The 68,584-nt window shown below is 53.8% G+C and overlaps 3 protein-coding genes and 1 long non-coding RNA gene across 13 annotated transcripts in view; 3 read left to right on the forward strand and 1 right to left on the reverse strand.

Annotated features, from left to right (window-relative positions):
- The first annotated feature begins 8,353 nt into the window (after positions 1-8,353).
- On the forward strand, positions 8,354-32,235 carry LOC141374422 (uncharacterized). The gene is made up of 3 exons (XR_012381291.1): positions 8,354-8,421; positions 9,772-10,100; positions 31,830-32,235. It is a non-coding gene; the product is annotated as an uncharacterized lncRNA (long non-coding RNA).
- On the reverse strand, positions 12,265-35,098 carry MAP7D1 (MAP7 domain containing 1). 9 transcript variants are annotated; one of them, XM_025855852.2, is made up of 18 exons: positions 34,692-35,094; positions 21,353-21,703; positions 21,083-21,151; positions 20,330-20,493; positions 19,439-19,553; positions 17,892-18,002; positions 16,611-16,733; positions 16,348-16,514; positions 16,094-16,254; positions 14,990-15,315; positions 14,536-14,713; positions 14,313-14,451; positions 14,038-14,142; positions 13,736-13,789; positions 13,531-13,573; positions 13,339-13,429; positions 13,043-13,236; positions 12,265-12,859 (listed from the first exon to the last, which is right to left on the reverse strand). In XM_025855852.2, the coding sequence occupies exons 1-18, from the start codon at positions 34,735-34,737 to the stop codon at positions 12,849-12,851; spliced, it is 2,448 nt and encodes an 815-aa protein (XP_025711637.1). In that variant the 5' UTR covers positions 34,738-35,094; the 3' UTR covers positions 12,265-12,848. The 9 variants fall into 9 exon arrangements, with proteins under 9 accessions (XP_025711637.1, XP_025711635.1, XP_025711634.1 ...); XM_025855850.2 differs by having other exon boundaries at positions 14,536-14,686; positions 16,348-16,733; positions 34,692-35,098; XM_025855849.2 differs by having other exon boundaries at positions 16,348-16,733; positions 19,448-19,553; positions 34,692-35,097.
- Positions 35,099-36,671: 1,573 nt separating this feature from the next.
- Positions 36,672-50,663, forward strand: TRAPPC3 (trafficking protein particle complex subunit 3). Of its 2 annotated transcripts, none has more exons than XM_025855858.2 (5): positions 36,672-36,692; positions 47,769-47,866; positions 48,115-48,214; positions 49,270-49,452; positions 49,908-50,663. In XM_025855858.2, coding segments are annotated over exons 2-5 (405 nt in total). In that variant the 5' UTR covers positions 36,672-36,692; positions 47,769-47,864; the 3' UTR covers positions 50,028-50,663. The 2 variants fall into 2 exon arrangements, with proteins under 2 accessions (XP_025711643.1, XP_025711642.1); XM_025855857.2 differs by lacking the exon at positions 36,672-36,692 and adding an exon at positions 40,332-40,494.
- A 9,279-nt stretch (positions 50,664-59,942) lies between these two features.
- The window catches only part of COL8A2 (collagen type VIII alpha 2 chain), a 21,570-nt gene continuing 12,928 nt past the window's right edge, over positions 59,943-68,584 (forward strand). The window contains exons 1-2 of the mRNA XM_025855717.2: positions 59,943-60,066; positions 67,692-67,736. The gene's annotated coding sequence lies outside the window, so the exon portion shown is untranslated. The remainder of the gene's footprint in view (positions 60,067-67,691; positions 67,737-68,584) is intronic.

The following is a 68,584-nucleotide window of genomic DNA, read 5'->3' on the forward strand; positions in this document are numbered from 1 at the left end:
GTATAGTGGCATCCGGCAGGCAGAGGGGTCTAGCAGCAACTAAATATCCTACAATGCACAGGACAGCACCCCCCAACAGACACCCCATCAAAGAATTATCCTGCCCCAAACATCAATAGAGCTGAGGTTGGGAAGCCCTGGGATAGGGGCGCCAGTGGGGAGACATTCAGACCTGATCTTGCCGGGTCTAAGAAGAGATAAAGAGAAGGTCTGCTTGCCCGGGAGCTGCTGATGCCTCGCTCCACCACCACCCATTTCTCCACGTGGCGTTCAGGCTCTCACTCTGCACCTTGCCCTGCTTCTCTGGTCTGTCTCTGCTGTCCACCCTGTTTATCTCTGCTTATCTCGTGGCCCCTCTCCCTCATCTCAGTTGTGCCAACTGCTCTAGCCGGATCCTTGTGTTCTGAGACATGAGACAAGCCTCTGACGTTCCTACTCCCTCGGCCCGCACTAATCACTCCGGCTGCCTTGGCCTGGGAGCTAGGCCAGGAGGCTGGCAAAGAGGGAGGGTGGAAAGACAGGGAGCCAAATGTTCTCACTCTCCCCACCACCCATCCTGCCTTTGCCCCTAAGGGCCCACTATCTCTGAGATACCTGGAGGCCCAGCCTGCTCTCATCCCCAGGGCCTGGGACCTAAGTCAGCTGCCCAAGTGGCCTTATCCTGTCTCCTGACCTCTTTCCTCCCCACCCCACCCCCAGCTCCTTAAATTTCCCCTCTAGCTTAGTCCAGCAGCTGTTACAAAACAGCTGGGGCTGGGCAACTCCTCACCCCCGGCCCCACCCTGAGCAGTAAGAGATACCAGGCTCTCGACTGCTGCTGAGCCCGGTCCGCTTTGCTCAGCGACCAAGAACTCCTGCCTGGCCTCCTCCCTGCTCTTGGTTCCCAGGACCCAGAACCCAGCACTCAGAGCCAGGACATGATACCCTGTGCTTAGAACCCAGTGCTCAGGGCGCCTGGGCGGCTCAGTTGGTTGGGCAACGGCCTTCGGCTCAGGTCATGGTCCTGGAGTCCCGGGATCGAGTCCCACATCGGGCTCCCTGCTCAGCAGGGAGTCTGCTTCTCCCTCGGACCCTCCCCCCTCTCATGCTCTCTCTATCTCATTCTCTCTCTCAAATAAATAAATAAAATCTTAAAAAAAAAAAAAAAAAAGAACCCAGTGCTCAGTATCCAGGCTCAATTACCAGTGCCCATCACCCGGACCCAGGACCCAGGACCCAGCCCTTGGTGTCTGGCCAGAGCTGCCTGTCCTGGTTCCTCCACTCACTTCCCCTGGCAGACCTCAGGGACTTCATGGGCCCAGTATGCTGTATGTTGGGCCAGTGGAGCCAGAGGGTTAGTGCTGTGTGAGGCCAGGGACCCTGCAGAAAAGTCTGGTGGCAATTTTAAAACAAACTTGGATGTCTTTTAAGTAAAAATCATCCAAATGAGGATTTATTTTTTTTTAAAGATTTTATTTATTCATTTGAGACAGAGAGATACAGAGAGAGAGAGAGCATGAGCAGGGGAGAGGCAGAGGGTGAGGGAGAAGCAGGCTCCCCGCCAAGCCAGGAGCCAGGAGCCGGGAGCCAGGAGCCAGATGCCAGACGTGGGGCTCGATCCCAGGACCCCGGGATCATGACCTGAGCTGAAAGCAGATGCCTAACAATCAGAGCCACCCAGGCGCCCCCCAAATGAGGATTTAAAATAAAAATTGGGGAAAGGACCAGCAATATGGTCCGAGCGAGGAGAAAGGCCAGGGTATATTGTTGCCAGGCAAAATCCAGGATGCCCAGTGAAATTTAAATTTCAAGAAACCACAAAGACTTTTTAAATGTATGTTCTTTTTTTTTTAAAGATTTTATTTATTTATTTGAGAGAGAGAGAATGAGAGATAGAGAGCACGAGAGGGAAGAGGGTCAGAGGGAGAAGCAGACTCCCTGCCAAGCAGGAAGCCCGATGTGGGACTCGATCCCGGGACTCCAGGATCATGACCCGAGCCAAAGGCAGCCGTCTAACCAACTGAGCCACCCAGGCGCCCTTAAATGTATGTTCTTGCCATATTTAGAACATAGTTATACTGAAAAACTATTTATTGTTTGTTTGAAATTCTACTTTAACAGGGGTCCTGTATTTTGATTTATTCAATTCAGCAAGCCCACCAGGGGATAGGCCTCTCCCCCAGCCCTCATCCAGATTATCTTCCAGCAGCTTTAGGTGGGGAAAAAGGGAGCGTTTCCATCACTGCTCACTTTTCAAAAGAAGAAACTACAGGGGATTCTATTTTTTATTATTTTTAATTTTATATATCATCTCATTTTCTTTAAGGAGCCAGCATTTATTTACTATACAAAAGAAATCAAATATTATAGATACCATGTCTTGCATAGATTATTTCTTTTTTTTTTAAGATTTTATTTATTTATTTGAGAGAGAGAGCATGAGAGGGGGGAGGGTCAGAGGGAGAAGCAGACTCCCTGCTGAGCAGGGAGCCCGATGTGGGCCTCGATCCTGGGACTCCGGGATCATGACCTGAGCTGAAGGCAGTCGCTTAACCAACTGAGCCACCCAGGCGCCCTGCCTAGATTCTTTCTTTCTTTTTTTTTTTAAGTAGGCTCCAGGCCCAGCATGGAGCCCAAGGTGGGGCTTGAACTCACAACCTGGACCGAAATCAAGAGTCAGATGCCTAACCAACTGAGCCACCCAGGCGCCTCTTGCCTAGATTACTGCAACATACCGTTTTTGTTCACTCTTTAAAATGATATTTTGGGGCGCCTGGGTGGCTCAGTTGGTTAAGCGACTGCCTTCGGCTCAGGTCATGATCCTGGAGTCCCTGGATCGAGTCCCACGTCGGGCTCCCTGCTCGGCGGGGAGTCTGCTTCTCCCTCTGACCCTCCCCCTTCTCATGTGCTTTCTCTCTCATTCTCTCTCTCTCAAATAAATAAATAAAATCTTTTAAAATGATATTTTGACCAAATAGTACAGTCCCATGCTTCAAATTTTCCATAAGTACACAAAGAACATGCAATGAATTATCTTTTCTACCCCTGTTCCTTGGCCATCTGTTTCCCTCCCTCAGTTTCCTTCCAGAGACATCTTGCTGCCACAGCCTCATAACTGTCTTCCTGCCTCCAGTCTTGTCCACCTGCCTCCATCCTGTGGGCGGCTGGTCCTTCACCTCCAGTCATGCTACCCTCTGACTTAAAACCCTTCTGTGCTTTTCCATGCCTTAGGAGAAAGAACCAATTTCCCAGCCAATCAGGAGACAAGACGTTCAGTGCCTGGTTCCTGTCCAGCTTCCGGGACGTTTGGCAACCTTCCTGCCTGTCTCAGCCTGCACCAGAGAAACACGACCTGCCTATTAGTCTCCCTTTCTCACTCCCCCAACTGTTCTGGCTTGCATGCTCTTGCTCAGGTTTCTCTCTGTCGGACATTTATTGTACACAGACAGCATCTACTGTGTGCCAGGCACTGAGGGCTAGGAAGGACAGAACTGAAATATTCCTGTGACTCAAGTTCTGGCAGAAGAGCATTTAATAGACAAATAGTTATAATAAAGCCTCTCTTGTGCTAGGGTAGGTACAGAGCTCTCTGGTCAAAGGAGGCCTCCTGGAAAAAGCAGTTTTTAAGAGTTGAAAGCCATCAGCCAACCCCGATGGGGGGACCGCTGGGGGTGGGCAGGGGAGAGTGTCCCAGGCCAAAGAAATGGTTTAGGAAAAGGCTCTGAAACACCCCAGAAGACTCACAAATGTAGGATAATGGGAACACAGAGAAAAGAAGAAGAATGTGAGGGCCACATGGCAACCCCAGGACGTCATTCTACGCAGTGTGCATTTTATCCCAAGGGCAGTGAGGCCCCGGGAGGCATTTAAGCAGGGAAGTGTGTGGGTGGATTTGTGGTTGTTGGGCAGAGCCTAGATTGGAGGCGAAGCCTTACTAGCCTCTCCAGGATGGCCTGGGCTAGTGTGAGGGCAATGGGGACAGAGCAGAGATATTTCAGAGGTGAGACAGTGTGAGGAGTGACTTCTGAGGTAACTTCTGGCTTCAAGGACTATTAATCGGATCCTAACGATGTTCTCTAGGATGGGGAGTTTCTTACTTCACTTTTTTTTTTTTTTTTTTTTGGTAAGCTCCACGCCCAGCATGGATCCCAACACATCTTGAAATCATGACCCTGAAATCAGGACCTGAGCTGAGATCAACAGTCAGATGCTTAACCCACTGAGCCACCCAGGCACCCCAGAGTTCACTTTTGGACTTGTTGAATTGGTGGTACTTGCAAAACGCCCAAGCCAGGATGTCCAGCAGACAGATGCATAGGCTGTCAATCTCGGGAAAGAGGTCTGGACTGGAGGTTCGCATTTGTGAGCCATCAGCCTAAAGATGGCAATAAAAACTCTATCTTTTTTTTTTTTTAAGATTTTATTTATTTATTTGACAGAGAGAGAGATAGCGAGAGCAGAAACACAAGCAGGGGGAGTGGGAGAGGGAGAAGCAGGCTTCCCGCCGAGCAGGGAGCCCGATACGGGGCTCAATCCCAGGACCCTGGGACCATGACCTGAGCCGAAGGCAGACGCTTAACGAATGAGCCACCCAGGCGCCCAAAAACTCTATCTTTATTGGGACTTTACTGAGCACTTACCAACTGTCAGACACTTTTCTAAGCTCTCTACATACACTAACTTATCGGTTCCTTACAACACCCCTGTGAGCTACGTGTCTTCGCTCTCGCCATTTTACAGACCAGGGGAGAGGGGTTAGTTACCATAACCAAGGTTACACAACTACTAAGTAACAGAGCGAGGGTTCTAACCCCAGCAGTCCAGCCAGGATCATGCTCTTCACCACACTATACAGCCTCTCACCTAGACAGTAGCTTGAGCCCCAGAAGTGGGTGAGATCAAAATTTCCGTTTGGGAAGATGAACAATTCTAGAGATGAATGGTAGTGGTGGTTGCACAGTGATGTGAATGTATTGAATGCCACAGAACTCTACACTTACAAAAATGGTCAATTCTGTTATGTATACTTTACCACAATGAAAAAATTGAGGGGTGCCTGGGTGGCTCAGTCGGTTAAGCGTCTGCCTTCCACTCAGTTCATGATCGCCAGGTCCCGGAATCGAGCTCCATGTGGGGTTCTCTGCTCAGGGGGAGTCTGCTTCTCCCTCTCCATCTGCCCCCCAACAACCTCCTACTCTCTGTCTCAAATAAATAAATAAAATCTTTTTAAAAATTGAAAAAAAATAATAAAAAGGGTAACTTTAACTTTTACAATATTATTTAAATTTGGCAGAACATTTTATGTTTGAATAAATGCACTTTTTTAAAAAGATTTTATTTATTTGAAAGAGAGTGATCGAGAGCATGAGTGGGGGAGGGGCAGAGGGAAAGGAAGAAGCAGACTCCCCTTGAGCAGGGAGGCCCAAGTGGGGCTGGATCTCAGGACCTGGAGATCATGACCTGAGCGGAAGGCAGATGCTTAACCGACTGAGTCACCCAGATGCCCCTAAATTTGCACTTTCCAAACAAAAATATTATACCTTACATTTTCCACTGTTACAATTTTAAACACAAAACTCTATTTATTGTTGAGTTTTAATAATATATGTAACAATTTAGAGGCACCTGGCTGGCTCAGTGGGTGGAGCGTCCAACTCTTGATCTCGGGTGGTGAGTTCGAGCCCCACATTGGGTGTAGAGATTACTTAACAATAAAATCTTTAAATTATATGTATATATGGGGCGCCTGGGTGGCTCGGTCGTTAACCGTCTGCCTTCGGCTCCGGTCATGATCCCAGGGTCCTGGGATCGAGCCCAGCATCGGGCTCCCTGCTCGGCGGGAAGCCTGCTTCTCCCTCTCCCACTCCCCCTGCTTGTGTTCCCTCTCTCGCTGTATCTCTGTCAGATAAATAAATAAAATCTTTTAAAAAAATAAATAAATAAAATAAATTATATGTGTATATATATGTATATATACATATATATAAACACACACACACACACATATATATATATGGGTAACTGGCTGGCTCAATCAGTAGAGCATACAACTTTAAATCTCAAGATTGTGAGTTCAAGCCCCGTGTTGGGTGTGGAACCTACTTAAAAAAATTTTTTTAAATTTTTTAAATATATAAATTATTAGCACAAATGATCACATAGAATGACAGAATTGAAGTAACTTAAGTTCTGTTTCTTTGCCTTTACAATGACTATCATCATTCATTCTGAAACTACTGTTTAAACTCAGAAATGTGTGGGGCACCTGGGTGGCTCAGTCGTTAAGCGTCTGCCTTCGGCTCAGGTCATGATCCTGGGGTCCTGGGATCGAGTCCCGCATCGGGCTCCCTGCTCTGCTGGAAGCCCGCTTCTCCCTCTCCCACTCCCCCTGCTTGTGTTCCCTCTCTCACTGTGTTTCTCTCTGTCAAATAAATAAATAAAATCTTTAAAAAAAATAAAATAAAAAATAAACTCAGAAATGTGGAGTGTTACAGAGTTGGAGACCGCAATTAAGCCCAGAGCAAGCTTGAGTAATTTCAAAGTGAATGTGCATATCTGAGTCTGTGTGTGTCAAGAGCTGACTATTTAAGTGAAATTTCTCCTAATTAACTTCCATGTAGAACACAATGTTTATTCAAAAGTAAGTAATGGGGCACCAGGGTGGCTCAGTCAGTTGAGCGTCTGCCTTCACCTCGGGTCATGGTCCCAGGGTGCTGGGATCGAGTCCCGCATTGGGCTTCCTGCTCAGCAGGGAGTCTGCTTCTCCCTCTCCTCCCCGCTTGTGCTCTCTCTAGCTGTCTCTCCTCTCTCTCTCTCTCTCAAGTAAATAAATTAAAAACAAATCTTTAAAAAAAGTAATAAATTGTGCTAATTTGAAGCTAATATACATATTACTAAAACTCAACAGTATCTATAGCAACCATCTAAAGATTTTTTTTGAGCAATCTCCACACCCAACATGGGGCTCAAACTCACAATCCCAAAATCAAGAGTTACATGCTCCACCTACTGAGCCAGCCAGGCACCCCTGTAGCAACTATTTATTTATTTAGTTTTAAAAAGATTTTATTTATTTGAGAGAGAGAGAGAATGAGAGATAGAGAGCACGAGAGGGAAGAGGGTCAGAGGGAGAAGCAGACTCCCCGCTGAGCAGGGAGCCCGATGCAGGACTCGATTCCGGGACTCCAGGATCATGACCTGAGCCGAAGGCAGTCGCTTAACCGACTGAGCCACCCAGGCGCCCTGTAGCAACTATTTAGAACTCAGGCCAATAAAATATTTTGGGGGGAAGAAACTTTTTGGGGGGAGAAGCATTTTTAAACTGATATTGTTTAATGAAAAGCTGACCAATTTTTAGCCCTTTTTTTTTTTTTTTGAGAGAGAGAGATTCTTAAGCAGGTCCCATGTCCAGCCCAGAGCCCTGTGCCGGGCTTAATCTCACAACCCCGAGATCATAACCTGAGACGAAACCAACAGTCAGACACTTAATGGACTGAGCCACCCAGACACCCCTATTTTTATTATGGTTCTTAAATTCTCTACAGGTGATATATCTTTATTGCCCACACCTGGGTAGGGCAGACCCCCACCCCACCCCACCCCACCATCATCCCACATTTGGTAGGCCACTCCCAGCAGTACCGGGATCCATTTCCCTCCTGGTAACTGTGGACCAGAGCAGAACGCCAGGGGGTGCCCTTCGCAGGCATTTAATTTCTCAACCCTTAATTTAAAGGACCTTCCCAAAAAGCTTCCCCTGACATTCTTTCCCCCTTTGAGTCTGAATCAAGTACATCTCCTTTATATTCCCACAGGACCCTGTGTCTGGTTCTATCGCTGACCTCTTACCCAGTATTACATGTCCCCAATTCTAGGCCATGGAAGTAAGGACTGGAGCCTATGAATTGGTGAGTGCTCAGTGTTCTGGCCAGTGCTCAGTTCTGGCCACGTCTAACATGGCCGTCTCGAAGTTAAGCGCTTTCAGGAAGGGGCTGGTAGTATCCAGGAGGTGGTGTGGAGCTGCTCCAGGGCGTCAAGGGCCCTCAAGGTGGGGAGGAGGCCTTGCAGGTAACAAAACTCTTTTATTCTACGGGTCACTTCAAGGAACGTCTCACCCATATCACTAGCCCACTAGCAGGTGAGAAATTGCAGCTCACAGAGCTCGGGGGTATTGCTCACGGCTACAGAGGGACTCACTGGCCAGGCCTGGACACACACTTCCAGACCTCTCCGCCAGGACAACCCCGCCCCGTCCGCCCGCCACAAGCCCTGCGTCCAGTCGGGGCAGCTCCGACCTCACCTAGCTTTGCCCATGTGCTCGTTTGACCGGGAGGGGGCGCCAGATGCCCGTTCCTGGGGAGGCCGGGGCCCGGGTGGGGGTGGAGGGACTGCTTCTTTGAAGGAGGCCCACCCGGACGGAAGCCGTGGAGCTGGGAAACCCTGGTAAAGAAAGGGTGTGTGTTGGGGGCAGTTTTGTAAGAGAGCCGGAGTTCGGGAGCGTTGGCGGCTGGCTGGGACGCGGAGGAAAGGTCACTCGTTGCCTCCTTCGGGCCCTGCCTTGTCTGGCCCTGTTGGAGAAAGGGAGGGCTCTCCGGAGCGGAGGGCCGCTGCCATCCCCCTCCACTCCCAGGCTCGCTCAGGGCCTGGCGCAGACCGGACATTCCTAAGTCTCCGACGGGAAACCAGGAAAGAGACCGGGAGGCCAGCCTCCCTGCAGCCTGGGCCGGTTCTTCCAAAGCCCGCCCTGGCCCAGGACTTCCCGGAAGACCCCAGGCTCCTGAACACTGCCCCCCGCTGGAACTTCCCCCACACTCTTGCCTCCAGCCCTCCTGGCTCCTCCCACCCAGCCTGGGGGATCAGACCCACCCCCTTGAGTCCTGTACAAGAAATTGTTATCCACCGACTTCCAGGTCAAACCCGTGATCTGTCCCCCTAAACCGGGCTCTCTTCCCGAGTTCTCTCTCTCAACGAAGAGACCAGTATCCATCTGGTTATTTAACCTGGAAAGCTTAGAATCATCCTTGACACCTTTCTTTTTCATTCCCTGTGGCCAATCCATTTTTTCACCCCTCGTGTCCCGGTTCCCACCACTCACTGGCCAATTGCTCATCCTCTCTTATCAGAGTTGATGTTCTTGCCTCGACTCCCTACGGTGTCTCTTCCCCTCTCCGCTCAATCCCTTCTCCAGGTGATAGCCCTGATAATCTTTTCAAATCATTAATCTGATCATGTTGCCCACGTGCTGAAATCTTTCTCGAGCTTCCTAGTGCTTTTGCAATAAAGACTAAACTCTTAACATGGCCCACAGGGTCCTGCATGGCTGGTCCTTCCTACATCTCTGGCACTACCCGCCCTCTGTCTTTGTTCCAACTACATGGGCCGTGGTTGTCGTAGGGCCTTTGCACATGCTGTTTCTTCCTCTGCCTAGAATCCCCCCCCTCCCCCGCCTTGTTAACTGCTACTCCTTCAGACCGAGGCTCCAGCATTGCTTTCTCAGGGACACCCTCCCTGACCTCCCTGACCAGGTCAGATCCCTTATGACTGACTCCTAGAACCACATAATTCTCCTTCACATATTTGTCATAGCTGTAATTGTTGATTTGTTTGCAGTATTACTTAAATAATGTCTGTTTTTTCTACTAGACTATAAGTCCCGTGGGGGCAAGGACCGTGTCAGTTTTTACTCACTGGAAGTCTCCAGCACCCATGTACCTGGCACATACTAGGGACTCAATGTTTCTTGAATAAATAAGCAAATGAATGTTGCACACTTCTCTCCATCTCTATTTCCAGATGCTAAGCCTGTATCATCTCCTCTCTGGACCTTGGCAATCACTTCTTCACCGGTCTCCCAGTTTACAATCAAGCCTCTACCGGTTTCCCAGCCAAGAGCAAGAGTGGTCTAATAAAAATGCCAGTCTGACCATGTCACCCTTCCCACCCCATTTCACAGCCTTCAGCGGCCTCCCCATGGCCCTTGGAATAAAATCCAAACTCCTGACCCAGCCTTACAAGGACTTGCACAGTCTGGCTCACCTCATGCCAAGCCCCACCTCCTCAACGGACCTTTCTTAATTCAACAAATATTGAGTGCCTATTGTACCAGGCCTGAGGATTTTGTGGTGAGTAAAAACAGACTCCTTCAGATCTGCTGACAGCCCTCCAGATCCTCCTTTCCCTGCAGGGCCTTTGCACAGGCTTTCCCCCCTGTCTGGAAAGTGCTTCTCTCTCCTTTCTCCACATTCCTACTTTGCCCAGTCAGTACCTGCTCACCAGCCAGATCTCAAATGAAACACCATTTATTCAGGGATATGTTATCTGACCCCCTTCTTTGGTTCCTCTGTTAGATGCTTTTATTGCTTCCTATATTCAGTCTTCATGGCACTTACCGCATTTCCTATTTTTGTATTTGTGTGGTGATTTAGTTAATACCCACCTTCCCCACCGGGAGCTTCCATGTCTGTTTTTTTGCTTAGTATTGTATCGCTCTGGTGCTTAACTGGTGCTCCACACTATACTGAATGAATAAAGAAAGGAGTAAATGATTCCCTTGCGAGAGTTTTCGAAGGGCACTGCCGCCAGGGAAATGTCGGTGCCTCTGCCTCGGTGTGAATATGAGGAGCTGGGATGGGGGGTGTGTGAAAAGGAGCTCTCACCAAGGAGAGGGCCAAGAAGCTCTTAGTCCCTCCTTGGGGCTCCTGATCCCAACACCTGAGACTTGGCCCCGCCCACCTCCCACCCCACCCAAGCTCTCCGTAGCAACCCTGCTCCTGCCCCTACTCCTCAAGGGCTTTCCACATACTGACCCCTCCACCTGCACCTTTTCTCCCTGTTCTTTCTCCCATGGCTGGCTCCTCCTCAACCCTCAGGTCAAATTTACATGCTGCTCCTTTAGAACACACCTTCTCTGAGTAGGTTTCCCTGGTATTGCTTATCCTTTCATCCAATTCATTTCCTTCTTTGAAATGGACATGCACGTATGTATTTATTGTCTGTGTCCCTGGATGAGTGAGAAGCTTTTGGTTACATCAAACAGAAAATCCAGCTCCATTGGCTTAAACAGTAAGTTGTCTGGTGGTAGGACTGGATTTGGGTTTGGTTAACTCAGTGGTCTTCTCAAGGACTTAGGTTCTCCGCATCTCCCTGCTCTGCCACCCTTGATGTTGGCTTTGTCCTCAAGTTGGTCAGCAGGATGGATGCAGCAACTCCAGCCATCACAGTCAACTTCATATCATACAAGCAGAGTTTTCTCCCTTGTTATGTGTCTTAGTTAACTATTGCTGTGTTAACGAATCATCACAAAACTTAGCTGTCTAAAACAGTATTTATTATCTCAGTTTCTGAGGGCTAGAAACCCAGGAGTGGCTTCGCTAGTTGGTTCCGGCCGAGGAGCTCTCGTGAGGTTATTGTCAAGCTGTTGGCCGGGGCTGAAGTCATCTGAAGGCTTAGTTGAGGCTGGAGAAGCTGCTCCCAAGCTTATTCATGTGGTTGTTGGCAGGGGGCTTCAGTCTCTTGGCATGCAGGCCCCTCAGGCTGTTTGCAGTGTAGCAGGGGCCTCCTCCACAGAGGGTCCAAGAGCAGGAGAGTGACCAAAACAGAAGCGACAGTGTCTTTTATGACCTAACCTCTCATGTGACATGCCATTGCTTTGGCTGTGTTCTGTCGGTCACTCAGCCCAGCCCTGGTACAGCCTGGAAAGGGACTACACAGGGTGTGAACACGAGGAGGTGGGGTCACTGGGAGGACCTCATTTTTTTTTCTCCAAGAGTGAGGATGCCTCTCCTAGAAGCCCAAGAGGCTTTTCTTTATATCTGCTGATCACAGTTGGGTCGCATGCCTGTACCTAAACCAGTCACTCATGAGGGGTTGGGGACCATCATTTTTGCGTCATTACAATCATGATTCACCCCTGGGCCTAGGATCTACCTCTGCTGAAGCACAGAGGTGGGGGCGGGGGATCCAGGAGGAAGATGGCCACTTGAACAAAATCATTTGGGCAAATGGGAATGGATGTTGAGTAAGCAACTGTCTATGACACTCACCTGCTAGACTGCAAACCCTGTGAGAACAGATCTTTTCCTACTACTGCATCCCTACAACGTAGTCCGCTGCCTGGTACCATATTTGTTAAATGAATGAATTCATTACAAGATGGAGACCACATGCAGGAGGTCTAGAATTAGTACCGGATAGGGGCAGATATCACCAGGCCCTGGCTCCTTAAGTTCTTAGAAGGCAGGAGGCCACCTGCTCCCACCCACCACCAGCCCCAAGGATAGACAGGACTGGCAGAATTATTCTCACTTTATTTCTGGAGAAGTTTGATCAGATGCAATAACACTGATTCCAGGCGAGGGCAGGGGGCATGGGTACCCCTAAAGCAACCAGTATCCTGTGGCCCAAGGTGCCCCCCATCCCCAGACCTGGGTTCCCCCTCAGTGACAGTTAAATAGAGAGAGGAAGATCACCCCAGGGAGTCTTGGGAGGGTCTGCCTCCTGCACCCGCCCCCGACACGCAGAGGAGTCTGAGCACAAGCTATTTACAGTATTCACATCCACTGTACCCCACCAAACCAAGGCAAATACTACAGGTGGCCCCTCCCCGAGGGAGGAGGCCAGAGAGGCTGTGAGTGTATGTGTGTGTATTGGGGGGGGGGTGCGCGCGCGTGTGAGCACACGAATGCACTGAGGGACAGGATCTGGCTCCGGCCAAAGAGACATCAGTCTATAAGGTGCAGGTTAAAAATAACAGAGGACCCACCCCCAGGGGCCCAGGCCACTTCTGGCTTTGTTCTGTCTCTTTCTCTTGCGGACGTCCTGGTAGATGATGCAGAGGAGCCCTCAGCTGCACCTGGATCCAAGGCAACCTCCTAAAGGACTTCTGGGGAGAAAGCAGGGGGGAAAACAGTCAAGGCAAACCATGCCTCCAAGCCCAGATGTCTGGGGGTCTTCAGGGTGGAGTGTGACAGGGCCTCTGGCAGAGCTGGAAGAAAGGGCAGGGCTGGGGAGTCTGGAGAAGGCTGCTGGGAGGGAAGTCAGGGGGCCAGGAGTCAGGGATCCCTACCTGTGACCTGTGGGGGCTGTACCACAGCTTTCTTGAGGAAGGCTTCTGCCTCTGCGAAGGGCAGGAGTGCCTCTGGCGTTCGGCCCAGACTCTTGTCCCCAGAGGGCCCCTTAGGGGAGAAGCCATTCTCCTGGTGTGCAGGGAGAGGCTGTAGGCCATTCACCAGGGACCCTGGCGACTCCTTGCTTGGCAGGCTGTGAATGCAGGGCCAACACTTAGGCACTCCCACCCCAAGACCACCCAGGCACCCCACAGCTCCAGTGTGATCCTGACTGCCTGCTCAGGGTAACTGGTACCTCCACTGAGGCTCCTGGGGGGCCAGCTCCTCTTTCTGCACTGCCTCCTTCTGCAGCCCCGGGGGCCGAACCTCCCCGGCTGTCACAGGCTCTGTCACAGGGAAGGAAGGCCCATCAGTTAGGAGCTGGGGAGAGGAAGAAGTTTGAGGGTGGTGGCTAAGGGGATGGAGATGAGGGGAACAGGGCCTTTACCTGGGCTGAAATTGTTGGTTTGTGCCTCCTTCCTGTCCGGCTTCTGCTTGGAATTGGAAGAGCAGTCAGACTCAAGGGCTATCTGGCCCCCAGCCGGTTCTGGTGCTGACTTCTCCTCTCTCCCGGCCCAGACCCTGAGTGCCCCCCTCCCACGCGCCCCAGCTCTTGTTCCTCACCCCCAACAGTGCCTTTGGGGAATCCTGACCTTGGTTTCAGCAGCTTCTGACTTCCGAGTCCTCTTCATTATCTCCTCCAGACGCTGTTTGGAGGCCCCACATCAGTTAGGCCCAAGTCCTGCCCTACGTGGAAACCTCCCACCAGCCAGCCCCTGTCCGGAATGTCCTTCCCAGGCCAGGAACCAGCACTCACCCCAACTCCTTCCCGACCGACCCTTTACAAGCCCGAGGGAGGGCCCACCGCCCCAGCCTCCACTGGCCCCATAACTGAAGCGGGAACCCAGCGCAGAGCACGGCCCCGCCCACGGAAGCCCCGCGCTGCTCTGCAGACCTTCTTGCGCTCTTGCCGCTCCTGCTCCTCCCGCTGGAAGTGCTTTTCCCGCTCCAGACGCTGCCTCTCCGCTTCTTCCCGGGAGCGAGCTTCGGCCTCTTCTTTCTGCCAAGGACCCCCCGCGAGCTCTAAGCAGCCGGATACCCCCCCTCCCTCCGGGCCGGCCCCCAGCCCGCCCCCAGGAGGCGCCTGCACCCACTTTGCACTGCCGGCCGGCCGGCCAGCCAGCCAGCCCGCGGGGGGGGGGGGCTCCGGGGGCGGGGGCGGGTGGGCACCTGCTTCTGCAGCCGCTCCTGTTCCTCCTGCTCCGCCTGCGCCTTCTCTCGGGCCTCCTGCTCCTCCCGCCTCCGGGCCTCCGCCTCCCTCTCGGCCCGAGCCTCGGCCTCCCGCGCGAGCTGTTCCTCCCGCATGCGCCTGGAACACAGAGGAAATTCGGGCTCAGTCCTGCGCTTCTCCCGCAGCCTCCATAAGGGCCCCCCTCAGTCCCCAAGGGCGCACTTGTCCCTTTCTGCTTGTAGCCTCCGCTCCTGTTCCTCGCGCTCCCGCTGCTCCCGTGCTTGGCGCCGCTTCTCAGCCAGGAGCCGAGTGGCCTCTTCTCGGTCTGTGGTGCCAGCCATGGGTTTGCTAGGGGTCGTTGGTGGAGCAGGAGCTGGGGGTGAGGTCAGGACAGCAGTATCTGGAGTGGGATCCAGGACCAGGAGTCAGCACACACCAGCTCAGGCACCTCCATCACCACTGCCTGCCCCCAGCTTCCTGGACCTCAGGGCGACCCACCCACCCAACTTCTGCCATGGACGCAGAACGGTGTGTAGTCCTCCCCTTTGGCCTGTGTTCTGGGCCTGGACCTGCTGAGGGCCGGAGCCTCCAACACCCAGTCCCCAGGCACCTCTAGGCCCCTCTCTCTGACCACGTCTCCCACACAGGCAAAGTTGGCTTCCCTTGCCCAGCCCACCTGCAGGGATCTCAGCTGTGGGCTGCTCCTTCTGGGGCTGAGCTGGGGTGGGGGAGGGCACAGGCGAGGGTGCTGGTGAGGCTGGGGCTGCTGGCTCCTTCTCTTCACTGCTCTTGCTCTTGCTCTGGTTCTTGTCCACAGGTCCTGTAGCACTGAGGCTCTCCTTTGCCTCATCCTTCCTCCGAACCCGCCCCTTGGGTGATGCCGTGGTGCCCCGAGGGGATGGTGGTTTGGGGGGTAGAGCGTGGCCTGGCCCTGGGCTAGGGCAGGGAGAGGCAGGCCTGTGCCAGGATGTGGGGGAGGATGGCCGGGCCTTGGCCTTGGGACTGAGAGAAAAGGAAAAGTTAGGCTTTGAGCACAGCGTCCACACACACATGTACACACGTACACACCCTCTGAGCATGTCATTCCCTCAGGAAAGTATCCCCGCCTCCCCAGGGTAGCTCAGCTCTCCCCACCTGATAGGCTCTCACAGAACCAGATTATTTCCTTTTAGAGCATATGTCCCAGTTTGTAGTCACATATTCATTTGTGAGTGTTCAATTAATGTCTGTCTCACTGATAGTAAATGAGAGCAAGAACTGAGGCCTGGCTTGGCTCCCCAACGTGTCCTCAGCGGCCAGAAAGGACCTGGCAGGTCCAGTTCATTTATTCAGCAGGTATGTGGCCAGTGCTTACCAGATGCCAGGCACTGTTCTAGGTGCTAGGCTACTTCAGCCATCAAACACACACAAGGGGCACCTGGGTGGCTCAGTCGTTAAGCATCTGCCTTCAGCTCAGGTCATGATCCCAGGGTCCTGGGATCGAGCCCCCGCATCGGGCTCCCTGCTCAGTGGGAAGCCTGCTTCTCCCTCTCCCACTCCCCCTGCTTGTGTTCCCTCTCTCGCTGTGTCTGTCAAATAAATAAATAAAATCTTAAAACACACACACACACACACACACACACACACACACACACACACACACACACACACAATCTGTCCGCAAGGAGCTTTCATTTTCATTCTAGGGGTGGGGGCCCAACAAATATTTGTGAATGGATGGATGCACGAAAGAAGGGCCGGGTGACGCCGGGGACGTGCAGGCCCCACCGCGCGTGCGCACCTGAGCTCGGCGGTGCCGGCGGTGCCGGCGGTGCCGGCGGACAGGCGCGGGCGCGGGGACGCCGGCAATGACTGGCGCTTCTTGAGGCTGCGCTCCCGGGCCAGGGCACTCTTCTCCTTCTCGTTTTCCCGCTCCTTGTCCTTCTTCTCCTTCTTCTGCACCTGGCGGGGAGGAGGAAGGAGAGGGGCGGCAGGGTTTAACGGCGCCGCGCTCCCTGCGCCCCGGCTCCCCGCCGCGCCTGCGCGCGCACTCACCGGGGAGGCCTCGGGCCGGCGGCGGACCAGGGCCGGGCTGCCCCCAGCGCTGGGCTTGCGGCGCTCCCCGCGCTCCCCAGCGGGGACGCAGCGGTGCGCGTTTCGGGGAGCGCTGCTCGGCGGCGTCAGGGGGCTGGCGGAGGCCGAGCGCGGGCACACCGGCACGGCTGCAGAGGGATGAGTGCGGTCGGGGTGCGGCCCACGAGCGAGGCTGGCCCCTGTCCCGCCCCTCGTAGGGGCTCTCCCAGGGCCGCTGCCCCTACCCTGGTCCCGGCCGTTGCGGGGCAGCGTGACCGCACTGCGACTCCGTGCCAGGAAGGAGAGGGTGGGTGTCATCAGGCGGTCCACGATGCTGCTCTCCCATGCGCTCAGCTGCAGGCTGCGATCTAGAAGGAGAATGCCAGGAGCAGGTTACCGCTGGGGGCCGCAGCAGGCAGGCAGAAGCCCAGGGGGACTGTTAGGTACCATCCGTGCCAAGCCCAGGGAGGCTTCCTCCAGGACCCTTACCCCAGTCAGATGGGGCCACATTTGTCTGCCCTGGGGCCTGACCTCCACTGCAGACCCAGGCAAGGAGAGGCTTCCCAGGGCAGTGTCCTGCACCGCTCGAGGGCCCCCTTTACCACTTTCCCTAGGTGAAAGACCCCCGTCTCCTCCCATCCCACTGCAAAGCACTGCTCCTCCTGCTACCAGAGGGCTGGCCTGGGGAGGATGACCCCATGAGTTGGGGACAGTGAGGGTCCTTGTGCTCCTAACGGAGGGTGTCCCAGGCCAGACGGAGGCTGCTAGGGGGCCTGGCTGGCCTGGGCCACCCTGCTCTGTCCCCTCAGCTGCTGGGTTATTTTTAAGCCTCAGTCAGGTGGAGTCGGTACAGCAGCTGATTTGGTTGCTAGGCAACAGAACAACCAAATAAAAGCTGGAGAAACTTATAAATAACTCCTATCATGGCCCCTTCACATGTGAGCACCAGGGCATGGTGGGAACACAGGGCCATGCCACATTGGTCGGCCACAACTCTGGAGCCAGCTAAAGCCCCAGCTAGGGCTCTGAAGGCAGAGAGGGTGTGGGGTTGCTTGGGCCCCCCAGGGTGGAGCTGGAAAAAGGGGCCCCCTCTTGCACACACAGCACCCAGGCTAGTCTGGTGCTCAGGGGCAAGGCCACCTGCCTAAGGCTAGCCGAAGCCAGCTGGCAGTGGTTGGAGATGAGGCTGCCTGCCCATTCCCACTCTCCACCCCTACCCCCAACCCCACCCCCGCCCCCACCTCCACCTGCTGTTGAGGCCCCAGCCAGGCTTTCTGTCTGCTGGGACACTGCCCTTTGTCTCTGTTCTTCTCCCCTGCAGGGCACACCTCTGTCCTCAGGGTCCAGACCCAGACGCCACCACCAGCTCCCCTGAGGGGCGCAGAGCACTGAATGGGGTAGAGTGGGGATGGAGACCTGGCGTATGTGAGGGGTCCTGGAACCTGGGGTTCTTGCTGAGCTCTGGAGGAGGCTTGGTGGGGGGCTACAAGGGGCTCTGGAGGGAGGAGGGCTGGGCCTTCTCTTACTTCTACTGGGGGAGTTCCAGAGCGTGGCAGAGGACTTTGAGAGCCGCTTGTTGATTATAGAGTCCACGTGTTTAGGCAGGTTTACTGCCGACACGGAGCACCTGCTCCCACCTGGAGGGGAAAAGACACGGCATTAGGGCCGGGCCGGACAGGAGCCAGGGGGGGCACTGAGGCCTTCCATGCAGGATGCTCCGCGGGCAGGGTGGGAGAGGGAGGAGTGGGCAGGCTAGGAAGGAGAGGAGGAGGCCGACTTGGCTCTGGGAGGGGGGGGAGGATAGGGGACCAGAGACAACCTGGATTGGGGGAGCTGATGGAGAAGGAACAGAGGGAGAGGATGGAGCAGGACTAGAGAAACTATAGCCCTCCTGGCCAGGAAGCCATTCCCTAGGGCTGGGCGCTGCAACCCTTCCCCCACAGCCACCCAGCCTCGGCACTTGCTAGCACTGCCCCGCCAAGGCGCTATGGCTACAACACCCACGTACTGGGACAAATGCAGAGACATTCCTAAACAGAAGAACCCACAGTCACGGTCACACAAATCCACACATCCATAGGGGCACACAAAGACAAGTACATGCAGGCACAGGCATAGAGAGTAAAAGGTACACTTCCACATGCACATGTGTGTGCAGACATGCACAGACACAGAAACACAAACATTAACAATGTGTCAGACCCAGATGCACACAGGCACAAACACATCGAAGCAACTTAATCATGATATTTGTAGCAGCTGATGTTTGTTGGATGCTTACCATGTACCAGGCACCGTGCTGGGCACCACACACATGTTACCTCACTTGATCCTCCCAAACATCTACCTACAACCTCGGAGGCAAGTAGTATGGTTATCCCCATTTTACAGATGAAGAGCCTGACATCGAGATGTTAGAGGTCACACTGCAAGTGCCAGAGCTGGGGTCCTAACCCAATTCTGTCTGACTCGGGAGCCCTCACTGAGGTACACAAAGCCATAGACACACCAAGGCAAACAAACGCATACTAAGACACACAACACACAGATCCATGAGCACATACACGGAAAGGAACACAGCTGGAAATACTGCACTCTGCCATTACATAAAGACATCCAAACACAATGGGACATACATGCCAGCCAAGAACCAGACCCAAATCCTGATAGCCCTACATGAAGAAAACTCAGAGACACACATATCTACCTCCCAAGACAAGTTCACAAGGGGGCGACAGTTTTCTTAAATACCCAGTGTCTGCAGGGCATTAAAGTGTTCTTTTCTGTATCATCGACTAATAGTAATAACGGGATCAAAGAGGCTCATCTAAAACGACAGAGGTTTGAAGAGCAAACCAAACGAAGAGAATTCACCTCTGACTTGATAGCAGAAGTCCTTGGGAAGGGACAGTTTGGTTTACAAGACCATTCCAGAAGACACAAGTCACATGAAGCAAGGCATACCTGCTGCTGCAGGGGGCTGCCAACTGTTGGCACCGAAGCTCCTCCCTGGCCCCACTCATCAGGCCCCTGCCTCGCCCCCCCGCCCCCCCAGGCCCTCCAGCCCACTCACTGGTCTTACGTCCTGGGGAGCTGTGGTGCAGGGCTCCTGCCCAGGACCAGCGCTGCTGCCGGATTTCAGCCCAAGTCTTCTTCACTGACCGCTGGATGGCTGCTTCATAGCGCTCCTGGTGGGGTGAGGGGAGAGGGGAGAGGTCTGGGCTCAGAATCATTCAGCACACCTGGGAGAAAGGCCCTTCTCTCTGCTGTGACAATGTCTCTCCCACCCAAGTTTTCCCTGACTCATTGCAGGTAACCAAGGTTACTGAATCCTTGCTATGATTAAAGACCATTTGTAACAAATCCCTTCCAACTTGTTCTTGGGGAGCTTTTCACTGTTCTTGAGTCATTTCCTGGATGTACGAGCTGTTTCTCTGAGGATGGGGTGGGACTTTCCCTGCCTGAGGCTCCCAAGCGGGGCCATGTCCCCCTGGCCCTGAGGTCCTGACCTTGGGGCTACGTTCTCCTTTTAGCCTAAGCCCCCACACCCCCCTACCCCTGCAGGGGCCCAGCCACTTTCTCCTTCCTTTCCTCACCAGGGCTCAAGCCAGGGCCCTCCTCCCACCCTGGAGCTCAGCACACTCACAGAGACACATCTCCGCATGCATGAAAACACACCCGCCTGGGACACACACACAAATACTCGCACTGACACGGCTACAGGTGCCCCCCCCTTGCCCAGCATGCACAGAACCAAATGTATCTGCAGCCGCACAGATGCCCAGATGGTGCACACTCAGGGACACAAATGTAGATATGGATACGGATACTACCGCGTAGACACAGATGACGCCGAGGCGTGGACACAGATATGTGTCCACACTGAGCCAGCGTCCACACGTGTGCGTGCGTGCACGTGTCCGCAGACCCGTGCCCCCCTAGTTAGCGATGAGCACGCACGCACCTTGTTCTTCTCCAGCTTCTGCCGCTGCCGCTCCTCCAGGGCTGCCCGGCGTTGCTCGGCTTTAAGCCTCTGCTCCTCCAGCCGCCGCCGGCGCTCCTGGAGCTGCTTCTCCCGCAACACCTTGGCCTTCTCCTCCTTCTCCAGCCACACTGCTTTCTTGGCCGCTGTGGGGAAGGAGCCCCAGGGGGTGTGAGGGGTCTCAGTCAAGTAAATGGCCTTCCCCGTTACCCTGGCCCCAGGTGGGTCTTTCTTCTGCCTGCTTGGAGGCGGGGAGGGGTGGGCCCTCTGCTCCCAGACTCCCCGCCTCATACTGAAGGGCTTCTGGAAGACAGGCTCAGGCCTAGAAGGAGGATTTCCCTGATGGAAGGTCTCTTTCTCCCCCATTGGCCTCATGGTTTCTTGGTGCTAAAGGAGACATGAGTTCTTTAGGGCCAGATCACCCTGTCTGACTTTGGAGCCTGCTGGACAGATTTCCACGTATTGCATGACTAAGAGCATGGGATTGAGGGTGAGATGAGGCTTCTGGGTCTGAATCGCAGGTATTTCACTAGCTGTGTGTGGCTTAGGAAAATGATTTCATCTCTCTGAGCCTCTGTTTCCCCAACCTCAGAATGGGTGGAGAGAATTAAATGGGATAATGCATGTACGGCTCTTAGCACAGGGCACGCAATTAAGCGTTCAAAAGTGTTAGTGCTGTGGATAAGAGATTGACGGTGAGGGTGGTAGGGATGATGACGCTTCTCCAGCACTCACCCAGATACTTGGCCCGTTCTTCTCGCCGCTCCTTTGCCAGCTTGTGTCTCTCTCCTGCTTTCTTTACATCTTAGTCAAGGGAATGAGAACAGACTTAGGTCAGAGGCTCGCCCCAAAAAGGGGAGTCAACCTCAGGGCCCGCCCCCAGGTCTCATCCCCATCCCTTTTATCATCTCCTCCCGGGCCCAGGAGATTCTCTGCAGTGGCATCAACCAGGGCTGGAGGCCTGAGCCGAGCAGTTTGGCCCAGGATGAGGGACATCATATATACCTTGCTTGGTGGGAGGGCTGTCAGAGGCTTGCACTGCTGTCGGGGATGGCTGGCTGCTCCTTCGAGGAGGCCTGGCATCCCGTGGGCCTGTGGCTGGTGGGGTGGGTCCCCTGAGCTTCACTTCTGAGAAAGGAGACTCTTCCTGCTGGGGGGCTGATCTAGGCCCAATTGGCCCTGGGGGGCTCTCTGGTTCCAGTGGGAGTTCCTTAGAACTAGCGGCATTCTTCATGGCAGGAGGGGTGTCTGGGGGAGTGTCGGGGACCAGGGCTGACATCGGTGGTGGTGGCGGCGGCGGGGAGGGGTCACCTTCTGGAGAAGGTCTTGGCTCTAGGGGGGTCCTGGCTGCCACAGCTGGAAGACCAATACAAGAGAGGAGAGTCAGATAGCACATCCTTGCCATCAGCCCCACACGGAGCTCTCTCCCTCATCCAACTGACATCCATTCATTCACGCAACATGCTTACTGAGTTCCTTCTGTGTGCCAGGCCTTGTTCCAGATGCTAATGATACCATGGTGAGAACACAGCCCATGCTCCCTGCCTCTGTGGAGCTGACCTTCCGGCAGGTAGACAGACAAATAGCTAGGCAGTTACAGCACAGAGTAAGGACTATGTCTGAGGGTAACACAGCAGAGGTGGTTAACCTATATTTGGGGGGCTTCCTGAAGAAGGAAAAACCAAGCTGAGAGCCAAAGGATGAGCTGGGGTTGACAAAGCAAGGAGGAGAGGGTTCTGGCAAAAAGAAGAGCATCTCAGAAGGGGCAGAAGGGAGCAGGGTATATGGAAAGCCTGAGAGAAAGTCGGTACCACTGGTTAATGCCCAGAGTGGTAATGACTGGTTTCCATGTCTGCCTCCCCAACCTTTCTGCTTTACTTTGGGGCCATGGGGCCCACCCAAGGCCTGGTGCACAGAGGGTGCCAGTGCTGGGCACATGGGACTGGCCAAGAGGAAGGACACGAGCTTGGGCACAAGCGGGATGCGGTGTTGTTCACTCCCCCATGGGCGGGGCAGCCAGCTACTTTCACTTTGTCACCTTTTTTCCTTTCCCAAACACCCACAGATTTCTTCTTTTAAGACAATAATATTTCAAGGGGCGCCTGGGTGGCTCAGTCAGTTAAGTGTCTGCCTTCGGCTCAGGTCAAGATCCCGGCATCCTGGGATCGAGCCCTGCATCGGGCTCCGTACTCAGCGGGGAGCCTGAGCTTCTCCCTCTCCCTCTGCCTGCCTGTCTACCTACTTGTGATCTCTCTCTCTCTCTCTCTCTCTCTCTGTCAAATAAATAAATAAAATCTTTAAAAAAATTTAAAAAAAGACAATAATATTTCAAGATCCCTGTAAAAGACAGTCAAGTGCCAAGTAAGGAAGCCATGTGATTTGGTACGGACCTGTATATGCACACAGGTGAGCATGTATGTATTCTGGAGAGTTGAAAGACAGGCCGGTTCTGATTTTAGTACCCCAAGACAGGAATGGACTGCATGCTTCCCCAGCAAGTAACCTTGGTGAAGCCACTCCACCTTTTTTTTTTTTTTTTTTTTAATTCATTCGAGACAGAGATACAGAGAGAGAGAGAGAGAGTATGAGCAGGGGGAGAAGCAGGCTCTCTGCTAAGCAGGGAGCCCAACATGGGGCTCGGTCCCAGGACCCTGGGATCATGACCTGAGCCGAAGGCAGACGCTTAACCATCTGAGCCACCCAGGCGCCCCAACCACTCCACCTTTTTTAAGTCTCACTTTTCACATCTGTAAAATGGGGATAATGAGCCCAAGCTAGCAGGGATGTCAGGGAAGTGCCTGGCAGAATTCATGTGCCAGCAAACACCATTTCCTGCCCTTTCCCTGTGGGTCTTATAAAGCTCTACATGTTGAGCCCTGCAGTCATCTGCTGCTACTGAGCACTGAGGGGAACAATGGGGACCCGGCCCCCGAAACGCAGGCTCAGGGAGCAGGGCCAGGGTCCGTGAGAAGCTCTATCTATGGAAGCATTTTTTACTTTTACTGGATGTCTCCACCAACTAAGTCCTCTCCTCTGGGAAATCTGGCCCTCTTGGGAGGTGGCAAACCCCTACCCCTGTGGGTGACAATCTGTGTGTAGGGAGAGGACGCTCCCAAGGGGTCACGTTTGGGAGTCTGGGCACCTTTTTCAGGGAGACAGGTGTCCTGTGGCTGAATGTGGGCTCTGAAGGCAAACTCTGTGCATGTGAATTCTGGCTTCCCCATTAAGTGTGTGACCTTGGGCTAGTTACAGACCCTCTCTGTGCCACAGCTTCTGCTGCGGGGTAGGGATAGTACCTATCTCACAAGATTGTGATTTTAGTGATAATAATAACCCTTAACAGTTACATAGTTCTCAATTTCTCAGCTTCCTATATTCAAAGCATTTTACACATATTTGTTTCAGTTCTCACTGACAATTACTTATGAAGGAGGCACTATAAATATCTTTTTTATAGATGGGGAAAGTAAAGCAATTTGAGGTCACTCAGTTGGTAAGTGAAGGAGCCTGGACTTGAACCCAGCGTCTGTCACCAGAGCCCAGGCTCTTACTAGTTACAGCCTCCTGCCTCTGTTTAAGGCCGTATGAAGTAATATGTGTTATGCAACAAAATCTGAGGCTCACAGTTTTTCCCTTATTCCCTCCCTTGCAGCTTCCTGGGCTCCAGGCAAGGGCCCCAGCTGAGGCCCTGTCTCCCTAAGGGCCCGTCCAAGTTGGCCAGCCCCTAGGTTCCATGACAGCCCACCCCACTTTCCCCACACCAGCTGCAGAAGGCTGCCTGGCCCCGATTAGTCTACCTCCCAGACACCTGCAAACTCTGTTCCAACTCCAGTGGGCAATATAACTAGAGGCAATCGTTTAGTGAGCGTTTGCTATATACTGGGAACTGAGCTAGGCCTTTGTACCCCTATCCTGCATCCTTCTTTGAGCTCTGAGAGGCAGAGATTCTTATCCCCATTATACAGATGAGACGGTCAAAGCTTACCCCATGAAGTGATTTGCCCAGGGTCATAGAACTAGCATGTGGCCGAGGCAGGATTTGAACCCGGGACTGTCTGGGGCCAAAAAGCTTAGGTGTGAGCATGCTAAGCTTGAAGGCTGAGGGTGAGGCCTGTTTACTGTCATTCTCCTAGCACCTGTGCGTGCTGCGGGTGTTGCAAGGAAAACTGGTAGGCGGATGTTTGCCTACACCTAGGTAAATCACACCCACCAGGCAAGACACCGAATCTCCCAATAGGTCCCAGCTAGCTGTGTGCAGCTTGAGAGGAGGAGGTGGGGGGATGAGGCCTGGAGGGACCTGCACTCCAGTGTCAGATGCAGTGGAGTAGGAAGAAAGGTCCTAGGCTTCAGAGTCAGACAGGCCTGGGTGGGAAACCCCAGCTCTGCTGTGGGACCTTGGGCAAGCCCTGAGCCTGTGTGAGCTTCAGTTTTCTCACTGAGTTGTTGGCACCAACAGCGAGTAGGTAAGCATCTCTGGTTCCTGGCAGGGGTTCAGTAAGTGGCACCTGCCCAGAGGAATCTGTCCACTTCTCCCGATCTCTGGTACAAGAGCCCATTTGAGTCAGGCCTTCACCCCCACTGCTCCATGACACTGCTCTTCTCAAGGTCACCAGTGAACATTGCTAAATCAGCACGCAGCCGTGTCCCCAGCTCCTAACTTGATGGGCCTTCCTTCCCTGTGACAGAGCCTGTGAAAGCTGGGGAGGCTCGTCATGGTAACCGAGGGGCTGCGTTTGACACGGTTGATCCCTTGATGCTCCTTGAACACTTTTGCACTTGGCTGTGAAGACAACACACTTTCCTGGTGTTCCTTCTACCTTGCTGGCTGTGACTTCTCAGGCTTCTTCGCGGATCCCTCTTTAATTGCCTAACCTCTTAGCGCCAGGTGCCCCAGGCTCCGTGGAGCATCTCATCTCCTTTCCGTCTGCATGCACTCCCTTGGTGACCTCATCCAGACTCATGGCTTTAAATACCACTGCTCTGCTGATGACAACCAAGTTTGTGTCTCCAGCCCAGACCTCTCCCTTGAGTTCCAGTTTCGCTCATGCAACTCCCTATTTGACACCCTTGCGTGTCTTAGAGACACCCCAAATTGAACACATCCCAAACTGAGCTCCTAATCTTCCTCCCAGAACCCTGCTTCTCTCCCAGTTTTTCCCCATCTCGGTCAGTGGTAACCCCGTCCTCCCAGGTTCTCAGGCCAAAAATCCAAGTCGTTTGGGAATCTTTTCTTATCTCACACCCCACATCTAATCTCTCAGGAAATCTTTTTGGCTCAGTGTGCAAAGTACATTCTGAATCCAATCACTTCTCACCATCTCCAATTCTATCATCTTGGTTCAGCCACTCTCATCCCTTATAAAGACTCCCCGCTGGGGCGCCTGGCTGGCTTAGTCGGTGGAGGTGGAGCATGCTCTTGATTTCGGGATTGTAAGTTCAAGCCCCACGTTGGGTGGAGAGGTTACTTAAAAAATGAAATCTTAAAAAAAAAAAAAAAACGAAGATTCCCTGCTGCCATTTTCTGTTCCCCTTTCATCTTTTCTCAACACAGCAGCGGAGCGATTCTGTTTAAAAATAAGTTAGATTGGGGCGCCTGGGTGGCTCAGTCGTTAAGCATCTGCCTTCCGCTCAGGTCATGATCTCAGGGTGCTGGGACTGAGTCCCGCATCGGGCTCCTTGCTCCGCGGGAAGCCTGCTTCTCCCTCTCCTACTCCCCCTGCTGTGTTCCCTCTCTTGCTGTCTCTCTCTCTGTCAAAAAATAAATAAAATCTTAAAAAAAAAATAAATTAGATCAAGTCACAACCCTGACAAAATCCTCTGAAGAAGCCCTATCTCTTGGGGAGGAAAAAACAAAGGCCTTACAATGGTCTCTGAGGACCTTCAGGATCCCCCCCCCCCCCCGGGCCCCATACCCCCTGGGGCCCCTCCCCCCCCCCCCCCCCCCCCCCACCCTAGTCTTCCAGCCGCTGTTCCAAGCATGCTCCTACTGCAGGGCTGTGTACTCGCTGTTCCCTCTGCCGAGATCCTCTGCCCCCATATTGGGGCGCTCCCTCACCTCCTTCAGGCTCTTATGCCAATGTCATTTACACCCTCCCTGACCCTATTTAAAATTACAAACTGCAATGAAGTCTCCCTCCCCTTTCCAACTGTATGTTTTCTTTCCAATTCTATTTTTCTCCCTAAATATTAATACCATTTTAACACTGTCTCCCACCTTTAGAAGATAATCTCCACCAGGGCACATATATGTCTGTTTTGTTAGCTGTTCTGTCTCTAAGGCCAACAGGGCCTGCACATAGGTGCTCTACAACTACCTGTTGAATGAATAAATCAACGAACTCCACCTTGGCTGATACCATCAGCATCTCTCCTACCCGGATGACTACAGAGTCTCCCCACTGCTCTCCCCACACCCATTCTCACTCTGCTCTCCATGGAGCAGCCAGAGTTAAGTGTTTGCAAATGGAAATCTAATCATGGTACTCTTCGACACTTGAAACCTCTCAGTGGCTTCTCATTGCTTTAAAGATAAAAACAAAATTCTTGAACCCAAACTATAAGTCTGGCATAGTCTGAAGTCCCTGTTCTTATCTCCTGCATCTCTTGAATCTCTTCTCCATGCTCCCCACTTGCTTTCTGCACTCCAGCTACACTGACCTTTGAATTATGATAACCATTCATATTCCCTTCTGCCACAGGGCCTTTGCACATGCACTTTCTACTCTTTTCTTAGTTAACCCCCATTTAGCCTTCAGATCTTCACTCGGACATCATTTCCTCAGGGAAGGCCTTCCCTGGCCTCTCAGATCAGGATAAACTCCTTCATTCTATACAGTCATGGCTTCGTGTGCCTCTTGTTTGGAGCACTGTGACTGTTACAATTTTCAACTTCCTTAGTGTGCTTCTCTTGTTATTGTCAGCCTCCCCTTAGACCAAAAGGAAGCCCTATAAGAGCTGGGCTATGTTTGCTTTGCTCACCACCACATCACCAGCAGATGGTATTAATGAGAATGAGAATAAAGTGCTGTACTCAAGAGCCACCCCAGCCTAAAGCTGTGCATGGAGAAGGAGATATTTACTCTAATAAAGAATAAATCCATGTGGTAATTTATTGCAAAGGGATAGACACTCGAAGGGAAGAAAAACAACTCCATCTCAATTGAATCTGGGCAGCTTCTTGGACTAAGGCACTCAGGTAGAAGTTAAAAATAATAATAAATGTTTGACTTCAGCAGCTCAACAAGAAAGACTTCTCGAGAAGCAAACGGGACATCTGGAACTCTTCTTTTGACCTGGTGGACTATTGACCCTAAATACAAATATTTTCCTCAGAAGCATGCCAACATTGATGAAATGCCATTGGGACAGTGTTACCCAGAACAAATTATAGTAAGCCAAATTAATTACTTGGTTAGTTATCTTTTTTTTTTTAAGATTTTTTATTGGGACACCTGGGTAGCTCAGTCAGTTAAGCATCTGCCTTCGGCTCGGGTCATGATCCCAGGGTCCTGGGATCGAGCCCCACATAGGGCTCCCTGCTCGGCGGGAAGCCTGCTTCTCCCTCTCCCACTCCCCCTGCTTGTGTTCCCTCTCTCACTGTGTCTCTCTCTGTCAAATAAATAAATAAAATTTTTTAAAAAAATAAAGATTTTTTATTTTTTTATTTGACACAGAGAGAGCACAAGCAGGGGGAGTGGCAGGCAGAAGGAGAGGGAGAAGCAGGACCTTGTGGGGCTCGGTCCCAGGACCCCGGGATCATGACCTGAGCCAAAGGCAGATGCCTAACCGTCTGAGCCACCCAGGTGCCCTGGTTAGTTATCTATATGGCATGGTTAAACCAATTTCTGATTATTCCTATTTTCACTCATCAAATGTGATCCTTCAGCCACTGTATTTTCTTTTTAGTCTGTGTCAAATTGTGAGGTTTTAGCCACTGTTAGTTTTATTTTGAGAAGCTGATATCTACCAGAAGTATTTGTTAAGAACTGGATAAGAGACAGATAGTTTGTATTTATTTCTTGGCACAAAAAGCATTCCCTGGGCAAAGGTTGCAAAAGCTGATCATAGGGTCAGTAAGTCTTGTCTTCTCAAGAACCCCAATAAGGAACTGTACCTGGGGTCTGCCGAAAGATCTGAGCCAAGTCTCTCAGAGGGCCTGTCCCACGTCTCAGGGTGCTTACTCCCCATCTCCACCCCCTGGGAGCTGGCAGTCCCTTCCTCTGGCCCCTCCGTTCCTCCCATACCAGCAACTGCTGCTGGGCCAAATACTCCTCTCACCACACTGATAACTCAGTCTGGTTTTTCTGTTTGCCTGCTGCCCCATCTCTGCCAGCATGAGAGCTCATGGAGAGAAGAGACGGGGTCTTGCTCCTTTTTCGAGCCCAGGGCTTATCTAGGACCTGCCGGCCAAGAGCAGGGGTTCTGTGTCTGTTTAATGAACACATGGATGGATAAGTGTGTGGACTGATGGGGGTACTGCGGAAAGCCACCTAGCCAGCACATTGTCAAACCCCGGGCTGCTCCAAAGCCTAGCCTCCCTAACCCTAAAGGTCCTGCTCATATCAGAGCCCTGTGTGTGCCCTGCCAGCTCCTGAACTCAGGAAGGGAAACGAGGTAATTTATCGAAGACCTACTGTATGCCAGGCACTTTTCCTCATCTCATCTCATTCTTATGACAGCCCTAAAAGGAAAGTTCTATGGATGGCCCCTGTTTCACAGGAGAGAAAACTTACTCAGACAAGTTAAGTGAATTGCTCATGTCAGCATCAGAGGTAGGATTTGAACCCAAGGTTATCTGTTGACAAAACCCTTATGTCATACTGTTTCTAGTAGGTGTCACATCACCCCTCCTCGAGGCTCCTGCCTGTTCCCTGAAGAAGGAAGTAATTCGGTGGTTCCCTCAGGGAGGTTTCCCCCAAGACGGTGAAGGGCGCAGGTGGGGCAGGCAGGAACTGAGCTCAGAGGGCAGGAATGCAGGGAAGGCAGGCTCCTGCCCAGGCTGGCCACCAGGAGGCAGGAAGTGAGGCACCTGGGTAGGGGGTGGGGGGGTGGGGTGAGTGGCTGTCCTCCAGGGGGCAGAGCAAAGGAGCACCCAGGGGAGAGCCAGCGGAGTGCTGGGAGAGACAGCACCCCTGGGCGGGGAGCATGGGGAGCAGAGGCGCGAGGCAGAGAGAGAGGACACAGGACAGAGCGGGGCACCTGTAGCCAGAGCCCTCTGGCTCTCACAGCAGCTCCTTGGGTGGCAGCACTGGGCCAGACAAATGAAGATGGCGAAGCCAACAGAGGGGCAAAGACATGCAGAGAGACAGAGTACACACCACAGAAAGAGAAACACACTTAGACAACGTGGACAGAGCCTGAACAATGGCGAGAGACAAGACACATCCTTTTCTCCCTCCTCTCTCTCCTATATACACAGGAATCAGACTTCGTGGGATTTGGAACTCCACACACACACACACACACACAGCCAGGCGCCCCCTCCGAGGCACAGAGGAAGCCGCAGAGACCCACACAGCCCTCAGACACAGTGTCCCCAGTATACTTGTACAGCCTCATCCAGGTCGAGTCCTCCCTGCCCCTTCTGGGCACTCCCTTACCTGGGCCCAGGGCAAGTCCAGTTAACAGCTGCAATAGCTAACACCGTGTCAGGCCCAACTCAACACTTTAAACACATCAGTCCCTATCATCCTCACCACAACCCTATGAGTTAGACGTTATTAACCCATTTGACAAATGAGGAAACGGATTCAGAGAGCTTAAGACACGTGCTTAAGTCACATAGCTGGTGAGTATCAAAGCTGGGGTTCGGGCCCGACGCAGCGTGACAATCTGTACCTTCACTCTGTTACCCAAAGGGGGCAGCCTCCTGGGTTTCCCTGCCTGGAGAGATCTGAGCTGGGAGGATGAGGTTGGGGGCAGGGGCGGGCCCCGGAAGGACAAACTCTGAGATGCCTGATTGTGGGGCTGGGACAGAGGGAACCCTTAGGGGGCAGCATTACTCCCAGCCTGAATAGAGCTGAGCCAGCTCTGAGAGAGAGTGAATGAGGAGGGGGCAGCCTGCTCCAACAGTCCTCAGAACCTGGGCCATAGGCCCTTAGCAGCAGGGCACTGGGGCCAGGCCATGGGCCTCTGTGAGAGATAAAGCTGGATCACAATTGAGACAGCAGATCCGAAGGAGCTCTCTGGCCTGGTTGGCGGCCATTGTTCCCAGCCTCCAATCAGGAGCACCCACTTCCTGTTATTTTAGGCGGCAGGAAATGACCCCATCCCGCAGCCCAGGCCCCACCAGGGCCCTCCCTCAGCCCCAGCAGGTCGGCCTGCACTAGGGCCTAGAGGCTCAGGGCAGAGGCCTGAGGATGGCCTGCTGGCTGGACTCTGCCACCACTGCCTGGGTCCAGGGCCTCCTTCTGGTCTGACTTCCTCAGACTCCAACCTGACAAGATGCACAGGGGACCCAGGGCTCTGCTGGCTCTACCTCTGCCTGCCAGAGAATGGATCATGGGGTCCCTAAGACCAACATGCCTATAGATCAGTCATGCCAGGGAAGCAAGTCAGAGTCTATCGCTGGCTGGCTCAGCCATGATAATTCAGCCTAGAGGTTTGGTGCAGAGGCTTTAGAGTCAGATGAACCTGGGTTCAAATTCTGCCTCTGCCAGTTCCTAGCTGTGTGACTTTAGGCCAATGACTTCCCTCTCTGATCCTCATCTGTAAAATGAGGATAATAGTAGGCCCTACTCAGGGATTGTTTTGAGAATCAAATGAGACCATGCACATGATATGCTAAGCACTATACCTGGCACGGAGAAGGCCCTTAATAACTAGGAGTGGGAGATAAGTTGGACTCATCCCTGGTGAGGGGGCACATCTCCTCTTACAAGTGGGGAGGAGCACTGATGGTGGTATAGCAACATCACGCTCTCTACCCCCTACCAGGTCAGGCTCTCTGCTCGCCTCAAGACAGAGCTGCAGCTGAGAGGTGGCGGACCAGACAACCAGACGTCGAAGGCTGTGCCCTGGGGTGCCAGGCAGCGCTACCACAGCCAACAAAGCTGCATTATCTGGGCCTGGCCCCTTGGCTCCCTGACTTGTCCCAAGGCCCAGTGGGGACTCAGGGACATGGCTCCCTGCTGCTTGTGGCCTAAGGTCTAGTGGTCAGACCTGAGACCTGTCCTGGCCACCCTCCAGTGCCGCCACTCTAGTCAGGGCCCTGCTTTTAGCTCACTCCCCCCACCCCCCGCCCTGCCCCACCCACAGCTGATGCTCATCCTGAGGGCAAGGGGGAGTGCACTGGCCTGGTGCCCCTTCCTCCTCATTTGCATATGCATGACTGCACATTAGGGGCTCATTAGAGGCTCATTACTGGGCCCACCAGCCCAAGGGGGGACGAAACTGTCCATGGGAGGCACCAGTTAGGCTGGCTGCCATATGTAGAGACATAGCCCATTGTGCCAGTCTTGTCAACTTCTACTCGTCCTTTTAGGTTCACCTGAAACGCCTCCTCCTCTGTGAAGCCTTCCACAAGCAGAGCCCACTGACCACCATATCACCAGTATACCTGTGGGGCTTCCCTACCCTGAGCACATCTGCTTCCCTCATTGGGCCGGGAGCTCTCAGAAGGTAGTGACTCTGATTCACTTCTCTGCCCTCCGTGTAGACAGCACTGATGGCACGCACCAGCATGGTGTGCTGGACAGCCGTCTGCACCCACCTCCCAGGGACTCTCTTCTACTGCCACAGCCCCCCTCAAGCACGGGGGCCGCTCTGCTCCCCAGATCCACCCTGGTTCATATGTGTCTAGAACTCCCCTCTCCCTGGCCCTCTGTCCCATATTTACCTCCTGAAATTCTAATTAATCACACCTCCTCCTCAGGCCTCCAAAGGCATTAAAAAACAATAACAACAAAAAACAGAGTTTATTGACCACTAATGATGTGCCCGGGCCTAGGCTAAGTGTTTCATGTGTTCATCTAATTTAATGATCCCAATCTCTCCATGAGATAATTTCTAGCATTATTCTCATTTTATAGATGGGAACATTTAAGACTCAGGTTAAGCAACATACCTAAGGTCACACAGTAGTAGGTTATGTTTGATTCCAGAGTCTACATTCTTAAGCAAACTGGCTCCCAATCCCTGTTCTCACCTCCCCCATGTTTCATACCTCCCTGTTGGCACCGGTTCTGATGAGCATAACCACAATAATGGTAATAACACTGTATTGTGGGCATCTATGTGCCAGGTTCCTTTAGGTACATCATCCCTAACCCTCACACTAACCCCACAAGGTTTGGTAACACCATCTCCATTTTCCAGGGGCATAAACTGTGACTGGAGGAGGCAAGCCACTGGCCCCAGTCCACACTTGTTCCCTACTCCATGTTGCCTCCTGGAAATGCTCAGGAGGCAGGGGAAACTCAAGGATGGCAGGGATCATGCCATGTGCACTCAGTGTCTCAGCCCCATGCCTCAGACTCAACAGGGTACATGCAGTGGGTACCACCTTTATTCCCTGGAAGCCCTTGGCTTGGAGGGGGCCCCTGTCACCTTCACCTTCTGTGTAGGGATTCACCATCAGCCAGATCTAGGTTCTCATGTAACTCCATTAAGGCCCCTGTGTATAGAAGAGTCTTCCCAACCCAGGACCCTGTATGCAGACCCCCTCAGGCCCCTCAGTACAGCCAAGCATGTCCCCCAGGCCCTCTCCTTCAGTCAGGCATCCCACCCAAGTGCCTTAATTATAAACCAGACACTCACTCAGGCCCTCATCTGTGGCCCAGTCATCAGGCCCATTCAGGCCCTGATGTACGCACCAGTGCCTGCACCCATTAGATGCCGAGGGCCAATAAGCAGATGAAATGGACCCAATCTAGGACTCCCTGGGTGTCCTGTCTCAGGCTTAGCAGAGCCAAGACTGATCCAAGTCACTGTTCCAGCACAGTCTACACACCACCCCAACCACAACAGTCTGATAGCTCCCCCACCACCATCACCAGCGTCCCTCAGCTCCCACACCCACACCAGCCCCTGGAAGCACCCACGCTGGCATGGGGAGGAGCCCACCCACAGCCCAGTGCCTCCGTCTTGTCTTGGGCTCTCCGCACCCACAGACACTGTTTCATGCTGAGCCCACGCCCCAGGGGTCAGGGAGGTGGCAGGGATTAGGCTCTAGGACTCTACGGAGGTGTGAGGTTGGGGCCGCCTCCCCCCTGAGTCAGTGGGAACAGAACTTGGGTCCTCAGTAATCATGCTCTCCCCTCCCCTTCCAGGAAGAAAGAGAAAGAGAAATCCCTCCCTCCAACACCAGGCCCAACCAGAAACCTGTCCCCACCCCCTCATCAGCTGCTCCCAGATCCGAATGGGATTTGCAGAAGTCCTGGGCACTGGTGGTTGGTGGGGTGAGGGGAGGGGAGGGTAGCTTTGATGGTCTTCTGGGGCCTGGAGTGTGTGTAGGGGGGCGGGGGTAGGCATCCCAAGCTTCAGGCTGAGGAATGATGTGGCAGGTCCCGGGAGTGCGGCCTTGAGCCTTCACCTCATTCTCGAGAGAGACTCGGGCCTGGAGAGGCTAGGAAGGAGGGTGGCAGGATACGCAGCTTTACTTCTGCCCCCTTCCTCCCCAAATCCGGCTGGGTGGGCTCCGGAGCAGGCCCTGGCTGCACAGGAGGCGGCCCACTCCTCAGCTCCCGCCCTCGCCCCAAACAATGCCGCCTCCCCCTCCCCCTCGTCTTTATCCCGCGGGTTACTTGGCAGCCGCCGCTCGAGACCTCCCCTTGCCCTCCCCTCCATTCCAGGCCGGCTCGCAGCAGCAACAGGCCCTTTGCGCGGCAGCTGGAGAGACGGGGTGGGGGCAAGGTCTGGGCCAGGGCCTGGGCGTGGGGGGCGCCAAAGGCCTAGGCTTTGGTATGCAGGACTCCAGGCCTGAGAATCCGGACCCCTAACACACACATTCAGGCTGGGGTCACCCTTGCCCACCCGGGATGAAGAGGGGGACAGACGTCCCAGTTCAACTGAAGAGGGCCATCAGGGCCGGAAAGGGGGGGTTGGCGGGGCAACCGAGGTGGCACTGGGCCGGGGCGGAAGGGTCACCCCAACAACTCCGGAGCGGGGTCCTAGAGGATCCCGCCGCCCAGGGCGTCCTAGCGCCCGGAGTGGGGGAGGGGGCAGCTGTCAGAGGATGCGTCGGTGGCCCCGAGCCGCCGCCGCTGCAGCCTTTATTTTTAAACTTCCAAGTGGTCAGAGGGCGCGGCGGGGGAAGGGTCCCCGCCCAGCGGGTTGGCCTCCTCCTCGGCCTTCCCGAGGCCCCGCGACCTCCCCCCATTTCGCCTCTGCGTAGCTCCCGGCATACCTGGGGGTGCGCCGGCACCCAGATCTGCATGTGGGCCACTCTCCATGGCCGCGGCGTCACTGGGGGTCTTGGGGGTCTCAGCGGCGACGGCGGCGGCGGCCGGCGGCCAGGACAGGGGTCCCGCGGCGCATCACGCCCGGCCCTGCCCGGCGGGCAAGACTCGGAGGCGGAGGCGCTCCGGGGAAGGTCGGGGCTGCCTCAGCTGGTGGCCTGCGAGGCTCGGAGTCGCCGGCCGCCCAGTGTCTGTCGGCTCCAGCCGCGATCCCGTTCCCTGCCCGGCGCCGGCCCAGTCCCGGCCGCGGCCCAACCCTATTGTACCGCCCGGGCTGGGCCTGGCCTCCCCGCTGGCGCGTACCAAGTGCGACGCGGGGAGGGCCTTCCCCCCCACCACCCAGCGTCCGGGACCCGAGCCTCTGCGCGCCCGCCTCGCTCGCCCCGCCCCGCCTCCGCCCCGGAGCGCGGGCCCTCGAGCCCGGGACGCCTCTCCTGCGGCTGCGGCCGAGGGGACGCCACTGCTCCCCGAGCACGCCCGTCCCGCCGCCTCCCCCTGCTGCCGCGCGTTGGTACGCGCCACAGCGCGAGAAGACTATGTAGGGAGCGCTCTGGTGACTCACCCGCCGCTTGGACTGGGGGGAGTCGAAGGGAGCGGGGCTGGGAGCCCCCAATCCCAACCTGGAACTTGGGGGCTCCGGCTCTGGCGCCTTGGCGGTAGCCTCAAATCCAAATTCTCTCCCAGTCCCACGTCAAACTAAATCCGATCGGGAGATGTCGAGAGGCCTGAAGGAGGGTCCCAAGGAGACCCCTAAAAGGGCTCTGCTTTCTCTCCCCTGGTGATGGCTGGGATGGGGAGAGGCCAGGAGCCTTGCTGCTGCCCTTCCTCCAGCATCCTTTGGTTGGTGTCTTCCCTGCTCCTCCGGGGTAATTACAGGCCCGCACCAATGCCTTACCCAGGTCTCTAATCTGCTGGGTCCCTCCCAGCTCCAAACTGGGTGGTCCTGGTCCTGACCCTCCCCCACCCCCCCCTTGCAATCTCCCCGGAAGGATTTTCTCTCCTGTGGCCTGTCAAGGAGGGAGTGAGCCCCTTCTGACTCCCCTCCCCGTAGTCCTGCTTCCCAGCTCTTCGAGGTGGGTCCCCTTGTTAGTGCCAGCGGAGGTGGGGCCTGAAGCCAAGTCTGGCCAGCCTGCAGGCGGTGGGGGGGTGGGGGACTGGGGGGGAGCTTGCTGGGAAGGTGGATCGATGATGGTGCTGCAGGGATTGACAGAGGGGAGGAAAGAGGAGGCACAGCTGGACCCTGCCACCCCCTCTCTGCCCTTTGTCCTGACCTCTAGAAGGTCAGTTCTCTGGTTCTCCATTGTCGGGAGATTAGGCCCGGTGAGATGCTAGCCTCCTGCCCCTCTTTCTTGCTAGTGTCTTCTTTGAACAGCTTCAGAAAGCAGCCATTTCAAGGGGAAGGGTGGGGAACAAAAGGGTCTGGGTCTCAGGTGACCTGGGAGCTGCCTGTCCTAGGAGGAGTGAGTAGCCGGGGGGGCCTGAACTCTCTTGGAAGGGCCCCCCGGGAGGGAATAGTGCTGCCTCTAGCCCCGAATCATTAGAAAATGATGATGATGGAAAGCCTGCAAATGGAGCGGCTGACCTTAAGCTAGTATCTTAACTTTTTTGAAACACAGTTTGCTCACTGATACAATCAGGAAAATGATAGTACCGTGAGGTGTCATGGGGTCATTAAAGGTTAAATAAGGCAATGCAGATGAAGTGCTTAGCACAGAGCCTGGCATATAGGTAGGAAGTATGTAATAAAGATGATGATGGTGATGATGATGGAGCTTTAAGGATAAAAGCAGATTAGGAGGAGGAGCAGAGGCCCATCTTTGTCGTCAGCCGTCCCACCTGCAGGGTGAGGGGACCGTGTGGATGATGGAGTCCAGGACTGTGCTTTGTGAGGTCAGAGTCCTCAGGGCCTGCATCTTCCAGATGTGAACAGGCCTACCCTGAGCCAGGCAGTGAGTAGACTCAGAATTCATGAACAGAACCTAACAGGGGTGGGGGGCGGGGAGCCCTCTGGGATAGTTCTTCTTCAGTGAACTCGAGATGACTACAAGGATGAAGACCCTGGGTGGGAACAGTGAGATCCCTTCCTTGGCTGGACCTCAACAATAGTGGAGGGGGAAATCAATGGGAGCTAAAGATGAAAAGATAGCCAGGGATGGCCTATATAGGAGGATTTGAATGCCAATTGACATCATGATCTACATGATATTGATCATGGGGAGTCGTGGGAGGTTTTTTGCAAGGGGAGGGGTGAGCAGTGCTTTAGAACTGGAAATTCTCTATTGTGTCTAGTGATCTGAGATTGACTTTGAAGGATCATTGCAAAGAGACAGTGTGTGGTGTTAGCCTATGTCAGTGGTTCTCAACCAGAGAGGCAATTTTGCCCCACAGAGGTCATTTGGCAATGTTTAAGGGCACTTTTGGTTGTCAGAACTGGGGGTATCACTGGCATCTAGTACTTAGACATCAGGGATGCCGTTTAACATCCTACAATGCTCAGAGCAAAGAATCATTAGGCCCAAAACGTCAACAGTACCAACACAGAGGAACTCTTCCCTAGACTGTAGGTGGAGGCATCTACTATACCCCCTTTTACAAGATGCTAGTGGTGGAGACAACAAGACATCTGGGAGTTAGCCAACTTGACGGGCAGTCCTCCTGGCCAGCCCCAGGCCTCCTGTACAGCTAAGGGGTCCAGAGTGAGTCTTGGGAGGATGGCTGAGGGGGAGCCAGGAGAACGCCAGTGTCCTGTGATTAAGTTGAAACCATCAGATGGAGAGGATGGAGTCAGTTCCTCTCCATTTACCCCGGACTGGCCAGGATCCCTGGCAGATCCCAGGCCCTAGCAACTGAGAAGATTTGGAGTGTGTGTCTCTCTGAGTTTAAGGCTGGGTGACAGTGTCTGGGAGCCTCACCACCCCCGCCCCCCGAATATTAGACATCCCAGAAAAGGAGCAAATGAGGCACTTGCAACATCAGGGACTGAAAGCCCCAACAGGATGCCCTGCCCTCTTTGGTGAGAGGCAGGGAACTCTGTCAGCTCCCCTGTGCCTCCCCTACCGCCCAGGGCAGTCCCCTCCTCCTCGGAAACAATCATGAATGAGCTGTTCCTCTCACCACGAGGCTGGGCTGGGGCTAGGGGGCAGGTCGCTGAACAGAGGATCAGAAATATGTCCCCTTTCCGATCCCCCTAGGGGGAGGGCAGGAGCAAGAGCATTTACAACCTCCTAGGTTTGGTGGGGCAGGGTCCAGGATGAACCTGATGGAGGGGTGAAGGAAATCACTGGGAGATTGACACAGAGATCAGAGAGATGAATCAGGACCAAGGCCCTGGAGGCTGCCTCCACACTCACAAAGTAGGAAGTGGGAGGGGCCTCATAGTGGGGGCAGCAGACAGAACAGACACCAGACTCTCACTCCTACCCCACCCCCAAGGCACTGCACCGTGAATGGGTCTCTAACCCATACCCCTCTCCTGGGGAGTCCTCCAAGCCCACTCCCTGGAGCTGAGGGTGGAGAATGTCCTCAAGGGCGGTGGTGACACCAGCTGCAAACAAGGCTTCCCTCCCTCCCGCTTGGGGAGGGGAAGGAACAGGGACAGATTGGAAAGGGGAGGAACTCAGATCCAGGATCAAATAGGCTCAACGCTTTGGATTTCTGGGAGGGTCTTTGTCTGGAGCCCCTGCTAGGAATGGGAAACTGTCCCTGCCCTAGTTTTTTCTAGGGAGAAGGAAACGAGGGTGAGGAGGAGGCGCCTAGCGTTCCTAATGTCCTGGCCCTGAGCAGTGATGGAAAGGGACTGGGATTTGGGAATGATGGGAGCGGTACTGAGAACTCTTGAAGCAGCTGTCTAAGGAGGTTTAGGTTCCCATCCGAGCAAGGAGGAGACCCTATAAATCAGCTTGAAATGGACCCCACCCCCATCCTTAATTCACAACTTGTGACACAAGGAGGAGTCCCAACGAAAAAGACTCCAAAAGGAACAATCATAGGCAGACAGAGGAAGAATCTCAGAGGTCCTAAGATAGGCAGGGAGAGGCTCCACCTCCAGCTTCTCCAGAACCACCCAGCCTGACAGGAGGCTGGGTGGGGTCGGGCGGCTGGCCGTGACTGTGACTCAGGCTTCTGTGGGCAGCCAAGGGCAGCCAGCAGGGAGGAGCCCAGACCAACAGACAGGCCAGCCAGCTGCAGCTTTCACCTCAGCTGTCCTCTCTCCTGGGAATGCAGGAGGTCCTTCCCTGGCCATGCTGGCCTCTGGGGGCCTAGCCGACCCTGGCTTCACCCCCACCCCCACTGCCGCCCCTGCGGACCCTCCTGTTCCTTCCCAGAACTCTCAGCCAAAGCACTGACACAGGAGGGGGGAGTCAAAAGTCACTGCCTCCAGGGAGGCCCAGAATGTCTGTGTCACAGGGAGAAAGGTATAATAATGACCGGTCCTGCACCCTGAGGGAGACACTGGGGTAATCTTGGGAACTGGCTTTTAGCTGGAGCAGCCTGGGCCCCCCAGTCTTCCCCAGCCTGGCTGGCTCACGTCTGGGCAGGCTGGTTGTCATGGTGAAGGCTAGGGGCTAGAATGCAGCTGCTTACAGAGTCAGGCTACCAGGCTTAAGTGAGGAGAGGGTGCTCAGGGACTCCCAGGCCAGCCCTCTCACAATTGACCAGCCAGAGGGGGTGGCTGGAGCTGAAACCAAAGAGCTATGGTCAGGGACTGTAGGACTTCCCCTTGGCGATGGGTGACGGTGTGGCCAGCACATTTCCCTGGTATTTCTGGGACTTGTTTGTTGGGTTGTTTTGAGAGAGTGGCTGGAAGAAAGGGAATATGCATTTACTTTGTGCCCAAGTGCTCTGCACTCCTGTCTGACCAATCTTCACAACAACTGGGAGAGATCCAGCAACTTGACTAAAATGGCAAAGCTGAGCTTAAAATCCAGGACTGGCTGTTACCAACCCTAGGGATCTTTCTTTTCCAGGGACCAGGCAGTGTCGTTGTCCTTGGGGAGGGAGGGGAACAAAGTGACCTGAATTTTAGCATACAGACTGGGTATTCCATCATGAGGCCACAGTGGTAGGATGCAAGTACTGGCTGCTTTTGGAGTTTGGGGACAGATGACAACTTGAAGAGAAAGCTCCTAGTTAAATGCTTGGTACACAGTAGGTTGTCATTAAATATTTTTGCAACAAGAAGCCAGATCTGTGTATGAGCCATAGCTAGTTTTCTGGGACCTCCTGGGAGCCTCTGGCTCTGAACTGCAGCAACAGCGGAAGAAGCTAGTTCGAAAGGGGGACTTTCCAAGACCAACCCATTGAGACAGGAATTTGCGGAGCATCTGTGAGGGTGAGGGGACGGGAGGAGAGGGAAGTGTGCGGACGATACAGGATTGCCGCAAGCTCCGGACGCCACCCAGTGGCCAGAAGGCAGCCCTGGCGGGGAGCCAGGCTCTAAGACCCAATCGCGCGCGAAGCACTCTGGGAGTTGTAGTCCAGCGGTGCTGCCACTGGGGCTATTGGGTGTTGTAGTCTGACGTCTATTGGGCGGGAAATATCCTCGTCGGCCCGGACCACGAGTCCCGTGGTGCCCCGCGGCAGGCCGCGCAGGCGCGTTGAGTTGGTGCCGGTCAGTCCCGAAGGCTGAGGGGCCGCGGCCGGGGCGAGAGGTGTCAGGAGGGGTCGCCGAGAGGGTCTGTGGCGAGGCGGGGTAGGGCGGCTGGCACCATGTCTAGGCAGGCGAACCGTGGCACCGAGAGCAAGAAAATGGTAACTCGGAGCGCGTGACCTCGGCGGGCGGGGCGGAATGGAGGGGTTCTGGGGAAGGGACCCGGCGCGGGGCGCAGTTGGAAAAGGGCCGCCCGTGAGCGCAGGGTGCTTCCGCGGGAAGGAAGGAGGAGGGGGCTGCCTGTGGGTCGGCAGGGGAGAAGCACGCCGGGGGCGTCCCAGGCCTGAGGCAGGTTGGAGGGCCGCTGGAGCGGCTCAGAGACCCCTCCCCCGGATCCTGAGAGCCGCTGTGTGCGGGACCCGCGACCACGGCGGTAGTAACAGTAACTACCACCGTCGCCCTCTTACTGTGTGTTAGGCACTGGGCCAAGGACCTTACGTACCTTAGCTCGTTTAATCCGCTAAGTAACTCTCTCAGGTGGATAATGTTATCGCCGTTTTACAGCTCAGTTAGGTTACATAACTTGCCCAAATTTACAGCTAGGAAGAGTTAGGATTTTAACACGTCTCTATAACTGTAAAGCTTCAGACTGTTAGGCCCTATTGTCTCTCACACTGTGCTCTGGACATTGCAAGAGATGCTCAGATACTGGTCTTGCCAGAAAGGAACTTTGTACTTGGAGGAGTGAGAGGTGGGCCAGGGTAGGCAGTAAGTGGTGCCCCTTGGTGAGTGGGGGCGGCTCCTTTCTTGTCCTGGGAAGAGTGGGACACCATGTAGTCTCATGAGGGTTGGCAGTAGATGGCACGTGGGCCTGGAAAGTAAGGTCGTTGACGTTTTTCTCCAAGTTAAGACCTCTTGGCAGGTGTTCCTTTTCTTTGCCATGTTCTTACCTCCTTCAGAATTGCCCATGCTGTCTGTCTTTGTTTTCAGATTTAGAAACTAAATAATCCAAGGTTGCAGGTTGGTTAGGCAGAGCAGGGGCCCTTTGTTGACACTCAGTTCTAGAGGGGTGATCAAACATCCCTCACACCTTGGCATCTTACACCAGGAACAGCACCAAAAATGGGCTGCAGGAGGCCCTAATACTTCAGAGTAGTACTTACCTGTTTTTCTCTCAGACCCCTTTTGAGAAGCTGCTGATACCTGTGGATCTTCCCAGAAATAATAAGTTGACAAACATATACACAGACACTTACCTACATTTGGGGGGGATTTGTGGGCTCCCTGAAAATCCTCCATGGATCACAGGTTAAGAATTTCTGTTTTGGGGCACCTGGCTGGCTCAGTCTGAGGAACATGCAGCTTCTGATCTCCTAGTTGTGAGTACAAACCCCACATTGGGTGTAGAGATTACTTAAAAATAAAATCTTTAAAAAAGAATTCCTGTTTTGGAGGAAATACCAAGAATTTCAAAGAAAAAAAGTATTATTTTGCTAGGAAACAGTATCATGTAGGGGGAAAAGCATGGACATCGTTGGAATTCTGTCTTGATTGAGCCTCAGTTTTCTTATCTATAAATTGGAAACAATAATGCCTACTTAGAATTAAGTGAGATAGCAGTGTACAATGTATGGGGCATGGCAGATGTTTGTTTCCTCCTCCTTTTTGTAAGATATGAACAGATACAAGAGGTCTTCCTGCTTAGTTTTCATATCGTACTCTTGTCTTTTTTTTTTTTTTACTTGAAATCCCTATTGAAATCTTTTTTTTTTTTAAGATTTTATTTATTTATTTGACAGAGAGACACCGCGAGAGAGGGAACACAAGCAGGGGGAGTGGGAGAGGGAGAAGCAGGCTTCCCGCCGAGCAGGGAGCCCGATGCGGGGCTTGATCCCAGAACCCTGGGATCATGACCTGAGCCGAAGGCAGACGCTTAATGACTGAGCCACCCAGGCTGCCCCTTTAATACTATTTTAAATAGGAACCCCCAGTGCTCACTCAGCTTTGGTGAGTGGGAGAATTAGGGAGGTACAGCAGCACACTCTTATCTCAAGGCTTTTGCAACTCCTAGTGTCTCTGCTTAGAACTTCCTTCCCCCAGGGGCGCCTGGGTGGCTCAGTCAGTAGATTATGGGACTCTTAATCTCAGGGTCCATGGGATTTTCAGGGGTTTTGAGTTCAAGCCCCACATTGGGCATGGACCCTACTTCAAGACAAGAAGAACCAAAAAAAAAGGAAAAAAATCCCTTTTTCCAATAAGTAACCCTAATCCTCATCTAGCTACTCCCCACTTCATTCAGTTATGCAAATGTCACTTCCTCTGAGAGGCCTTCCCTGACTACAGTTTTCTGTCCTCTTACTCTATTCCATTTTTCTTCATAGCACTATTTCATTACGAATTACATACATGTTTATTTTCAGTCTCCCCCATGAGAATGTAACCACCAGAACAGGGATTTGTTTTGTTCACTGCTCTATTCCTAGCATCTAGAATGATGCTTGGCACTAGGCAATCAATATTTAGTGAATGAATGACATGAAGGTTTGGTGCATCCTCTCATTCACTTATTGCTGGCGCCTACTTAGGACTTGTCACATGATCCTCTTTATGGCCACCTGGTTTTGACATGTTCTTCTCCCGGGAAGTCTCCCCCTCTAGCAGCCCTTTTCCCAGTTGGCCCTACCTTAGGCTAATTGCTGTCTTCCCACTTAAACCTTCCAAGACTTAAATGATTAATATGCCCAAGGAACTAGACCCCTGCTTTTAGTCTGTGCGAACAGAAATAGCCAATGTACCAGGCAAACTTTTCCTGAGCCCTAACTCTATGCATAGGTCTGTGCTAGGTGCTGTGAGAGATGCAGTCCTAGTCTGTAACCTTGAGAAGCACATTCTGAGAGGCAGGAAAGTATACAACACAGTACTGTCTGGCATGGAGTCCCAGCTTAACTTCTTACTTGCTGTGTGACCTTGGGCAAGTTTCCTCATTGTCGTAAGCATCAGTTTCACTGTCTTTAAAAAATAAGTTAGAGGGATGCCTGGGTGGCTCAGTTGGTGGGTTAAGCATCTGCCTTGGGCTCAGGTTATGATCCCACTGTCCTGGGATCGAGTCCGACATCAGGATCCTTGCTGGGTGGGGAGCCTGCTTCTCCCCCTGCCTGCCGCTCCCCCTGCTTGTGCTCCTACACTCCCTCACTCTCTCTCTCTCTGTCTCGCTCGCGCGCGCATACACAAATAATAAAAGATCTTAAATTAGAAAGTGTAGTAATAGTATCATGGGGTTGTTCTGAGAATTAATTGAGGTAATGCATGGAAAGCTAGCAGTGTGATGGTGTACTTAATGTAGTTGGCACTCAGTAAAAGCCAGCCAGCAAGCATCCTTGTTAGTAAAGATATTAGCCTTTATGTGTCAGTGTCGTGTTTGGTTCCTGAATTCTATGGACAATCAAACCTCCCCTTATTTTGTGTCATGTTACTAGTAACCCAACCCTAGCGGCTCTATTCTCCAGTGCTCAGGTGAATTACTCCTTGGTAGCAGCACTCAGAGTCTCCATGACAGGAGGCTGGAGGGTAAGAGAGAGTGAAGGCCCTGTCACTGACCTTCACTCCCAGCTGTTAGGGGCAGTCACACTGAATCACTTGTGTTGATAAAAATAGTAAATGTGACTCTTGGAGCATTAGCTCCAAAAATCAGCCCCTTTAGGGAGATTTGTTATTTGTCTGGGGCACTAACTGAAAAGCCTTTTGAAAACCCTCAAGTGCCATAGCTCGCCTGAAGTAGGGCTTGGCTTAGCTTTCCCTGCTCAGGTTGTGCCTGCAGTACTTGGAGATCAGATCAGCTGTTCCAGTATGAGACCACTCCTGTGGTTTGTTGGTCTACAAAGCATTTCGGTCCATTATCTCATTGGATCCTCCCAACAATCCTGTAATCAGCATGACAGATCTTACTGTTAGCATTTTTGTGTGAGGAGATTGAGATTATGCAAAGCGAAGTGACTTCCCTAAAATCTCACAGCTAGTAAGTGGCAGTCCAGACTCAGAATCAGGTTTTCTGGCTACAAACCCAGTGTTCTTTCTGTATGCCTTATTAGTTGTTACAGAGTTCTTTATATTGATTCAAAATCTCCCTCCTTGAGCCTAGTTCAGGGTACTCTTGGATACCACACCACAGAAAACTAGTTTAAAAATAAAAACAGAGGCCCTTGGGTGGCTCTGTCTGTTAAGCGTCCGACTCTCGATTTCAGCTTAGGTCATGATCTCAGGGTCGTGAGATGGAGCCCAGTTTTGGACTCCAGGCTAGGCATGGAGCCTGCTTAAGATCCTCTCCCTCTCCCTCTGCCCCTCCCTCTTTCTCTCTTTCAAACAAACAAATAAAAATAACAATATCTACTTCTAATGTAGGTGCGGGGCAGCAGGTGCTGTACAAACATTGTCTCCGTGGGCTCTTACAGTAACTCTCTAAGGCAGATGCTGTTGTCACCATTGCACACATGGAGAAAAACTGACCCAAGATACTAAGTGATGGCTTAGATCACATAACTTTTTACAAGGTGGTGCTCAACTGTAAGAAGACTGAGCCTCAGTTACTTAACCTGTCACCTGTAAAAAGAATGAATGATGTTTGTTCTGCCAACCTCTCATGGTTGTGATTAGGATCAATGAGAAACTGTGAAGGCATTCTGAAGGTGTTATAAATGTTTATGGCCATTATTATTAAACATAATTAAAGCACCTGAAAGTAGAAATGTTGCAGAAGAGATTCATGTTTTCTTCTGGGAGGGAGAATGTGGTTATTATGTTCAGTGAAGAAATTGGATTGGTTGAATTAGCTGACCTTTAAGGTCCCATGGAACCTATTATAAGGGTCACAAGGACTGAAAACCTAGGTCAGCAGTAACCTCTCTGCCTTCCTCTTCTGTTTTCTCTTTTGTTCACTCCTCTCAAATCCCACTGGTTTCTTAGCTGTTTCTCAAACATGGCAGACATACTCCCACGTCAGTGCCTTTACACTTGCTTCCTAGAATCTTTTCACCCAGATATCTTCATGGCTTTTCCTTATTTCCTTCAAGTCTTTGCACAAATATCACCTTACTATGCCTTCTGTGACTATCCTATTTAAAACTGATATCTCTCGAGGCGCCTGGGTGGCTTAGTCGTTAAGCGTCTGCCTTTGGCTCGGGTCATGATCCCAGGGTCCTGGGATCCAACCCCGCATCGGGCTCCGTGCTTCGCGGGAAGCCTGCTTCTCCCTCTCCCCCTGCTTGTGTTCCCTCTCTTGCTTTGTCTCTCTCTGTCAAATAAATAAAACCTTAAAAAAAAAAAAATGCTGATCTCTCTCTCTCTTCCTCCCTCCTCTCTTTCTCTATGTGTGTGTGTGTGTGTGTGTGTGTGTGTATAATCTGTTTATTATCTGTTTTCCTCCTGTTAGATGGTCCCTGGAACATAGTAAACATTGAATGAATGCCTTTTTCTATACCACAGCCCCATTCCTGTTTTTAAAGTATGAAGACCTTTAAGTTAAATATTTGCATTGCATCCTGTTTCGAGTAGGCTAGGTTCATAATCAGAGATGGATACAGACTTGCAAATTAAGAGAGTGTGGAGAGCCAGGGTCAGGAATCCTGTTCCCAGATCCCAGGCATATTGAGTCTGTGACCATGGACATATCTGTCTAGAGCCTTGATTTTTCTTATTGGTACACTGGGGGCTGCTGCATCTATAAGGGCTTGATAGCATCACAGTATGCATGTTACTTGGCATTATGGTGGGCTGAGGCCATTGGAGTCTCCGTCCAAGGGCTCATTAATAATGGAAGGAAAGCTCTCCTGATTTAATGCAGTGGTGCCAACGCTATAGACTGGTAACTGCTGGATTGTCTCCATCCATTCATGTTCAAACCATTCTAGTGCCAAACCCTTGACTAAAAAATCATCGTCCTCCTTAATAGCTTCCCTTAATTGCCATATTTGGTAAATGGTCTCTTGGAGACACCCTGATCTGACTGTTTTAGTTGAGTTCAAAAAGCTTCCTGATTCTGAAACTGATTCTCTTTGACTTCCTAGTACGGCTAAGCTTTTGCTGTTTTGGGGTGTGGGGGGGTTACTAATATTGCACTTGTGGGGAACAGTGGATAGAATGAACATTGGCTTAGAAACTCTTGTTTTTTGTTTCCCAAAATTACTTTTGTCAATAATTAGCTGTTTGTCCTTGGGCAGATTACTTAATCATTATGATTCTCTCATTTCTTCATCTCTAAAATGAGATTAATTCCTGCCCTTTCTGCTTTACAGAATTATTGTGGGGTGGAAAATGAGATGATAAAAAATAGAATGCAGTGTGTAAGCAAAAGGCACTCACATCACTAGTCTTGTGGTGACCTCGCCACCAGGCCATGGGAATGAGATGAGGGGCACTGATGTGCTGAGAGCCTGGGCCTTAACATTACTTGGACTTTGCTCTCCAGAAGACTTGAGGACAGAAAGGTGCTCTGCTCCGAGTTTGACAAGCTTCCATTCAGAAGGGAGTGGCTGAGTGATTATTTCTTTTGAATCCATTGGTCCAGATGTGCTGTTAGCATGTTTCTCACTTTGTTTAGCTCTGATAGTGCCTTTCCCCCCCACCTCCTGCTTTCATTCTTTAGTCTTGGCATTACTCATCCTGTCACCTTCCACACCTCTGTTTCTTGGTGGGTAGGTGCCAAGAGTTTTTATCTGAGAAAGGGTTTCTGTGATTTTAACTGTGGTTGTAATAGAAACCAGTCCAGATCAGGATTATGTTCCAGGTACACAAAAGATTGGATTCCTTTCAGAGTTACCTCTTTCCTGGAAACATTTTCGCTCTGTGTCAAGAGGAACGTTATTTTTCCTCATGCTGGTGACTTAGGAGGGGGGTTATCAGTGCAATGGACTCTGGGACTTCCTCTCCTCCCCATAGACCAGGCCCGTGGGTCCTCTGATGCTCCTGGGTGGGGCGCTGGGAGTGCACTTGAACTCTGGGCCCTGACACTGCAGACATTCTTAGATGTGGAGAAGCCATGGGTCTCACCCGCTAAGGTACAGAAGCTAATCTGTAAATGTCTTCTTCAGGTCTTTCATAGTATCCAGTGGATGGCTCCCCCCACCCCCCAATTCTAGTGACCAAAGCTTAGGCTTGGCAGCTATGGTGGGTTCCTGGGTTAGCAGAAACCCACCTTGATGTGTTGGAAGAGTAACTGCTCCATGTGTGAAGTGCCTTTTACAACCTGCTCTGTAGTGGCCACCTTGACCCTGCCGGGGGCGGGGGCACGCTCCTTGGCCACCCCACAGGGGATGATGTTCTTTCCCACCAGACACAGATGACCTTCCTTTGAATCCTGACAGCTGCACTGAGGCTGACCCAGACTTACTAAACTTTTTCTTTTGTGCTTCTTGGTCCTGATTGCCTTTTGAATCTCTTTTAGAGCTCTGAGCTCTTCACCCTCACCTACGGGGCTCTGGTCACACAGCTGTGCAAGGACTATGAAAATGATGAAGATGTGAATAAACAGCTGGACAAAATGTAAGTAAGCTCCTCTGCAGGAGAGACAAGAATGGGCTCCCTAGTGCACATTCTACATGGTCCTTTAGAGCCCAACACCGGGTTCTCTCTTATAACCAACATTTTGGGCATAGTTTCCACTGAGCTCATTTTTGGGATGTTTTAGGATTGTCCCCCATTTTCCCTTTACTACTAGCAGCCTTATGTTCGGACATAACATAAGACATTCATACCCCATGATATAGTCTGTTCTCTCATTTTCTTCCCAGGGGCTATAACATTGGAGTCCGACTGATTGAAGATTTCTTGGCACGGTCAAATGTTGGGAGGTGCCACGACTTTCGGGAAACCGCAGATGTCATTGCCAAGGTCATTATCCTGGGCCACCTGGCTATGCTGAAGGATGTCACTGGGAGGCACTGCTTACCACTCTCTCTCTCCCTTAGAGAGGCTCTTAGTATTCCAAAAGTCTAGTTAGGCAGCTGTCTGGGCCAAAGAAGCCTTCCTGATGGTTTGGGAATAGCACAGATCATGAAAAGGGAAGAGTGGTTGGGATCATCCGTGTGGTTGAAAGCCCCACTGAAATGAAAGCCAGATCTCCTCGACTGTGAAGATATAGCAGAGTAGCATGGGGGTTACGAATATGGGCTTTGGACTCAGACAAACCTGGCTTCAAATTCTGGCTCCAGTACTTACTAGTTAAGGGTAAGTTAATTTTAACCTTTTTAATTACCACTTACCTCACCGTTAAAAGAAGAAAATAAGAGCTACCTCACAGGGTGGTTGTAAGGAGTAGATGAAATAATGAACATGAGCATTCAGGTAAAGTGAATGCACTTAACATAGTGTGCTTGTGGTAAATGGTCGCTATTAATAGTATTAGCATTACATTTTATAGAATTAATAATAAATGGTAATATGCCTCTAGCTTTGTGGCATCTGTAACCTAAAGGTTGGTTCTTTCTGTTGTAGAGCATGCTGGCCCAAATTCTAGAGAGGGCTGAAGTGAAAAGAGCTTTGTGAAGGTTTGGAAGTAGGAGAGTGGATAGAGGGAAGGATGTCTTCAGAGTAATTTGGCCGCAGTGACCATATTTGCTTTCAAGAAGAAGGGTTCAAGATAGCGCAGACAGAGAACAGGGCAGTGGGCTGTGGCCTCTCATGTGCTGGCTCCGGGAAGCCACCCCTGTCAGAAGTGTAGGTAGACAGCAAGTTGCCTAATTGTATGAGGCCTTGAAGGAGAGGGGTGTGGAATTGTGCATAGATGTTTTTCCTTTTTTGCCCTGAATACCTAAAGCCCCAGTGTTTTGCAGAGGCCACAGTTTTGTTCCTGAGCCACTTAACTTTCCTTCACCAGTCCCATCATCTTCCCTGGTGCGCGGCTCCCACTGCTCTTCCCCATGGTGCTGTTGTGTGTCTCCTGACAGGTGGCGTTCAAGATGTACTTGGGCATCACTCCAAGCATCACCAATTGGAGCCCAGCTGGTGACGAATTCTCCCTCATTTTGGAAAATAACCCCTTGGTGGACTTTGTGGAACTTCCTGATAACCACTCATCCCTTATTTATTCCAATCTCTTGTGTGGGGTGTTGCGGGGAGCCTTGGAGATGGTGAGTGCAGCTCTTTGCCTTCTGGGACACCTGAGCTGTAGTAGGGGCTTGATAAATTTTTGAATGAATGAGAGAGAGAGAGAGAGAGAGAAAAGAAAGGCCTTTGCCTCACCTCGGCACTCTGCTGCCTGAGATGTGATGCTACTGAGCATAGGATCCAAAGATGACTCTCCCTGAGAGTGGTGCTGTCAGCCCCCAAAGCCCAGGAACACCCATTCCTGGATTGGCTCATTTGGTGACAGTCTCATTTGTGGGTGTTCTTTGCTAAGTCTGTCCTTGTGGGTCGCGGCCACTGCTTCCTGCAAAGGAGCATTGGAACTGGTCATCCCGTCGTTGTGAGAAACTAGCCCCCTCGTTTGGACTGCTGTGGATGAGTCAGTTACAGCCCCATCCCGTGTGGTTCCCCAGAGCCTGTGGCTAGGCAGCTGCCCCTTCATTTTCCCACTGTCCCCCAGGTCCAGATGGCTGTGGAGGCCAAGTTTGTCCAGGACACCCTGAAAGGAGACGGTGTGACAGAAATCCGGATGAGGTTCATCAGGCGGATTGAGGACAATCTCCCAGCTGGAGAGGAGTGACCATCCCCAGGACTTCAGGGTAGCTAACAGGAGCACTTGTTGGAATCCGAAGCCTCAGAGCTCCCTCTGCCCTTTAGAACTCAATGACTCTTTAACACAGTTGTTACATATTCTTCTAACTCTGTTTCCATTCTCCATGCTAATAGAGCAGACTGTGATACAGTCCACTTACCCCACAAGTGTGCCCATGCAGGAAGGAAACTCTTTGCTCCTTTTCCCTTCAAAGGGGTTGTTGGATGCAGTCGTCTTTGGTTGGACTAGAAAGAGCTCAACCATTTTACATTCCTGTTTGAATTTTCCAAAGCAAAACCCTTTTTGACCCCGTTAAGAGGCAAGTCTCACACATCTATTCCTGGGCCTTTGGAATGCCATTGGTGAATGGCTGTAGAGAATCCAGGGTTGTGGGGCGGGGGAGGGGAGGCTCGAAGGGGTGGATAGGAATTGCTAGTTGTAGTGTGACTCACTCTAGCGCTTGTCCAGAAGGGGGAGTTGTGCCGGGAACACTGACTTCTGGGAAGCCACCCAGGTCTCGTTCCTCCCTGCTGTTTGGAGGCGACATCACCTCTTTTTACAGAGGGTCCATCCTTTTTTCTTACAGATTCTTCAATAAAGACACATTCTTGAGTGAAATCCTAATCATGTCCTGTTTTCTTTCTGGAATTTTATGGCAGTGGAGTGAGGAGACCAACTAAGTTCCTAGGCCCTGCCTCACACTTACCTGGTCTAGGAATGGCTCCTCCCCACAGACCAGAGAGTCTGGGAAACCTGGGTGCAAATACCCCTTCAAAGTCATTTTTGGGTCTATTGTCTAGCAAAGCCTAGAAGCTGACCATTATCCCTGATATACCTAACATGGACTATCTCGAGCTTTTGGCCACTGAGTAGGAAGGCATGGCTAGAAAGACCTTGTTAAGAATGGGGAGGGGCGTGCCTGGCTGGCTCAGTCAGTAGAGTGTGCGACTCAATCTCAGGGGCATGAGTTGGAGCCCCACGTGTGGTGTAGAGTTTACTTAGAGAAAGAATAATGGGAATGAAAGCCTGATTGGAAAAGGTTTGAGAGAATAAAAGAGGATTAAGGGTACCGAAATTTTCTTTTGAAGAGTTTTGCTGTAAAGAAGAGCTACGGGGGCGCCTGGGTGGTTCGGTCAGTTAAGGCTCTGGCTCTTGATTTCGGCTCAAGTCCTAATCTTGGGGTTGTGAGATCTGGCCTGGGGTGTTGGGCTCCGAACTTGGCGGGGAGTCTGCTTAGGATTCTCTCCTTCCCTCTGCCTCTCCTCCTGCTTGCATGCTCAGACGCACATGCATACTCTCTCTGTCTCTGAATAAATCTTTAGGGGGAACAAAAGAGCCAAGAAGTAGGGTAGTGTCTAGAGGGGGATATGAAGTCAAAGCAAAGTTAAACCTCTGATGTTGGGTACAATTTATTGAGTGCTTACCACTTGTCAGACATTGTACTAGCACTTTACGTTACCTAATCCACAATAACTCCCTTATTTATAATAATTCCATTTTTAGAGGGGAGACTGTAAATTGCCCAAGGTCATACAGCCATTAGGTGGAGAATCTAGTGCACAAAGCCCATGTTCTTAGCCATGATGCCTGGTTAGCCCTGTCGGGGAGGAAGGGCAGTCCTGCAGCCCCCTCTCCCAGCCTTACAGAATTTAGGATAGCTTTTTGGGTGCCTGGGTGGTTCCGTTGATTGAGCATTGGATTCCTTTTTTTTTTTTTTTTAAGATTTTATTTACTTGACAGAGACAGCGAGAGAGGGAACACAAGCAGGGGGAGTGGGAGAGGGAGAAGCAGGCTTCCCGCTGAGCAGGGAGCCCGATGTGGGACTTGATCCCAGGACCCTGGGACCATGACCTGAGCCAAAGGCAGACGCTTAACGACTGAGCCACCCAGGGGCCCTGAGCATTGGATTCTTGATTTTGGCTCAGGTCGTGATCTCAGGGTCGTGAGATCGAGCCCTGTGTTGGGACTCTGTGCTCAGTGTAGGGTCTGCTTGTCCCTTTCCCTCTACTCTTTTCCCCATTTTCACTCTCTCTCCTCTCTAAAATAAATAAATAAAATCTTAAAAAAAAAAAAAAAAAGAACTTATGATAGCTTTTCAAGGGAGGGATCAGAGGTTGTCAGGCCATGTTGGTAGCACTGTTCTTGGAGACAGCCTAGGCTCTTGAGGTCCAGATACTCAGGTTATTGGCGGGGAATGGGGCCCCCAGGCTTTTCCCAAGGTTAGGGCACAGGCCTGAGATGAGGAGAGCCATTATAGGTGCACTGCGCAGGAAGTCTGTCTTGGTTGCATAGATGAGGACCAGCGGTCGGGGACACCTGAACAGAGGCAGTTTACACGTGATGTGCCTCTCCCAGCTGGGTCAGGCCACTAAAGGGGGGGAGGTGGAGGTCACTTTTGCGTTCCCAAATATAGGGAAGCTCCCACTGGGATCCTGTCCTCTGAGCGTTTTTACCTCCCGCTCCAGGTACAATTGGGGGCCCCAGGGCAGGTCAACTGTATCCTTAGCACCCAATATAGGGCTGGGTCCAATCACACCAGAGAAATGACTGAATGAAGGAAACTAAGGGAACGGATGCTGGGGCCCAGATGTGGAAACACTGTGTGGTGTCTGGGGTCTGCCAAGAAAGGGGAGCAGCACCACCCTTTCCTTCTCCGGGGGGGCTCTCACCCTTCCTCCTCTAGTACCACACCTACTTTCCAGCAGCCGTTTGCATGCTATGAGGTTTTAGATATTTCCTTTCCCAGAGTTAAACACAGGCAGCGTTACAGAGTCGGCAAGCTGTGGAAACAAAGCCCCCTTAGTGATTTTTCCCAGTGACAGCCCCACAATTGTGTGATGTGCACCCAGAGACTGAGGGGAGGGAGGGGCTGAGGACTGTGGAGCTGCTTAGAGCATCACCTCATCATCTCTCCCGGATGAGCCGAACATACAAGTCCCAGCAACCTAACTTCAGCCCCCCTCCCCCCACCCCAGAATGAATTCATTGTGGATTATATAGCCCTCTACTTTTACGGTGACTCTGAGGCTCAGACAGCCTCCTCCAGGCTAGGCCATTCCACATTCTCCATGATGTACTGGCACACCCTCCAAACAAGATGGGGCAGGTTTGCTGGCTTTATAGGAGGGGCTGAATAATGAGGTCAGCAGCCTGGTTGAGGTGGCGTTCTGGGGCTGGAGGAGTCTGGGCTGGTGGCCTTTGGGCCTGGCACAGGCCCAGCTGAGCCCCAAGGAAAGGCCTTGCTCTGCAGCCTTTGGCCACCAGGGGTCTCCAGATCACCACCCTGCTGTCCCAGAGTGACGGTTGGCCCCCTGGTTTCCATGATTTGCTAGGAGATGCACCTGATGAACAACTCCCAGAGGCCGGTCAGAACCCGGAAGCACCCCCTTCTCTTCTAGCCACTCCCATAGGATCTGACAGTAAAGCTTGCGTGCTGTCAGGCTGAGGGCCTGCCTACTGAACCCGGGGCATGGGGAAGAGCACTTTGGCAAAGAAGTGTGCGGCCCCTGTGCCTACCCCAGCCTCTCGTGCGGGCCTCTGTTGTACAAGCTAGCGCTGAGCCCTCCCCTCGTCAACCCCCTTACTTCCTGAGTGGAGACCAGAGCACCAGCACTGTTCCCCTCCCTTACACTCCCACCAATAACATTCCCCTGGCGGATTGGCCTCCCCTATATTTGTACTGGGCATCCAGAGAAGGAGGTGGCAACAGAAATTGCATTAAGTAAAATTAAAATAGTCTCCTAACAAGTAGTTCATTGTGGACGGTTGGGGGTGGTGGTGCAGGAAAAGCATCCTCCCGTTCTCTGGTTCTCTCGGAGCTTAAGTGCTACCATGTGCTGTTCCCTGGAAGCCAAAGGGCCGGTGGGGGGGGTGCGGTGGCAGGCGAGGAGCCTCGCTGTTACCGATCCCCAGCCTTTGATGTAGCGCCAGGCCTGACCCTAGGACAGCCGAGGGCCACTGCCAGGGGAGCTGTGGGACGCAGCGCATTCCTGGGGGCAATCTACGCTTCTGGCAGGAGGAGAGGAAAGTTTCGACTGTGGGGAAGGGGGTGGAGAGAGGGCGCTGCAGATGAAGTTAAGAGGGTGGGTGTTGTGAAGGACAATGGAAGGAACCAAGGCATAGGGCAATACCATCTTACTTCGTCTGGCTCGCTTAACTGGCTTGGGCAGAGGCCTCCTCCAGGAAGCCTTCTCTGATGGACCCAGAGCTGCTGAGGAGCAACACCTTCACTCTGCACGACACGCATGGGCCAGTCCAGTTAGAGCCCCAGAGGATGCCCGGAGAAGCCGCTGCTCTTCCCTCCTGGCTCTGGGGGCCTGGACTGTCAGCTATGGAGACATCTAGGACTGAGCCAGGCTGAGGAGGCTGGGAGGACGATGTGGTGGCATGAGAGTGTGAGTGTGTGAGTGTGGATAACAAATGTTGTTCATAGCAACAGCTAGTATTTACTGAAGAGTGACGAGGTGCCAGTCAGGGCTGGTCTAAGTGCTTCATGTGTATTTTTCCTTTCGCCTTCACAACGACCCTATCCCTGTGCCCATTCTGAAGATGGGAAGACTGAGGTACACAGCTAGGGCATAGTAGATTCAGGACACAAACCCGAATAGTCCAGTATCAGACACCAAGCTCTACGGTGTGTGTTACATGTGTAAGTGTTTGGGTTTTAGTGTGCGTCTGTTTCCTTGTGTTCCTTGGGGAGCGTGTCTGTATGTAAACTCTTTCATTTAACAGAAATGGAGCCCTGTGCTGGGGGCTGGGGACCGGACAAGTGGACAGGGAGATGGTGGCAGGGAGGAGAGACGAGGTTGAAAACGAGAGACAAAGGCAAGTCCTGGCCCCACTACTTCCTGGTTACAAAACACTGAGCAAAGGATTTGAACTCCAAGCATCAGTTTTTCATCTGGGTCAAAATGGGGATTATAATAATGCCCACATTACAGACTGTTTTGAGGATGAAACAAGATGCAGTGTGTAAATTTCCTGGCATATTCTGCATGTTCCCTAATTGGCTGTTATGATTAACCTGATTGTTGCTACAGAATTGTCTTGTAAAACTACTGTGTGTGGATATCTGAGGGGCTGAGTGTGTGCAGAGAGTAATTTTGTGAACTCGGGGCTGTGTCTGGGGTGTTCATCACTGTTATCCCCAAGCATACAGCACTACTTTTCAGCGCAACGTAGGTGCTCAGAAAATGTTTATTGATGGCGTGCTGACTGAGTGTGAGGAAGAAGCCAGGAGGGCCCACAGAGAGAGGGGTGTGTGGGCCTCCACCGGGACCCGCTATACCATTTATGGGGCTCAGTGCAAAATGAAAATATAGAGCCCCTTGTTCAAAATTATGAATTTCAAGATGACCAGCAGAGCAGTAAACCAAGCTTATCTGAACAGGGAGCTCTGTGTGACTGCACAGGCAGGCATGCCCACGAAGCCAGGCCTGGCCTCCATTTGCCTGAGTCCCCAGCTGTCCCCAGGCCCAGATGTCCTGGAGAAAGTAGAAGCAGACTCCAACCATGGTCTGCCATGCTTCCCAGGCTGCCTGCGAGGAGGTGAGGAAGGGAGGGCAGGCCAGGAGAAAGCAGAGGGAGGGTCCAGAGACCTGCAGACCTCCTCCCCAGGGAACCTTTCCAGAACCAGGCCATGCCTAACAGTGGCCCTCCATCCCTTCAGGAGCTCACCACTCCCCCACCACCAAGCCACCAACCAGGGAGCTGGGTGGTCTGGGCACATGTGGTCACATTTAGATGTTGATTGAAGCAAAATTGTTATAAGATTAGAACATTTAAGGTAACTTTAATTTCCCCAGCATTACTGGGATTTTTGAGGATGGGGCTGAGCGATCCCCTGGGGTGAAAGTGAGGGGGGTTGTGGGGGTTGCAAGAGGGTCTGTATTTCTCTAGTCCTGTAGGAGAGGCCTCTGGCAACTGAAAAGGAAGGAAGGAGGGCAAGACAGAGGGAAGGACTTCCCAGGAATTGTAGAACCAGGAGTCAGTCCTCCGGCAGATGTGGAAGTGGGAGGTGGGGATGGGGTGGTGGGGGGGAATGCAGAATCTCCAAGGCCCTGGTAGAGCAGGAATTACCAGCACTACACCCCTCCCCAGACTATCTGCACACCCTGGGCCACACATCTGTGCAAACATCCCTCCCCCCTCCTCAGCTTGCCAGACAGACGGGATGGTGGCAAGAGGAAGGTTCCATCCAGGCCCTCCCCAGGCTCCAACCTGGGGTGGTTGGAGCCTAGAGAGCTTTCTTATTGGCAGATCAAGATAGAAATTTAGAATGAATGGGAGAATTATGGTAACGGCAAAAAAGATTACGCACATAAATTGAGTCACTTCTATGCGCCGGGCTGGTGTAGACTTTATATGAACTCTCTTCCAAGAGGCCCTGTGGCACAGTGGGTAGACGGGGCCAGTCTGCCTGGAATCAACTCCAGCTTGCCCCCTTCCCAGCTATGTCACTATGGGTGAGTCAGTTAACCCGTCTGTGCCTCGGTTTTCCCATCTACAAAGTGGGGACTGTGCTAATACCAATCTCAAAGGGTTTGGGAGGATTAAGTGAGTTAATCCACATAAAGCACTCCTAATGGTGCCTGGCAGGGAGGAGGAGTCCTGTGAGAGTTAGCCTTTATCATTCGGGACTGTCATTATCCCTCTTTAAAGAGGAGGAATTTGAGGTTTGGAGAAATGAGGTCACTTGCCCACAGTCACAGAGAAGCAGAACTGGGATCCAAACCCAGGTCTGCTTGACTTCTCAGCCCATGCTCTGAACCACCGGGCAGGCGCCAGTATTGGCTCTGCCAGGGGCTGCGCTAAGCAGGTCACATGCCTCGTCCGGTTCGTTGTAAACACCCACCCCATTTGATACCCCTGCTCAGGTCTAGAACAGTCCTTTTTAAAATTTAAAAAAAAAATTTTTTTTTAAATAATAAAATTAAAAAAAAATTTAAGTAATGTCTATGTCCAATTTGGGACTCGAACTCATGACCCCAAGATCAAGAGTCACACGTTCTACTGACTGAGCCAGCCAGGTGTCCTAGAATAGTCCTTGAATCCTCTCTGCCAGCCTCTGATTCTTGTGGCTGAGGGAGCTGAAGCCCAGAGAGGGCCAATAACTTGTTCAAGGCCACACAGCAGGTGACCACTGGCAGAGCTGACCCACTGATATCTGGACACCACCAGAAACAAACCAAAGGTGGAAGCCCCTGGCAAGTGGGATGGCCTAGCCCAGAGGTGAGCCTTGATGGGAGAGTCTGCAGACATCTGGCTCTAGGACACTCATTTCCTGTCTTGAAGTGTGCTATGCAAAGAGCTGGTGGGCGAGGAGGCAGCTGTGGCAAGGTCATGGCAAGGCTATCTCAGCCCCTGTTGGGGGATGGGCAGCTGAGGCCCACCTGGAGAGTCCAAGGAACACCAGGGCTCCAGGGCAACGGGACAGGGCCTGGACTGGGGCTCCCAGGGTGGGTTGAATGAAGGAGCTGAACTCTTTCCTGCTGTAGGGCACCGGGCAGAAGAAGAAGAGAGGGGGTGGGGACCATGTGTGCCACAGAGAACCAGGCCCCAGGGCATCAGGAATGTTCAAGGAGTGAGTCAGGAGAATCAGGGGTGGGATCCTGTAGGGCATTGGCTGAGTGTATGTCAGTAGCTGTGTGCATGAAGCCCATAGGACCCCTTCCCCAGCACAGCCCACCCCCCACTTGCCTGCTTCCCCTTCCCTGAGTGCCCCTCTCCTCTCTAAGAACAGCTCACACTCAGAGCTAAGTGCTGTCCGTGGATTGAGGGGTTTAATCCTCACAACTAGACTGTGAGCTTTTCAGATGAGGAAACTGAGCACCAGAGGTTAGGTAACTTGCTTCAGGGCATGCAGCTGGGGAATGGGGCGTTCGGACTTGGACCCCGTCAGTCTAATTCCGGAGTCCATGCTGTCAACTTTCAAGCCCTGCTCCTCAGCTCCCACCTCCTCCCCAAACACTCACCCCCCCCATCTGATCCCTATCAAGGGCCTGGGTCTCAAACCAGCTCTGGAGGAGGGCCCAGTTCTCCACCCCAGTCAGTGTGCTCTTAGGTCCCCTTGCCAACTGGTCCCCTCCCCTTCTTAGGGGAGTGCCCCAGCCCGCCCCCCCACCCCACCCCACCGTGGTTCCTCCAGGCTGGCTCAGGCCAGGAGGCCAGAGCCAAAGACCTCTTGCAACCTCCCCAGTCTGAGGGGTAGAACAAGAATGGGCCCAGGCTCTGCAGGTGGGCAAGGGTGAGAGGCCCCACTGAGGAGTGGTGGGGCTGGTGTGTACCTTGGCAGGGGGACAGCAAAGTGGGAGGCCCTTGGAGGGCAGGCAGGAGGAGGGGGAGGGGGTGATGGAGGCAGGCCCAGACCCAGAGACAGGCTGCCCTAGGCCTTCCCTGCTCCTTTTCTAGACCTGTTGAGGGCTCAGCCATTTCCCACTTAGAACACACACACACACACACACACACACACACACACACACACACCACACACACCACACACAAACCCTCACCCCAAACTCCCTTCTGCTGGCCTCAGTTCATATGAACTCCTGCACCGCACTCATTGCTTCTACCTCCCCTGCGGCTTTTCCTTTAGCCTCTGCAGCCTGGCTCCTCCCCTGCCCTGGCCCCCGACCCCAACCAGCAGGCCCTCATTGTTGGTCCCAAAGGGTGCTCTTCTGTGACACCTAACCCTGGGGGCTCCCTGGCCTTCTAGAAACACTCTGTGCCTTTGCCTTCTGAGTCACTGCTCTCCTGGTTTTCCCCCTCGCCCCTCACCTTCTTGCTCCGTTTTGCTGACCCTTCTTCCTCTGCATGCCCTTTGAATGTTGGTGTTCCCTGTGTCCTGGTCCTGGCGTCGGCTTCCTCCTCTCCCTGCACTCCTTCCCTAGGCACTGCCTAGGTGGCATCAGTCATCATCTGTCACCATGGGCCCCTAATCTCCAGCCCAGAACTCTCACTTCCCTTCTGAACACATGGAAATCCCACAGGCATGTCCAACTCAACGCATCTGACCACCTTCCTTATGGACCACCGCCTCCCCGTTGCCTAACGACAAACCCGGGCGCCGTCCTTGATACCCCCTTCCCTCCAGGCTCCTCGCCCTCCAAATCCTGCTCATTCCACCTCCTTAACTCCTCTCACCCCTGACCCTTCCCTCCAACCGCCACTGTTTGCCTCCGTGGACCAGCCAGGATTATTCCAGCAGCCTCCTCCCCCACGTTCCTGCCTCGGTGTTCTGCACAGACAGGGCGGGGTGGGGGGCGGGGGGGGCTCTTTCCTAAAGCACAGTTCCGACCATGTCACTGTGCCCTGCTCCTGTCTTCGGTGGCTTCCCATTTCCCTGAAGGTGAAGTCTAACCAGCTCCAGCATGGCCTACAAGATTGTGCGGCATCGGTCCCTGCCTGCCCCTGAGCACACAGGTTCACCTCCCTAGAGCCAGAGGTGCAGCCCAGGGGTGCTCCTCCTCCGTCTCCTCTGAGGGCCCTGAACCCTCCACCCTCAGCCTGGGTCATGGTTTGCGGGAAGCCGTGGACTGCTCATTTACGGACCACAACTCCAGGGCTGCCCCGTCCCTGCACTGACCATACCCCTCCTTCTTTGTGGCAGGTCTGTGTCCCCCTAGATGGTAACCCTCTCGGGCGGGGGGCCCAGACGCAGACACAGGGTGCGCGAGGATGAATGGGGACGCGCAGGTGTGTGGGGTCTCAGCTCCGGAGGCAGGGAGGGGGGCGCACGTCGGGGCCCGGGCTGGGCGCGCGCTCTCGGCGGGGCAGGGCGCCGGCCTTGGCCGTGGCTGTGGAAAGAGGAGGGTGGAGGCCCCGCCCCGCCGCGCCCCTCCCGCCGCCCCGGCCCCCCCCCCCCACCGCCCCGCGCCGCCCGCCCACTCCGGCAGCCGCGAGGGGCGGCCGGCAGAGCGACGCGGAGCCCCGCCGGCGCGGACCTCGACGGCGCCCCCTGCCCCGAGCCCGCGCGCCCCCGCGGCCCTCGAGGGCCGGGAGCGGCGCCCGGCGGTCACCCCTGCAGGTAAAGGCGGGGAGGCTGGCGCGGACGCGGGGGCTGGGGGCTTTGAGGGCAGGACCTGGGCTAGGCTGCCCGTGCGACTGTCCCGGCCAGCGGGCCAGCGCCTCCGGCCTAGGGGTGGGGATGAGATGGGGCCTCGTCGGGCCACGGGGTGGGCGCTAGGATGGGGGAGCCCGTCCCGTTCCCTGCGCCCCGTTTCCCCAGCCAGAGCTGCCCAGGCGGAATCCCCAATAAAGCCCTCTCCTCCCTTCCTCTCCCACACTTGGTGGCTCCAGCAACAGACAGCTGGGTGGGATCCCCCGATGATGGGGCTCTGGGCACATCACTTCACCTCTGGGAGTCTCCCTTCCCACCTGTGGAATGGGAGCGACAAAGCTTCCCCCCCAGAGCGGTGGAGGAGAGAGGACAGGTGAGGGGCCTTAGAGCCCCTTCCAGCCCCAGGCAGGGGAAGCCCCTCAGCTCTTCCCTTTCCCCTCTCCCCATCTTTCTGCCATCGCTGGCTGCTTGCTGGCCACCTTTCAGTTTCTCTGTTTTTCTGCTTCTGCCCCAAGTCCCTCCTATTCTAGGTGTTCTGGCAGCACCCCCAAACTGGAGACTGAGGTTTTGTCCCTACCAGAGGCTCAGCACACCCCCAGCACAGCTCAGACCTGAGACTTGCAGGGGTGAGAGGGACTGGGGTACCCAGTGTATCTGCTCAGGGGCTGGAGACTCAGGGGCCCCAGGAGTCCCTGGGTACAGAAACACTGTTCAGCCAGAGGGACTCAGGAGTTGCCAGCTGGGGAAAGGCGAGCCCTCTGAGTTTGCTTGCTCCATGTGTGTGTATCTGTGAGTGAGCCTGTAAGTGTATGCACTTGTGGGGTAGGAGGGGGACAGTGAGTGTCTGCTGATAGGTTATTAATGTGTGTGTCCGTCAGGGTATGCTTGGGTGAGACCCCCAGTGTGTGTGAGAACCTGCTAGGTTCCCAACAGTGATGCCACTGACCTCCCTCTGGGGACCCTGGGGACCCAGAAGTGCTTCCTCCCATCTGCCTACAGTGCCTCTTGCTAAGACCTGTGCTCTTGTCTGTGGCCAGGGTCCATTCCCCCTTGGAGTGCCCTTAGCAAGGGCAACCTCCTGGGAGCTGCCCTGGGCGTTTGGAACGGCTGGGGGCTGGGGTGGCAGGAGAGTCAGGCAGCCCGGGGCTTCTCTCTGAGCGCTGACCCTCACTCCCTGAGCAGATGGGGTGCCCTCATGGAGCCCATTCTAGAGCCCAGGAGAGGGGTGGGGGTCTGGTGGGCAGGAACTCTGTGGGGGAGTTGGTGGTCTTGGTCAGGGCGTAGATGCCTCCACTGACCTCCTGCTGGGCTGGAGCACACCAACAGATCCTTGGACGATCACCCCCAAACCATGAGGACACACCACAGACATACACACACACAGCTACACTCCCTCCCACTGATGGTCACACACAACCACACATGTGAACGTGTTCTGAACACACCACCACAGATGCTAAAAACGACTGGCATGTATGTGCCCACCCACGTTCACACCCAAACTCCTTCAGACGCATGGTGGGCCCCACTGGGCCCAGCCAGACGTAGTCAGACAGGACAACACTCACACTCACACTCACACTCAGACACAATCACCAGGGTCTCTTTCTCTGGTTTCACTTTGTCCACCAGAGTGAAAATGAGCGTTTCCGCTCTTTGGTTCAGTGGAAGGGGAAAGAAAAAATGGAAGTAAATGTGTGTGCTCGAAAGAGGGAGGGGAAAGATACCAAACAGGGCTGTTAACCATAAGCTCCCTGCTCCTGGTCTGAGCCAGACCAAAGGTTAGCAGAGCCCCAGCCTCCCAGCCCTGCTGCCCCCCACAGCCCACTCCAGAACCCCCCAAGTGCCAGGCATGGGGCTCTCCTTATGGGACGGTGGGACCTCAATGAGCGGGTCCCATCTGTGGCCTGAGGCACTTACAGAGTTGGAGTGGAAGAACCAGAGAGGCACCGGGGCCTCTCATATGGGGTGCAGCTGTGTCTCAGGGTACCAGTCGAGGGGGAGGCACCATGCAAGCCAAAGTGTGGGAGGGAGGGGCTACCAGCGAGGCAGCACCAAAGAGGTGACCCTGGCTGGGCTTTTAAGGAGAATTCGAACTTTGGCAGGTGCAGGTGGTGGACAGGGTGAAGGGAGGCCATTCCAGTCAGAGGGGACAGCAGGTGCAACGGTGTGGAGGTGGGAAGGTTCTCTTAGAGGACAGTGAGTAACTGGTGGGTCATACAGTGGGGGAACCAGTGGGAGGGACTGAACACTACTTGGGGTCAGAGTTCCAAGAGAAGCGGTGCACCCTGGGAGTCTCTGCGGTTGCTCTGGGGGCCAGGGTGAAAGGGCATCTTACAGGCAAGGACCTTGCTGAGGAAGCTGGGCCGTTGGAGGGGGTTAGACCATGGGGGCTGAGGTGGGTGGTCGCCATGGAGATGAGAGGAAATAGATGGAAAGGAGGAAGGGGAGAGACAGGTGAGGTCTCAGTGACTGACTGGCCATGGGGCTGAGGCAAGGTTGGCCCAGGACCTTGGCACTGGGTGACTGTGGCCTGTCCCCAGAGGAGGCAGGTGAAGAGGAGAAGATGGGTTTGGATCTGGGTCTCTGGGACGCTGAGATGGCAAGGGACTGGGTGTTGAGTGTGGCCATGAGTTCAGGGGCATAGGGTCTGGGAGGCCTGGGGTGTGTCCGGAAGCCCGAGTGGGTGGTGAGGCCCTACGTGCGCACTCGGCTGCCCAGACATCAGCCAGGGAAGTCGCACTCCCGGAAAGGGAATTCCGGACCCACTCTGTTCTGTGGGCTTTTCCAGGGTGCTGGGGTGTGGACGGTGAGTCTTGAGTGAAGGCAGCGCGTGCAGTGGGGGGAACAGCTGGCCTTGGCAGTCGGACTGACCTGGGTTACTTGCCATGTGACCCTGGGTAAGCGGCTTCCCAGCTCTGTGCCTCAGTTGCCCCATTTATAAAAACGAGAATGCTAACACTAGTCTCCAAGGTCATTTTACTTGCAGAGAGCTAAGGAGTGGTCCCAGGTCACACACGTAGCACCTGGGACGTTCACCCAGACTTCTGACTGGTGTTGGTTACACCTCTCTGGGTGGATCCTGGGAAGGGACGTGGGAGGACTTGGCCCTGCTTCTATTCAGATTCTTGGAAAGTTTTGAATTGGGAGGTGACTGTCCCCATGAAACCTGAATTGGCGGAGATTCCTGGCTCTTGGAGGGCAGTGGGGGTGGTAGAGGCTTAGTGCCTCGTGGGGAGAGCCATGCCGTTATTATGGGCTCATCCCATGGCGGGGATGGAGACTCCGGAGGAACCTTCCTGAGGTCACACAGCAGCCAGGGGCAGAAGTGAATCAGAGGCCAGGATCCTGGCCTCAGGCCTTCCTTCCTCCTCGAGGCTGCCGCACTAGCAGGGCCCATCAAGGACCTGGGGTGGAAAGAACTTTGTCACTTCCTCTTTCTGTCCCCTTGGGGGAGGGTCACAGTAAGAGCTTATTGGGCACCTACTGTGTACCCGGTCCTATGTTCACATGTCTCATTTAGGCTTTGTAACAATGCTGCAAGGCAGGAATCAGTGGCCCATTTAACAGGGCAAAGTAGAGGCTCAGAGAGGTCAGTAATCGGACCAGGTGTCCACTTGCTGAGTGCTGAGCCGGGATTCACCCCCAGGTCTATGAGGATGCGTGGCTCATGGTCTTCCCACTGACGTCTGGGGTCACTGCCCTCTCCAGGGCCCGATTTGGTGGAGAAAGGGATGGAAACTTAGCTGTTGAGCATCCACAGTGCCCCAGGCATTTTCACAGCCCGAGGCACTCTTTGGGGGTGGGGAACATGAGGAGTAGAAGGTACGAGAAGGTCAGGCCTGGAGAAAGCCCAGAAGAGAGGGGCCTAGGATGGAGTTTCCTAGTATCTAAGAGTCCACTGTGGTTCTGGTGGGCCCTATGAGGGAGAGCAGCCTCTGGAGGGAGGGGGTCCTGGTTTCGGGTCTCAGTTTTGCCACTGGCAGCTGTGTGACCTCAGGTGACTTCTCTGGGTCCCCATAATCCCATTTATGAGATGGGCTGGGGATGCCATCCTGTGGCGGGGAGCAATGCCGATCGGGGGGGGGGGGGGGGGGGGTGGAGGTCATTTCTCTTCTCCTGAAAGATCCCAGGAGGCCTACTCGGTGATGTCCATCCCTGTCCCGCAGCCACAGCCCTCACCACCCAGAGGCTCTCTCTGTGTCTAGCCTTCTTCCCTCCCACCGTGGCAGCTGCCGGCCGCCTTGCAGCTCTGCGTGGGCCCTTCAGGCCACGCTCCTCTGACAGGCGACCGCGCTCAGCTCGTGGCAAACATTCTTCTCATAGTTCCGGGAGCACAGCAAATCCGGCTGCTTAGCCAGGAATGCAGAGTCCCCCTCCTGCAGCGGCAGCAGGGGCTGGGCGGGGGGGCGGGGAGCTCCTGGGGGTCAGGCAGGAGGGGTGTGGGGGCCCCCCCTTCCCCCCACCGCCCCCACTGTGCCTCTGCCGCAGGGAGCCGTGGGGCTGTCCTCACCCTCTGTGGACTCCCTCAGCCTAAGTCCAGACGCTGGGGCCATCCACCACTAACTGGCTGGGTGAACTTGGGCAAATGACTTTCTTTGAGCCTCAGTTTCTTCATCTGTAAAATAGGGTTTATAATACTAACCTCACAGGGCTTTTGAGAGGCATCACGGTGATGATAATTATAATAATAACAGCGAACGTTTATTGAACGTTCCTATGTGGTGAATACCGCTGGACGTTCGCTCTCTGACATTAACTTGTTTCATCCTCCCACATGCTCTGTGAATAGGAATTGATCCCATTTCATGGATGAAGCAGCAGAGGCACAGATGAGTGAGGTCACATGCTAGGAAGAGGTAGGCCTGGGAGAAGAACCCAGGCAGCTGGGCTCTCAACCCGTCATGATTTTTCAAGCAAGAATCTCAGCCTGGGCCTGCGCTGAAAATGGGGACTTCCCCCATGAGCCCCTCTCCAGGAGAGGCTGACTGTTTGCCTCAGGGCCATCAGCACCTCAGTTAGGAAAGTTGGGATGGGGACTCCGGCACGGGACCCTGGCCAGCCTCCGTGGAAGCCCTCTGCTGAGAAGCTGGTAGGGGGCGGGGTTGCAGACTGTCCCACCCACCTCTGGCCTGGGATTTAGCTGGCAGTGGGCTCGGTGCAAAGAGGAGATGTCGCCAGGGGAGGGCCTCAAGGAGGAGATTAGGAAAGGCAGCTGTGGGTGGAGGTTAAGAACAGAGTCCCATTGAAGTAGGCTGGGGCCCTGCCCCAGCACACCCACCCGCCCCAGCGTCCCATTTTGGAGGACTGAGGGGGCCTGGATCACCTGGAGGAGGTTCCTGAGGGCCTCCATAGTCGCTGCCCATCATGCTCCCAGCCTTGCCTGTCCCTGTGGCCATCCGGGTTGCGACCGCACAGGTGGAGTAGAAGAGAAGGGGGGACAAGGTCCCGGGGCCTGAGGTCTCCTGGAAACCCATACAGGTGGTTTGGCCATCTGGGGGCTGGGCGAGCCCCAAAGTTCAGATCTGGTCCCTGTGCTTCCCAGTGCTGTAACCTTGCAGAACGAATGTCGCCCCTCTGGGTCTCAAAGCTCCTCCTCAGAAGAATGGGACAGCAATTCCCACCTTACAGGGTTGGGCGGGAGTTTGAGGAAATGATGCGGGGAGCGTGCCTAGTGCTGTGTCTGGTGCATAGTACTTGGGACTTAGAGACGGTTGTTACTAAGGGCTACCATGGGGCAGGCTGGGGAGCCAGCTGTAGGCTGGGCCGTGTACCTCTGATTCTGATATTCAGGCATCTCTTGTGCTGACACCGGCTAGCCCTTCTCATTCCAAATCATCTGTCTAGTGCAGAGGCAAAGAGCCCAAGCATGGGAGCCAACAGCCTGGTTCAAATTCAGTCTCTACCCCTCATAAACTGCGTGCCCTTGAGCCAGGTATTTAACCTTCCTGTCCCTTGGTTTCTCCATCTGTAAAAAGGGAAGACGAAGTACCTACTTCACTGAGTCATTGTGAGGATTAAATGAGATAATCCACCACAGAAACCCAGAGCCCGGGACATAGTAGGTGCGCGATAAACGTTAACTATGATTAGTTAGTTCTTTTGTTCCTTTATTTTCTTTTAATTTTTCCCATCCTCTGGATATGTTTAGGGCGTTCACACCTCCATACCCTCACCCATGCTGTTCCCTCGGCCTGGACGTATCGCCTGTCCCTGCCACCACGCCATTAAATGCATGCTCATCCTCGGAAGCCCAGATCCGGCCTGGCGCTGGGGCTGGGGTAGGGGGCCTCAGGGGCCCGGGTTGAGTGGGGCAGTGAGGACCTCCCCCTCAGCCTTCATGAGCTGGCCTGGGCCCTCAGAGAGGAGCCTCACAACCCAGCTCTAGGGTTGTGGCGCTCGGTGGCGGGGATGGAGGCAGGTCTTAGCCGAGTCAGAGGCAAAACCTAGGAGGGGCTGGCTTTGGCATCTGGCTGCTTGTGCGGCAAGAGACAGGGCCAGGGTGTCAGAGTTTCCATGGGAGCAGGCAGAGGCGAGCAAGCAGCTGGGGGAGAAAGTGACGCTGTTGCTGGCCTCCCTGCCAGGTGGGCTGGCTAGGTGTCCCCTCCCCACCCACCCGGGGGTCCCATCTGGGCCCGGGCTCCAGCCTCAGCTCCTTTGTGTACAGCTGTGTGTGACGGGGACAAGGCCTGATTGAGGGAGGCAGAAATGGGGACCTGGCCATCCAGGGCTCTGACCACCGTCCCTCCCCACTCAGCAACCTCCCATGGCTCCCCATTGCCCTCCAAAGAAATGCAAGCATGGCATTCAAGGCTCCTCACTGTGTTGCTCCCGCGTTCTCAGCTCTTGCTTGTGCTCTCAACCCTTTGGCCCTTCTGGACCTTCCCCGTATCTGCCAGGCTGCTTCCTACTGCCTGGAATTCCTTTTCTGACTTTGTCTGCCTTTCAGACTCCTACTCACTCTTCAGGATCCAGTTCCAATGTCCCTTCCTACGTGAAGCCTCTGGGGAAGCTCAAGGGGGAGGCAGTGTTCCCCGCTTTGGGCTCCTACAACCTGGAGATGTTAGCCAATTGTGCGATGGGCCCTTGTTTGATGCTAGTTCAGGGCAGGGCAGGGCCCGGGGCTGAGCCATTTCTGTGCCCCAAGGCCCAGCCTCGGTTCCCCACATAGCAGGAGAGTCCTCAGGCGGGAACCCTAGCCTATGGTAGGGGCCACCCTAGCCCGGGGCCCGACAGAGAGTAGGGACTTCTCCAGTGTGGATCCTGGTGCGCAGAAGGAGCTTCCTCAGCCTGGGCCCGAGGACGGGAGGAACTCCATCACCCCAGCCCAGGCCCGCATGGGCATTGCTAAGTGTGCAGGGAGCAAATAAAGGAAGACAGTTCCCTGAGATGAGGGGAACTGAGATGAGGGGAGGCTCCCTGAGATGAGCCTCCCTGAGATGAGGGGCTGAGATCGGGGCCGGTTTCCTGCAGGGGCTCCGGGTAAGAGGGCTGCAGCAGGCCCCGGGGTGGGTGGGCAGGGTGGTGGACTGTGGGTCAGGGCCGGCCGGGCTCCTGGCAGCTTCCTCACTGTCCCCCTCTTTCGTCCCCAGGCCTTGCCTTTGCTGGGACCTTCAGAGGCCCCTCGGACCTGAGAGGTAAGCTAGATGTGGGGGCGGGGTTCTCCGACATCCACAGCTGGAGGAGGCCGGTGGTTGCTGGGGTCTCACTTCACTCCCTCCTGCTGCGGCGGAAGCACCACCCAGGCTCAGGGTGTCCTAGCGGGCAGCCCCTCGCGCAGGTGACCTCAGCTCCCTGCGGCCTGGGCTTTAAAACCCCAGCCCAACTTGTAAGCAGCTTTTTCTCATTTGTGAACTATTTCGCCCTGGCTCCTTGGCTCGGCCTGTGTTTGCTTGGCCTGCCTGGGGTGCAGTGGCCTGGCTGGGCTCCCGCCGGGCCCCCTCCCAGCCCAGCCCGGCTCCTCCTGCCGCCGCCACCGAGCGGGGAAGCCGCGAAGGCTCAGGAATCTTGGCCGGCGCGAGGAGGCAGCGGGCGGCGGGTGGCGCTCCGGAAAAGGCTGCAAATGTGAACCAGAAGGCGAGGCATTGGCTGCCCTGAAGGCCCGGCCCGGGCCCGGGGCTTGGGGATGGCTGGGGCTGGGTCGGGGGGGAGCGGGGGACATTTCCATGTTCAGTCCCGCGCAGAAGTTCAAGGCCTCTGCTGGGAAGTGAGCTGGAAGTCACCAGCTGAGGCCTGAGCCCCTTGGCAGGGCAGGACCGGTCCCCTGGCCACCTGCCTGAGGACACATATTGCCCTACGTCCTGCCCACTGCTGGGCCTTTTCTGGTTCCTCTGCCCCCAGTTGGCTGTTCCTACCTCCCTGGAAGCGTTTTTTGCCCCAGGATGCTCCTCCCCAGGAAAGTAGTGGGACTTCTACCTTCCACCCTCTAGCTGGGCAGTGGCCGGAGCCAGAGCAGTGGACCGAATCCCCTGTGGGGATGGAGATC

The sequence above is a fragment of the Callorhinus ursinus genome, unplaced genomic scaffold (genome assembly GCF_003265705.2).
Source record: "Callorhinus ursinus isolate GAN/ISIS: 27379988/994484 unplaced genomic scaffold, GSC_fseal_2.0 scaffold18, whole genome shotgun sequence".
Classification (NCBI taxonomy): domain Eukaryota; kingdom Metazoa; phylum Chordata; class Mammalia; order Carnivora; family Otariidae; genus Callorhinus; species Callorhinus ursinus.

What these genes read in the sequence shown, in the direction of transcription:
- MAP7D1 (XM_025855848.2), bottom strand. Translation starts at nt 34,737, where the DNA reads ATGGAGAGTGGCCCACATGCAGATCTGGGTGCCGGCGCACCCCCAG. An exon ending in GCCGGCACCGCCGAGCTCAG is followed by an intron (nt 15,316 to 16,093) that starts GTGCGCACGCGC and finishes CTTTTCTCTCAG; the next exon opens with TCCCAAGGCCAAGGCCCGGC. An exon ending in CTACAAGCAGAAAGGGACAA is followed by an intron (nt 14,452 to 14,535) that starts GTGCGCCCTTGG and finishes TCTGTGTTCCAG; the next exon opens with GCGCATGCGGGAGGAACAGC.
- TRAPPC3 (XM_025855857.2), top strand. Translation starts at nt 40,453, where the DNA reads ATGTCTAGGCAGGCGAACCGTGGCACCGAGAGCAAGAAAATG. An exon ending in GCACCGAGAGCAAGAAAATG is followed by an intron (nt 40,495 to 47,768) that starts GTAACTCGGAGC and finishes AATCTCTTTTAG; the next exon opens with AGCTCTGAGCTCTTCACCCT. An exon ending in CCGCAGATGTCATTGCCAAG is followed by an intron (nt 48,215 to 49,269) that starts GTCATTATCCTG and finishes GTCTCCTGACAG; the next exon opens with GTGGCGTTCAAGATGTACTT.